General features: G+C 40.4%; 3 protein-coding genes and 2 long non-coding RNA genes across 9 annotated transcripts; 2 read left to right on the top strand and 3 right to left on the bottom strand.

Moving 5' to 3' along the window:
• Positions 1–13422: 13422 nt before the first annotated feature.
• LOC111271217 (uncharacterized) lies at positions 13423–14402 on the bottom strand. Its single transcript, XM_086972842.1, has 2 exons — positions 14307–14402; positions 13423–14046 (listed from the first exon to the last, which is right to left on the bottom strand). The coding sequence occupies exons 1-2, from the start codon at positions 14385–14387 to the stop codon at positions 13765–13767; spliced, it is 363 nt and encodes a 120-aa protein (XP_086828968.1). The 5' UTR covers positions 14388–14402; the 3' UTR covers positions 13423–13764.
• A 1728-nt stretch (positions 14403–16130) lies between these two features.
• Positions 16131–27486, top strand: LOC111271220 (uncharacterized). 2 transcript variants are annotated; one of them, XR_015315238.1, is made up of 4 exons: positions 16131–16883; positions 25453–25903; positions 26863–27070; positions 27241–27486. It is a non-coding gene; the product is annotated as an uncharacterized LOC111271220 (long non-coding RNA). The 2 variants fall into 2 exon arrangements; XR_015315239.1 differs by lacking the exons at positions 16131–16883; positions 25453–25903 and adding an exon at positions 26384–26676.
• Positions 27487–29792: 2306 nt separating this feature from the next.
• LOC111271219 (uncharacterized) lies at positions 29793–39617 on the bottom strand. 4 transcript variants are annotated; one of them, XM_022851884.2, is made up of 5 exons: positions 39076–39617; positions 36614–36877; positions 34659–34784; positions 33552–33680; positions 29793–30099 (listed from the first exon to the last, which is right to left on the bottom strand). In XM_022851884.2, the coding sequence occupies exons 2-5, from the start codon at positions 36748–36750 to the stop codon at positions 30093–30095; spliced, it is 399 nt and encodes a 132-aa protein (XP_022707619.1). In that variant the 5' UTR covers positions 36751–36877; positions 39076–39617; the 3' UTR covers positions 29793–30092. The 4 variants fall into 4 exon arrangements, with proteins under 4 accessions (XP_022707619.1, XP_022707620.1, XP_022707622.1 ...); XM_022851885.2 differs by having other exon boundaries at positions 39187–39616; XM_022851887.1 differs by lacking the exon at positions 39076–39617 and adding an exon at positions 38781–39065.
• Positions 39618–50383: 10766 nt separating this feature from the next.
• LOC111271218 (uncharacterized) lies at positions 50384–70319 on the top strand. The gene is made up of 4 exons (XM_022851883.2): positions 50384–50561; positions 54219–54395; positions 65136–65198; positions 69444–70319. The coding sequence occupies exons 1-4, from the start codon at positions 50544–50546 to the stop codon at positions 69585–69587; spliced, it is 402 nt and encodes a 133-aa protein (XP_022707618.1). The 5' UTR covers positions 50384–50543; the 3' UTR covers positions 69588–70319.
• On the bottom strand, positions 55765–63608 carry LOC111271221 (uncharacterized). The gene is made up of 4 exons (XR_002686752.2): positions 63162–63608; positions 57138–57298; positions 56683–56800; positions 55765–56309 (listed from the first exon to the last, which is right to left on the bottom strand). It is a non-coding gene; the product is annotated as an uncharacterized LOC111271221 (long non-coding RNA).
• Positions 70320–72089: the final 1770 nt, after the last annotated feature.

Here is a 72089-nt window from a genome sequence, read left to right as displayed (position 1 = left end):
GCGACAAGACGAAGGAAACGAAAAAAAGGCGGCAGTGGATCAAAAGAAAAAGACGAAGCCGCAACAGTTACAGCAGAAGACGAAAAATAAGACCAAGTAAGAACAGACGAGGAACGGAACTCTTGGCTTCATCGAATCGGGTCGCCGTTGTAGGTAAGAGGGCCGCCCGACAACCAGCAAAGGCGCAGCGCTGAACGATGAAAGTTATCAAGAATTGTATCGGAATACAGATATACACGTATGTCACCCATGCAGCTGGAGATGCCACTGTCTTATTAGTATTGTCACATACAATGTTAACTACGACAACAAAGGAGATAAGACGTTGGGAAGGTGTGCTGCCCTCTCAACATAGAGTACTTTCTACAAGGAGCAATTGGTCTCACGAGCACAATCGTACTGATTGCAACCGGCGTATCAAAACAGCCTATTTGTGCTATATATGCATGCGAACTAGGTTGTCGAGTATCATGCAGGCATGCTGTACGCAATGGACGAATATATAAGTTTTACCAACAACATACACATGTACCGCATGCATTGATATTACGCAGGTGTGTGCAGTGCAACGAGCGAGGCCGCGGCTAATAGCTTACGCCTTGTTTAACCAAGCCCAAGGCGGTCCATGCTCCCTGCCTTCACGGAATAGTGAGGGACACTACATGATGAAGGGAAGATTACTCGTGATTGTTGCTACACGGGAGAATATGCATGAAAGCGGATGCATAAACTTGGACGGCCCTGCGAATGTTGCATGCAGCGAGATGTGGGAGCTACGATATACTAACTACATAGTGGGCCGGTCTAATGAAAGAAAGATGTCTGACAATGATAATACTAGACAAACGATTATATAGCGCTTAGTTTTATAGAACAAGAATAACTTAGTTTATTACACATCTTCAGGAAAATCTCGCTACTATAATTATTAATAAATTATAATAATCACCATCGTCATCAAATAACATATACTTTCTCCGCTGTAATGGTTATTGCGAAATATGAAAAAAGCCTGGGTAAAAAGCTTGGAACTTCCTCAAAGTTCCCAGCCAAGAGACTTTTGCTCTGCTTTAACTTTTTCGGTGATTCCAGTCGGGGCTTGGCACCAAACGGCAGCCGTCACGGTAAAAATACGCGTTATGTTTATTGTGCTATTCTTATCTGATCATTAATAGCCATGGCTTTAAGTTAAATTGTCTAATAGAAGTTGAAATCCTCAAAATATGGTTTCTCTTCTGTGTCAAACTACTGAGCAAGCCACCTATACTTGAAAGTTCCACTTGTTCGAAATGCTATGTATCATATATAGCGTGTCGCATTAATAAGAACGGATGCGTAAGCAACAAGTGCCCGTGACGCCATTAACAACCCCAAACTGTCAGAGTTACATTGAGAATACGCAAAAAACAGGCCTAAATATTACTTTCTTTTTTTTATTTACTGTTGATGATGGTCATTTTCACATGAATTATTATCATTATGTAAGTTGTTTTCAATCATATATTATGGTTTACAGTTACTTGATTTCGAACGTAATAACGTTCCTCAGACGCCAGCTTATAAATAGTGGTACTCGTTTTTTTATCGCGAACATTACAAGCAGCTTGCAATAGAATATCTTTACTAGGATAAGAGAGCACCAACTGACAAACTTAAATACAGTTCTACACATAGCAGCATTATGTAGAAACGCGCATCTTATTTGAAGTGGTAGTTCTATTTGGGAAAAAGGCTTCTACGAGTTTCCAATATGCAAAAGCGAAATAATGAAAGGCTGGCCTGTTTGGCGTTAGTCGGGCAAACAAAAATTCATGCAAGAGAGTATGTTTCGATTCCACTGTTTTACGGTATTTATTAAATTGACGGTAGCATACGCCTTATCTGTTTCTGTCAATCATTGGGATCTGTTTGCTTCCTACGACCGCTCTTTCTGATAAAAAATGCCCAGCTGAATCTCGGCCATGTCTTCTATGACAGACCTTGATGCTGAAGATGGCTTCCAAAACCTTGAAGCACTGGTTTCGTTCCTTTTAATAGGTGGCGCTAGGTTTTCCATAGTTTGAACCTGTCTTGATGGCTTGACTTACATTTCTGATACGGGAAATAATGTTATTAAGCATTTACTCGCTCTGCCTAATACATTGCCTAATCGCAATCTGGACCTGGACCTTGGAACATTGTTTTTGATTCTACCTTTTTTTTCCATCACCACCATCCACTATCATTATCAATCCTCTCCCCTTTTCTCTTATAATATTCAGCTTCTAAAGCTGCTACTGGCTGCCGGCAATATCATTGTTGCTGTTGTTTCTTCATATTTAATCAATCGTCCCCGTTCAACGGTGGACAATGCGAAGCCATAGCAAGATAGGAGCATACTGGAACAGCAACATATTGCTTGATTAATGAAAGTATGCAATGTTGGTCTTGTCAACACAAGATGTATCGTTCGCCGACTCTTGCCGTTACCGCCGCCGTTACCACTAAGCTATGGCGCCATCGTATCGGAGCTTCCCGGTCTTACCCTTCTCCCAGTTCCAGCTTTTTTGTCATGACAGGAGCGAGATGGCGTCCTTTAATACAATCCCTATATATTGGTCCGCAGTCGCAGCTTCTACAACCGGCACGAGCAGAACGACTTCATCGATTTGCCGTTCGCAATTGGTTATTCACGCTATTATTACTGCTAGTACTGGCGCTGTGACATTGCCTCGTTTAGGTGTCGTACTGCAACGCGCCGGCGGGGGGCCATCTCAACTGCCGCGTGTTCTAAAAAACTGCGAAAAAATGTATGTCACTACACGGCTTGTCGATCGGCAACAGGCGCACTGCTTGGAGCTCGTTTGCTGGGCTTGCTCTGTTTGCCTTCTGCTGCTGTCGTTGTTGCGGAAGTGCCACCGTATACATCAGTCGTTTTCGTCGTGCAAAAGCTGGCGGAAGCGAAAGATCACATCGATGTACTACTACAGTATACGCGTCTACGGCTCGATCGGTGGATCGGTCGGCCGTTTGTCGACACGAATACATAGGCAGCAGCGTCAAGAACAGGTATGACAACAATGCTATGGGGTTCTTGCTGCTAAATGTGACACATTAACTTCTCAAACTCCCCTAGCCCGGTCAAGCTTTGGCAGAAACTGATTTTTGCAGGAATTAAATTCGATTTTAGCACCACTTTTCGCTACTGTGACTCACATGAATCGATACCAGACGAACGTTTTTAACGTACTACCATTATGAACACCGGATAAATCTAACGACATAGGCTCTGTACGATATTATCGACTTTTACCTCATCTCAATCTACGGCAATAAAAGCTATATTATTTACAGCTGCGAATCATCGGATACGAGGAAGATTCTGAGTCTAGAACGACTGTGGTTATTGTAAATATTCGCTATCTATTGGAGATTGATCGGCTAGTAAAAATCTTCATCGCAGCAGCCAGCCTCTTTTCCCCAGAATGTATAGTTTGTTACATAATTATTATGTCGCAATTTGATTGAATCGATATGAACGCCTAATGTTTGATATGGCGCTAAACAACAACTTTGGAATCGTACATGTCACTACTCAGTGCTTACTAGCGAGCTTTCATTCCGTCTTAAGTTTATTAGGTCTTAAGTCTGCATTGCAGTCGCCTAGCAGTCGTTATTAGAAGCGATTGCATGCGCCTTTGTGCCTTCCATGCCTACTTGTCGATTATGTCTGCGTCTAAAAACGTCTGTCGATTTGTTTGTGTGTGACGTAACGTTTGAGCTTTACTATTATCTCTTGCAGCGTTTCCCATGGCGTCTGGTTTAGTCGGTGTTGCTTTCCATGAGAATGGCGTCGCTGAATCATGGCAAGCAAACAGGTAGCCAATGGCGAATAGCGTGTTGGAATCGTTTTAGCTCTCGTAAGAACCGTTCAGCGCTTGACACAGCGCGGCGCGTAGTTCGTGACATATGGCCGCGTCGGAAATAGCTACGTACCTCATGAACGACTTTCTGGCTCTAATCGATACACTCTAGGCAGACAGGGGCGCGAAAAACGCCAAAATGTGAATGTCACAGCGGGGGGAGAGGAAAGGGGTATCATAAAGGTCAGTCGTGAACGTAGCGGCTGTTAGGCAGACGTTTGAAGACTTGCTGTGTGTAACGGATCCAGCTAAAGTTCAGCGTACGTTGGAGCTTAGCTTTGTTGTTTAATTTCTGTCTATTCTAATGGCGATCAATGAAACGAGCTATCGAGAGGTCGGATCTTTGGCCTTGGGTGACTTATTTACATTGGTTTGTTTGTGAGTGTACAGTATAGCTAGTCTCTTGTTTTCCAATACTATAAGCTGAAAGTCGTGGGGACTCCTGTTAAATAAAGGGCCTAGCATTGATGTTGTCACCGCCGTAACAACCAACAGGCACTAATTTCGAGCAACCGCCTCGATGAGACCCTCTATACTCGTTTAGTATTTTCGTTCAATGTCTTGTAAAAGTCTTGAAAAAGTAATCACATCAATACTACCTCGAGAAAGAAAGGGCTAAGAAAGGATCAGATTTTTCTGTCTTAACAGCGGATTGGCACACGGAGGGAGCGTGCATGTTGGTTTCTAAGCTTAAGCACTTTTGTGCCAGCACAAAAGTGGGTTAATCACATAATAGCAAATCAATTCTAGCATTTGGTATAATTATGAAGTGCTTTATAAAATCCAGTGAAATCGATTTAAAAAATAAACAATCTAATCCATGTCCTTCGGCAAACATGTCCTTCGGAGCTATCGGCGAAAAAATCACATGACCTCAAAATCAGAAAGTTTATTTATTAGAATTGTGATCCACTGTGTGTCAATTGACCGCATATGCCTATAATCACAAACCGTTTGCTGATAAAAACCATTTTACAACAAACAAAAAACATCATCAGATCGATGGGCCCATTCCGAGGACGTCTACGCCTGTCATATACAAAAATGGCCACTTCGAAGAAAGCAGTGACACTAATTATTCAGCCGTGATACAGTTAGCAACAAATATTCTAACAGCAGTACAAAGGTCACTTTTTATTGAGGATCTTTTCATGGTATACAATGAAGTGCGGAACCGTCACGCCAGGTCTAACTAACATTCGTTTCATAGATACCTGCATTATGTGCCGAACTTTTATAATAAGATAAATTTATGCTTGAATTGATAATGAATGATAGAACATACGTAGATTACACATATATAGTTCGCTTCCCCAAAACGTGCATAGTAGTTTCTCAGGCCTATGTGTGCACTACGCATCCGCTACCAGCGTTTTAAATTAGTTGTTATTTATTTTTCTGTTCATTGCTTGTGGCAATAACAGCAACAAGGATGCTATGTGGCTGTTATTATAGACTTAATTCATTGTTTCTTTTTTTTGATAATTTACTAGTTATTTCAAAGAATAATGTCATGAACAATGCTGACAGTCCCGCGTATCATATTTAAGTAAGTGGGTACTGCAAAATTTTTTATTCTAGAACATCAACAATTGCTACATAAGAACTAAATGTCTTCACTATGCTCTCAGCCGATTGTGGCCTACCATAAAAATTCTACTTCTATTATATAAGGCAATTGCCAAGTGACAACTCTTTGGCAATGCAGATCAGTCCCAGGTTTATCGTGGGAACGATTGGCCGTGGAGTGCCCCATTGCCGGCAACGCCTTATTACATAATGAGAGTTCCATGGAGTATTTGAGTTACACTTTGCTCTGTAGAACACATTCTTCGTCAGCATGGGAAGAACGCATGGAATATCCCGGCTGGTTGATTGCCTGATGGGTTACCCAGCCAATCCCCGTAATAGTTTGTGTGGTAACGTGTTTGCCTGCTGGCCTTAGGAATAGGTTTTGGGCTAGGGTCCGAATCCGTACGTAGACACACGGTTCGCCTCATGCTGGGAGCAAACCATCTGATGGATAGCCGAACAGCGATCCCATGCGAAAAACCGAAAATAGTTGTCTAACAAAATTACTCGACCGGTAGTTCTTACCGTTTAAATCAATACTGAGATAAAATATATTTGCAAATTATCTAGCACGTTTCTCCGATTAGTCGGTATTATTCAAGTCAAAACCACACGTGCAGTTCTCTTCTTTTCCCTTTATTAATCAAAAATCGTGATTTTATAATAAAAGCAAAGTGAAGGCAGCCGTAATACCTGCTTGAGTGCTTCATTGTATACGCGCTAAGCAAGGTCCCCTAATCATCAAACGGTACTCCCTTATTCCACTCTTGCCGGACAGAAACTTGTTCTCGCACGGATCGCTCTAAGCTCTTATGTCTTCTGCTAATGCAAACTTTTCCGAGTCAGGTCGTTCCAAAACAGTATATTTTCCGCTACTAGTAATGGTTCTGTAATGTATTGATTTAGAGAGGCCTTGACCTTAGCGAATCATCGTCCGTTTGTGCGATCATAGTTGTAAACAAGCTATCTCTGACAGTATATTTTAAAACACTCACCGCATCACCAGTATTGCTGCCTACTACAGGGGAAAAGTCTTAACTTACAAGAAAAACGGTGTTTGTGTGAATGTACGAGAGCTACTTTTACACAGAGTCAGTGTTCGCGTTAGGGCACATATGATGCTGAATGTACCTGAGCAAGTCTTCAGATGACATAAGTTCATGCCCAGGTCACTGAAGTTTCGAACCACAAACTACACCTAGGCTGGCTTCAGTTTCTTAAACAGAATGACTAACGATGGAGTAATTCTAGCATTATTATACTAAGTTCCACCAATTCTTCCTGTTGTTACTTTCATTTACAAATATGATCACTAAATGTGTTCCACATTTTTGACGAATGTAATCAGGCTCAATCAATATCCTGAAGGATACTTTCGAATCCAGTTAACAGTGGACCCCAAGGGTATGACATGGTCATTTTCAAGCAAAAATTTATTTCGCAGACATTTTTCAACTGAACGCATTTTTCGTCTCCGAACATTTTTAACCGTTGATTGAATCTGTCGACGTTTCCACTATTATGGCGGCCTATCGCATAGAGAATGCGTCTATGCACACCGTGTCAGCGACGGCGGTAGTGACTTCCATTCCAACAAGCGAAAGGTCAGCTGGATCATTATTTATGAAGTTTGTTTGGTCGCTTGCAGGGGGGCCATTCGCTTGGTAATCCGTTAGCGTATCCGATTGTGAGCGGTATAGTCCTCCCAACAGAGAGCTAGTCTCTAACCGGAGCCAGAATCGAAGAGATAATTATTAAGGGCGTACGTACAGATGAGTAAATTCGCTTTCCTCTTTTAATAGCTATATATATATATATATATTATATAGCAGTTTATTGGTATAGATGACTTAACAATATTTGCGCGTTCCGAATCTTGTGTTGCCAAGGCAAGAAGACAGCCAGCGAGTCCCGGATGTACGTATTACTTGCAGTGAAGGGAAAGTGAGGAGAGCGCGAGACAGGGATAGAATCCCCGTCCAATCTGGCCAAATATCGTTTAGCCACAGCCGTTCTACGCTGCAATTACCAAGGCCTATATGACATCAATATAGCTGGCAAAGCTGCCATTAAATCGGTGTGCAAATGTCGCATACCGACATATTTTTAGCACCCGCTTTTGTACGTTCACGTGTATTGTCACTTGCCGGGTAGCTCACCAGCGTTCCAACCTTACCCATTTCCATAGAGATAACACAAACAAACGCGAGCAAATTCGCAAGCGTCGCCGCTTATCTCGTTAGACCCTCTGATTCTATTTGAACCTTGACACACGGCCAGATTCGTAAGGCCAACGAGAAAATTTCGCTTGAAAACAGATCAACTGATTGGACGAGGTATTCGCCGGCGTATTCTGGGCGTATTCATCTCTTAAGACAAAATCATAGATCTTGCACGAGGCATGGTAATTCAGACCCGTTTGTTATTCATATGTGTATCATTTTTCTTTAACAAGAAGCGCTGACGGACTTCACGAAGCTGCTAGGCTAGCTAGCGACGACGTACATAGAAACCAATGGTTTCACACCGGTGTTTATGTACGCATCAGCGTATATATGTGGGCGTTGCTGTATAGTCGTGCTGATAAACACTGCTAACAATGGCGTCAACTAGATTCATCGATAGATATAGATGATAAGAGCTTATAGTCCTACAGTTTTATGTTGTTCGGTAAAAGAAGTTTATTATTTACGTGAGGGGTATAGGAGGAATCCTAGGGACAATACAGATAAACACGCGGCTATTACGGTGAGGCAAAGACTAACTTTGAACAAACTTCTTTTGCAAATGCTTGTTGTCATCGCGATTGGGTTGATATTTCGCCCGGCCAATTACTGTTTCAAACAGCATGGATCTAGAATTTATGAAGCATCACTATAGAAGATAAAACTACTTTTTTAAGCTCTATCGAGCGCATAGAATAGGACTGATTTTTATATGCTTCACCGCAGAATAAAAATGTAGTACCTTAATCATTTGAAATTTCTGAAAAATAGATACTTTTTCTTACTCGCATGCTTTATTTCAAGCGACCTTAGAAGCAGTAATGCTTCAACCACTGCATGTTGGCGCTTTAACTGTAACATAATGAACATGGGATAATTGCTGCAAGGTGGCAGAGTCACTTGGAGATAGCTATTGAAGAATATCCGAGTCATGGTTTCTGGATAATTAACACAAGGTAGCGAAACTGATGAAGCAACATGATCTGAAGGGTCATATAATAGAACGGCAATGTAACGAGAGGCTTCGGCTTGTTGAAATAGGACAATGAAGGAACCGTGTTAAAAAAAAAAAAGTCAAATGTGACAACAAGGATAATTGCAATGGAATTGTAGGTGTAGCACAAGAGGGTCATAGAACAACCGTACCACGTTTGGATTTGTAGCTCGGCTTCAAATCAGACAAATACGATTTACTTTAAATTATATGGAAAAATGACAGACCAGTGCTGGATGGCATCTGGCGGTTTACTGGGAATCATATGCAAAAGGTAATTGAGCAAATTATTCAGACTGCGTATACCATACATAGACGAGCGATCTTCGTACACTCGTGATGTTCATTCTCTACAAGTTGAGTGAAGACAGCTTATATATAATATAAATAATCGTATAATAATACGATTATTGTAATAAAACAGGAGGAGACACTTTGTCGTAGTACTTGGTTTGTTTCTTTCGCAGTCAGAGAGTCAAGAACAGTGCTGTTTTAATCTCAATAAAGTCACAATAGCGATGTATTAAACGACTTGGACAATGGCCGGCTGTCCAAATGCTCGTATTGGCACATGCCTATAATGGTCGTAGATCCCCTATGCTGGTAACTCTACCCAATGTCTGTTACCCAACCCCAATCGTTATTACGACTGGCCTGGTCCAATTTTGAAGTAGGTATTTGAATGCTCAGTAACGAAATAGAGAATATTATTTCTGTTTCAATAAACTATATAAAATGTGGACTTATGAGTTTAATGCTAAATGTTAATGTTTAATGTTAAAAAGGCGTTAAAGTAATAACGTCAGAATTCTGTGAAGAGCTTTTTAATTGTTTGCTAGACCATTTATTTGGGATTTTATAAATATACAGCTTCGGTTATTTTAGTTAAACATTTTCTGAAGTCTATGTTGTGAAGTACAGGAATCAATCTACTTGTATGTGGACGGCTCACCGAACAAATGTAAAGATCTTATTTATTCCAAGACTTTGTTGGAGATACAATGTTTTGCTTCTACGCTAGAGCGTCGATAGATATGTGAACTACTTACGACATGACATGATGTACCGGGCAGGTGCTTAGTCATCGTTGGTCTCACAGTCAGGAATCGGTGCATCCCGTATGCCTACCTTAACATGAGCCTCCATCTCTTCCAGAACCTAAAGCGTGCTCATCCGACACGCTGTTAGTGACGAGCGCCCCCAGGAGTAATCGTAAGAACAAATGACTTCGTTATGATTTTATTACAAGATAAGCAATTAGCTCAAAAATACGGAGAGACTGTGCCTATGTCTGGCTGCAGAATTTTACACAGCTCCTTTATACCGCTGAAAGGACAGGAAACAAAACTGCTGGAATTAGGACGACTAAAGGTACAGGCAGGGTACACCGTCTTCTAAGCCGCCTTTAGCCTTGCGCTAAGCTGTTAGAGAACGTGCAGGCAGGCAGGCAGGCAGGCAGAAGTAATATTGGAACTGGGATTATACCTAACGCACTGACGTTGAGAGCACAGTGGTATACTGGCTCAACACATTAATGGGAATGTCAGCATCTGTTAGCCGCAATCCGAACCCTTATAGTAAAACATTATCTATGAGTAAATAAATCTGTAATTCAGGGGTAATCCGACAGACATTTGGACAGTGTTCAAGGTTGACGGTGGCCAGTGGTAATTCTGCACTCATTGCAGAGGATCAATATGGGGCTTTGGCGTAAAAGTAATTTCCTGTTGCACTGACGGTTCTGCTTGTAGGTACTTGGATATATTTTTTTAGAAAATATTGATATATGGTTCTAGTTTGTGAGCGAAAAAGGCCTGTTGTGCCAAAAGTAAGTTCGCTACTCTTTGGAAAGCGTGTCTTTTATAAATGCAGCTGGCACGTGACCTGCACCATAATATGCCTTATTTAATATAAGAATCGCTGGGTTTAGAAGGTGTACTACACTGGGCAGGATACTATTAAGTTACTGGGAAAACCAACGAAACGGTACACTACAGCCTTTTCCAGGGGGACCTTGGCTGGCCTTTTATAAAATTAAACATATAAACTAGCGATCCCTTTCCGAATGTGTCCTGGAAAGCTATCATAGAAAAAAAACAGCTCAAAGTTAACTCGACCGTTTAACCCCAAATGTACAAAAATAGGGTCATTTTCACCAACGTGAAACTTGTAAGAAATACGTCGTCTCAATCTATAATTGAAACACATTGCAATCATACTTAAAAAAAAGAAGAGAAAAATATCTGTTTGTTAAGGTAGTTAATTCGTCCGAAAATAAATCAGATGGTATTATCCTTTATCTATGTTTCTATAGAATGATGTTGGAGCTTACTGATCGTTTAAGTCATAGCTTGGAGCATGGAGAAATCGATTGTAATGGTAGCATCTGTCTAAATGACCGCACTGACGATTCAAAATCCCATTGTCTCTCTTAAAACACACGCTTTTCATTATAAATCAAGAACTTTTATTTGCTTGATAGCGGCATCTTTGAGTAACAATAAAAAATTTCATTATTCAATGTGATTCATACTTTCGACATTTGCAACAAGCAACAACGTAGTCTCTCAACTAATCAAGTGCAATTGGGCTTTCTGTCGGGTCGTGACGAAGTACCGTAGCTGATAGATGATGGCTAAAAAGGGATATAGAACTTGGTTGAATTAGATCAAAGCTTCGTTAATGTTGGAGCCCAGCACTGTCGGCAGATGTGGCCATTCCTCGGTGTTCTTCTTTATCTCTCCTTTACTCTTTAACTTAATTTTCTTATAGTTTGTGTCGGGCCGCTATCCTGAGAAACATTCAATTTTTTAGATAACTGGAAGCAAGCCGCAACTCTACTCAACATGGACGGCTAAGTATTAAACATGAAATTGAAAAAATGCTATATTTATATGAGACAGATCTCCAGAACTGCGTCATAGTCTATATATTGGTTACACAAGCGGACGAGCACAGTTCGATTAAGGACCAAAGAATGAGTTAGTCAAACTTGGAAAAACCGGATTGATACATTTAAAAGAATATGATTCCATAGCTCTTGTAATAAAATTCCAAATTCACAGAGGTTCTAGGGCATGTATTTGTTATACTTATCTTACAGTACTATCTAGATTAAGCGTCAAAATCGTGCACGTAGTTAGAGCCAAATAATAGAGCTCACATTTCATCTGTGTGATGACCATCGTTTCTTATCTTTCTATGTTTTACATAGCGAGATATATATGTTAGACGTAGCTTTCAACTGTTGCTGTCCTGTTGTGAATTCCGATAAAATTACAGGCCCACTTGTCTGTTCAAGTCGGCTGAATAATTCCTTAAGTTCTGGGACCCTCCAATCGGTCGGTACACAACAGTATCGTTAACAGATTGCTACTAACAAAAGCCAGAGAATTTAGCAAATGTGCCACTGACGAAAGATTCTCGACTTATATTAAACCGCCGATCTCCAACAGAGAGGCGGTGTCTGTAGTTGCTACTTGTGCAATTTCTAGAAATTCGTGTTCATTTTCCGCACTGTTCGGTTTTTCGAGCATCGCCACTAATGCTTTTTTATTAGCTTTTTTTTGCCGATAAAGTCGATGAGGGCGAATAGATAAATTGTCACTATATTTGCTTTCAGACTAACTATAATAATAATATACCAATTCGTTGATTAAAATTTTCTCAAAAAATAACTCTTAATGATATCACGCTTGGAAGATGGCCCACCTAATGTACACTACTAAATAATTAATGCTTTTGTGAAAATTTACGTAGAGCTTTTTGAATTAAATTCTACACAGCAATTGCTTAGATTATTTTACGTAGCTTATTTACCAAGGCGTGACTAGTTCACCCTTATTTCTGTTTACGCGCTCTATCAAACTCGATACGTTATCGCGGTAACCGACGATGTTAAATCTGCGTTATTTCCGGCAACAGTTGGGTAAATATCATATTTTAGTTAATTAGGTGTGATTTCCTCACGCTGGAAACGTGCATCGAATTAGCAGTATAGTAGAACCCGTACGCACGTATCACTTGCGCACAACTTCGTCAAGCACTTCAATTTTTTGTATCATACGTATTTTGTTTTAACCATTCCAAGCTCCCCATGCCATACCATGATACTCCATGCCATACTACCAATACGATTCCACCGATACTGACGATCGTTAATGCTCAATTACGCGCTTCCTTTGAAAGTTTTTGTCCCCCAAAGGCATACACGTATCGATGATCTATGTTTAACAACTGACCCTAAAAGATCGAAGGTAATGGCATGATATTCCTACAAGCAAAGTGTAGTATTTAGAAAACAGTTCGCACGAAACAGTGTAAATTATTTGCTGACGTTACTATTGTCATGTTGAGCCTTGAGGACGTACTAACATTTATATCGTTGTCACATCCGAGAATGTTATATTGGTTAGAAGACTTCGTTTCTTTGGGCGTAAATCTTCCTAAGGGTACATTTTGAAAGCAGAAAACTACTAAAACATGCATTTCTAACAGAGATATAATATGTATATATATATATATATCATATAATATGATAGTCGTAAAGACCGAAACTGCTACGTTCTGCCATCAGTTATTTCAATAACTTAAATGATTTGGATTTCGGATGTCTTCAACGAATACTACAGCTACATATTTGCTGCGATAAATATCGGTTGATGATCGCTTTTCGAAACTCTAGTCACTGTCAAAAGATCTTATTTATCAAAATCAGAACGCAAACGTGTCCATGTACATTGAGTACATCTTAAATTACTAACAAACAACCACTTTATTATAAAATATTATATACCAGAAAATAGTAACTTTCAACAACAACAATTGAAATGTTATATAATATACATATTAACATTCACACTAGTACATACTTCCGACAGGTTCCATTGCGAATTCACCAATAATCGTCCCTAGCAATATATCACAGTTTAAAGTTGTTTCCGTATAAATGACAAGTACATTGAAATTAGCTACCTTACACAAAGGCTCCTATAATCCTGCCTCACCTTTAAGGTGCGACGCTTATATTTTTAACCCCTAACGAATATGAACTTCAATAAGATGATTGGGGCTAACTCGGCCCGACAGCTCCGCGCGACTCTAGAAAATTTGTAGGTTTTAACTTACGCTCCTGCTTTCGCTGCTTGTCCTCTTTGGGCAGTTCCGAGCGAACTAAAAATGTCATACCATCCCCAGGTGTGCTATAAATAGGTACAAACCAGGCGATCATAACAGGGCCGAAAAGTTGCCGCAAGTTCATCATGTACGAGCCGAGGTCATAGGTCTCTTTGGTACCATCCGCGAAAAGAACCGTGCCACCGATACTCTCCAATGTCGTCATGTTGTGTATCGCCTGCTTCATTGATACACAAAAAAATCCACCGATCGTGAATACGATAATGATGCACACTCCCATCATAAAGCCAAAGACGACCATTGCAGGTATGTTATCATACATGCGATGCAGACCCCTTCCATGAACCACTACGTAAACAACGGTTGACAATACGATTAACAAACAGGCTAAACTTGCATGGAACAACGTCAGCACAAAGAATTTAAAGTTGCTAAAGTGGATACAATTCCCGAAATAGGGACAGTGATGATCCATACGTGCAATACAACGACGGCACATCGAGCAGTGGTGAGTTCGTTCTGGTTTGATAAGACGACACTGGTAGCAGTAATTGACATGGCCGCTATACGAACGGGTGCGAACCCCCCTCTGTACGGCCATGGCTGACAGCCGCTCACGCACCGCCTCCGTTTGGAAGCCATGCTCTTCGAGAAACGACCACTCTTCCGAAGTGAAATGGTACTTCGCTGGGATATCTGGCGGACGTGTAAAATGTGTCGCCCCATATGACCACATCAATAAGGCGAATTCGCTAAACACCATCGTAGCTAAAAGAATAAAACTAGCTGGATCATCTTCTGTAACAATATTCAGTAGAACCGAATAGACGAAAGAACATAGAATAAACAAGCCGGCAATAAGCAATGATACTCCACCCCAAAAATTTTCCCAAAAATCCATACAGTGCTTTGGTAGTGTCGACGTGCTGCTGACACAGCACATATTAGATCTGTAATGATTTGGTAATACACAACCCACCGGATACCGGTCACTTTGCCTGTCTGATGGGCTATTTTGTCGTCCTCTGACAATAACGAATAGAGATAGTTGAGCCTGAACACCACCGTTAGCGTTCGAACTACACTGTCAGAGAACTGACGTCCGTGCAAAACGTCCGGATCAAGTCACGTCGCTCTTAGCACGCAAATCTTTTGCTTTGTTTATATGTCGCTCCTGACACCAGCAGCGGTAGCGGCAACGATTGCTAGTTCATCATTAGCACTCTAATTAAAGCAGAGGTCCTTTTGGTAAGGCAGATTGCGTCACGCTTCAAGACGGGATCGAACAAACTACGTTAATTTGCGGCACACACATACTGCAAGCGCGGGTGCCTATAAACGTCACGCCTGATTAACAGAGTCCATTGAGTGTGCCAATGTAGCTTATTAAGGCTCCTACTTCGTACTGAATCATACTCGTGCGATAATACAATACGGTAGTAAAAAAATGTTCAGGTACAATCATAATGTACATATGTTATTGTATGCTTCACACTATCACTCAACGCAGTCTTTAATTGATATGTTCGAGGTATTACAAAGTCAATAGTATTCATCCGGTATGTACTTGTTGTTGCTACTGTCAGGCTATTCACATTACTGGCAGCATAAGCGGCTGTTTTTTTTCCGGTAACCCAGAACAGGAACACGACGCCTTTGCATGGTCCCCTATTAGTGCCTGCGCTGTGGCTACCGTAACGGATGGCACTCCAGGCGAGCAGTGTACTTGCTGTACAGGCGGTGATGTCGTTGATTTTGGCAACGTTAACCCTGCTTTGGCGCCAATGCAGGGAGCGATGACCTGTACTCATAAGCTCGACAAGCGAATGCCTGGCTGGTTGGGCGGCTGACCCAATTGGCAATAATGAGCTTTACGCTCTATTTTACTAGCAGCGGCAGTAATAAGACCATCAGCTATCGTCGGTCCTTTGGCGTCATCGATCATCGAATTTGCGACTTTGTAGTTAGCGTACAATCGACAGGAACTCAACCCGCTCTAAGTCTCTCCTGAGAGTGACAATCGTAGAAATGGCCATTGCTCGATAACGGCTATGCCCTAACGTTTCACACGCTAGATGAACGCATTGCGTCCAGCCTGGCAAACACAAGGAGTAGTGGCAGTCGAAGTCGCTAGCAGCTGATGACGCGACATAATATCCGCAAGGATAACTAGCTCCGCAAAAACCATTTCGCTCGTTCACCGCTACTGCTTCTTCATACCAGGAGTGCCTGACCGTTTATTGCTGTTCCCATCAACGCTGCCCTGTCGTCTGCCTATCGATCTGACTTACCTGTTGATTCTCTGCGCGACAGTATGCATCCGTACGCACAGTGTGACAAAATGCGTGTCCCGTCTGCTTGTCTGTAAGAGTGGAGAGTGAGGGAAATTTCGGCTCGTCGTTGTCTGATTTAAAGAGTACCCTATCACTCTTTTTGTTTGTGTAGGTTGTGTGGCATAGTTACGCATTCGGGCCTACCATGATGGCGGCCGCCTAGGTCCATCTAATCCACCTGAAAACCTGTTAAGGTGTAGGGAAAAATTATTGCCTGAGCTGAACAATGAAAGACCAACTTAGGTATAATCTTTCGATGACTAACTCCGCCAACAGGCCGTGCGCCTATCACCGAATTGGTTGATTGCTGCTATAGTCACTATTACAGACAAACACATTTACATTGAGCTATGTGTATTGCTTTCTATAGGAACCAACGTGGACTAGGAAAATTGCATTGGGCATATCGTCTCGATGCGGATAGAATCTCCAGAACAGAGCCGGATAGTGCTCAGAGTAATCTTCGACAGTAACGTATGATGAAAGTGGCGCATGTGGGTGGAACATTGTGACGATTGCAGCCTGTACAAACAGATTGTTTACGACCTACACATGAATATTTTAATCGTTAACAATCGAACATGGACGATCTTCCTAGAGTCTGGCTCGCTTAGTTGGATGCTCAGCGATAGAGAGACTTGTGTTCAACATATCTGTATAGTATATCGCTTGAGATCAGGACCCTGTTTGCGGTATAATTGGAACTCTACAGTAACATTCAGTGAGTCGTATGTCAATGTTTTAAATGTTACGATAGGAACATCCCTGTGACAAACACGTTGAACGCGGTATTTCGGAGAAACATAGCTTTGGATATTGAAATTTCTAATTTTTATATGCATTTATATAACGGCCGCATCGACGATTCATTAAGCGGCGGTGGCTGGTGGTCCCTAAGAAACTAAGGCCTGTGGGTTTTTCGTTACGATCTTAAATCAAACGAAGGGAAGGATTTTAAACATTCATCGTCAGTGTGAAGTATCGGCCGGCGACTACTTGAGACCATTTGTTGAGGGTAAATAATAAAGCGTGTTCGCGTAGCCGCTGCGTTATAATATGGCTTAATTATGAGCACTGGAAGGTTTATCCAGCTGTTGTTGAATTACGAAACGCCAGAGTCGCGTCGATCAGCAGAAGGCTAACATAATAAGCCATGAGAAAACAGCGAAATAGTTGTTGTTAGATATAGTCACGGTGTATTTTAGTCATTTCAAAATAGAGCTAATGTGTGTTAGGCTTGTGTCAATCGGTATTGATATCGAGCAAAAAACTACCTTGTCAAAGCTGATATCGTTAGTCTAACGTTTTATTCTAATATTCGTAATTTTCTAACAATGGAAATCAATTCGTTACAAGCTGGTCTAAATTCTACGCAGCTGCCGTACCCGCTGAAAATATAAAACTGAACGTAGAGCAGATCATCTCGCTTTGGCATCTGCAATTTAGTGTTTCCCCGAGTTTAGGGTTATCTACTCTCTAATATCAACGTATTGTACTAGGTAAATCTCGAAAGACTGAAAATTGCAATGTAATATATAAGCTTGCTCGTCCTTTCGCCTCACCCCTTCGTCCGTTCCGCTGTAGTAACCCAACCGTACATCATGATCGATATAAACGATAGTAAACATCGGTTTACTATCGTTTATATATACAATCTTGCATAATGTCTGAATTTAATACAGGTCTATGTACACATATTGAACGTAGTATCTATACATAAAGGGTGTACAACATACAAGACCTGGTAACAAGCTACGGTAGTGCAAACAATAGCCACTTCTATCCGGCATCGTGACCTGTTTTTCTTTGACTTTCGTAGAAAAATCGCCCAGAGGTTCACTTATTTTTTTCTATGTTTTTTAAATGGAATCATCTCGACTTCGATATACGGCTATTAGGCTTAGTCCATTATGTTCGTGTCGTTGGATGAGTGTTCAATGAGCTGGTTGGTACGCGCACGTACTGTGGATATGATCACACAGAGACACTGTGTGGTCATATCCATATTTCTTTTTTTTTTTTTTTTTGAAGTTTTTAGGGCGAACTGTATATAACTTCGACCTGAACGCATTTGTGGGCACTCAAGCCAAGGAACAGCGTAGTTATTTTAAGGGAACTGAGTTTTTTTTGTAATTTGCTCTATCATCGCTTTTGATTTTTTTCACTATGATCATTGGCCAACTGAATACCTCACACGAATCGATTAAACAACGAATTTTTTTGACGCTAATTTAGCGGAACTAGAACATGATAATCAAGTTGATATTATAGATGAATAGTAGTATCTTCAAAATAATTGTGATTATGAAAGATTTGCAGCTGAATATCAATACAGCATACTAGCATCGGTTCTAATGTACCATTTGTCAACTGGTTCAATGTCCGGTTTACAGGTTAGCTCTGGATAGCAACTCAATAAAAGGATTAAGGGGACTCTGGACAAATTCTCCATTTTCCTATGGATTGTCTACCATCAGAATTGCTAAAACCGTTTCGACGGTAGTGCGGCGAGTAGTTCAGGGGAAACTTCACAAAAAAGAACCTGTTGTCCTTTAGCTGATCCCAATCAAATGAATAATTTTAAATAATTTAAAAAAAATGCAAAACAGTATTAAGTGCAGCTTTTTGGAAGCTGCGTGAAAATAGGATATGATTTACAGAATAGTTTTCGTTAACTTATTTCCTTTTCTGTGTCTAGATATTTTTTCGGTAGGTTACGCTAAAAATGCTTTGTACGGTCCCATATTATGCGTGATCGGACGTCACAGAACGATTATCAATCTATTTCCATTTTAAACTAAAATCATGCACCTTTCTTACTTCACTCTCTAATGTAAGTCATTATTTGACGGTATCTTTGTCAACGGAGCTGTTTGTCCGAGACCTTTTTGGACCGACATTTTCAATGTGGTACATTCCGTGCGGCCGAAGGTACAAGCAAAGCAGGATAAAAATACACGTTTGCTGTTCAATCTATTGGAACCTTGTAGAAGAAAAGTCACAAGTCTAAGATAGGAACTGATTAATAACAGTCATATATTTAGGGCCTTGACGTAAACAATGCATGAAATGGTGGTTTAGGAGTGTGAGTCAATGGGCATTAGGCGTTCCGCGTTACACACGCATTGTTTACGCGCATCATTGGCGCAATATACGCGATCACTGCTCGTGCAGAATCCGCGGTAGAACTACTGCACGTCCGTTCATGCGTGGCCTATATGAAAACATCAGCTGCGGACGTGACATTTTGAATTGTTCGCGGCTTATTTGAACGTCGGCTGCTTACAAAGAGACACACTCAATGAGGAAGGCTCTTTTTATCCGAAGTTTCTTGGCCAGTGAGGTGTTGGACGCGGTCAAAACTGAGCATGATACATTTGTTTCTGAATAACCTGCCGCATTCCTTTTGGGCTTTTTGCACCGAAGTACGTTGCCAAACCTGACAGTCTTGTGCGTCGTGTGAGTCTGTGTAAATATTATTAGAAGTTTGTTCGAAGTTTTGATCGAATCTCTAGAGGACGCCACTAGAATAGGAATGGATCATCGTGGTGTGTACGTGGCGTAAGGTCAGTGCTATTGACTTTTGCGACTCTCCGTACACCTTAGTCATTAAACACTTGGCCTCAAACGGTATCCGCTGTGCGATTACCGGTTACGTGTTCTGTGCCATAACGATTCAGCGTGGTAGCGAATCACACACATTCGTACGGGAACAAGCGCAGCTATGGAATCAAAGCTCTACAGATACCTACTTGAGAACGAATTGTGCCGGAACATAACTTTACTCTATGCCGGTTCTCACTGTCTGCAGAGTAGGGCAGCGTGTAATGGGGTTAACATTGATGATCTCGAAATAAAACTTGGACTAGAGGCAGCAACGATGTATATTGACATTCTACAAACCCAACAGAGGCCACAAAATGATCGCATAACAAAGTTGCTCATCGAGGCTTTCAATATTTTGCTGGCGCTTAAAGACCAGTATGGAATAACTACCGAGGAAGTAAATGAAAATGTGAGCCCTATCACTGAAGAAGCATACGACAGTGATCCGAGCGGTTCACGGATGAAGCTGATTCTGCTAGTGAAGGACACTCCCTATCTATACGATAAATCGCATAGTCTCAACCATAGACCGGAAATCAGAGTAGTTGGCTGGAATAAAATCGGATTTCAGTTAGGCATTCCAGCGCAAGACGCAGTCAAGAAATGGACAAGCCTGCGCGATAGGTACAAGCGGGAGCTGAATCGAATGTGCAAACTTTCGGCCATGGGTCAAGCATATTGTCCAACCTGGGAGTGCTACCCACTTCTGCATGCAATGTTATATAAAAATTACATTAAAGACATTGAGAAATCCGAGATTTCTTACACAGATGATTATGTTGACGCACCGTTTAGTTATACTCAATACAGACCCGATCGTAGGAAGGCTCCAACTGTAGAGACTCCTAAAAACAGGACTCTTAAAGCGTCTAATGAAAAACCCAATCGCACTAAAATAAGTCCTTCAATTGATTCAGGCGTCGCGGCGAAACGATGCCTGCGATTTGGTTCGCACGACGATGAGTTTATCAACCTTAATTCCGATAAGGCACAGTCTGAGCAAAAGGCCGCACATACAGACGAGGAGTTCGTCCGACGGCTAGATGAAGATCTGAGCGTAATCGAACGCTTAGCCCTGCTTAAGCAACGTAGTATAAGAAAACGGTCGTGCAGTGGACAGTTGGAGTTAGTAAAAACGCTGAATACAGAATATTGCAAGAACCTCGACCTCGACCTCGACCAAAGCCTGGAGATCGGGTTTGTGGGCGGAGGTCTTCACCAACTGGCCAATAAAAGAAGTAGAATAAGCTTACACTAAAAAGTATAACGACGTAGCTATTTTGATTGGCTTGAGAATATACACGCCAAAGGATACAGATTTGTACATGTCTATGTCCTGAATTGTATCTTGTAATAATGCCATGAATGATAACAATTGTACCATTGCGGCAAAGCAATCGATATGACTACTATAAATATTAACCACATAGAAGAACAAGAAGAATTAGCATGCTAGAGCTATAATTTGACCGTCAGCGACGATTCGCATGTGTGCCGTTAGCTTTGTAAATATATAAAGGGATTAAATTCAGTTTTTACAAAACAATCTACAAGTAAACTTTGCCAGTTTAATATATGGTTAACCTCCTGGTCATACTTACGCTACTGATTTCGATAACAACAACAACAACCTTGTTGCCAGGAAAAGTAAAAAAAAACGTGTATAATTAGTTTAGCAAGGTAAGTACGACGGCTTCAGCAACGGGACTTATCTGCTAAAATAGAAAATTTTGTTATCTATCCATGTGCAAATCCTTTACCAATCAGCGTTTGCACGTATACGTAATGTGTTATTTTACGACCAACAAAAGCATGGGCTACAAAAACAGTCGATATCTATGCTCAGTCGTTGCTTTACTAGGAAAACACAAACGTCTCTCAAGCAAGTTGTACAAATTTCCCTAAAGGCCTGTTATATTTCTGCTATAATACGAAATATTTTTCATGAAATATATATGTATATATATACATATTGGGTGCATTTTATTAACGTCGTGTTAGGAAACATGATTATATAATAACATTCTTTCGTGTCTTTTGTATTCCATAGGACACTTTTCCAGTTGGCTCTTGCGGTTCTTAACTTACGTAGCGTTTTGTTTTCTAATTGGTATTCGCAATCGATAAACCTTACTGTGTTAAGATTGAGGGCCAAAAATTGATGACATTGCGGACTTAACGTACCGTGATGAACATTGCCGAGTAAATTTTTGGTCTAAAACAAATAAGTAGAAACTGCACTTCAGTCATCCTTTTCCTTCAAGCCTCTGTCAATATTTAGGTCAATATCTAGCAATGGATTGACTATGTGTAACCGCTTTAGCCGAAACAGCATGTACTATATAGAACACTTAATTCTCTAAGTATACACCTAAAGGTGGGCCCGTTCACAGTGTTCCGCTTCCTATTTAACTCCGTTGAACAAGCTATATGTACCGTAGTGTATAGTGTTCGGCACTGAGGCAGGGGGGCCATTACTCTGAGGCTTTATAATACAAACTTTATTAGACAATTTGCAATTTTATGTTACGGCCTGCACTCAGTATTACAAAGCAGCCCTTAACACAAATCAAACATGATAAAAAAAAATAGTGATCCTGCGATGAGAGTTTCCACCTAGCCCAAGAAGTATCCAGTTGCTCTGATTTAGACTAGATTCAATCGATTTTTATTGTAGAAAAAAAATTCATCGATATGACTTTTTCTTTTTTCAATAAAACAAAAATTGCATTTAATAGGTCAAGTCTTTAATAACAAAAAGTGACTCTTTAAATATCCATAAAATATGCCAATGATATCTAACTCTGGCAAACACAACTTCTTCTTCCTCTTGTTTTTATATATATATATATATATATTCCAGTTCGATTTAAATTGCCACTGTTCAAATTATATGCATTATATTCAAAATAACCGGCTAGCCAGAATAATAAGAAATTTACGAATTGCCGTCCCTTAATTCAACCACTTAAACAGATTGTCGTTGAACCACCTGTCGCGTAGCTTGATATTAGCTATTTTTTTTCTCCAAGAGGTAATAGGTGCTTTGATACTTGCAGCGAAGTTATGCACATCGTCCTACTCGGTTCATCTGTCCTTGCTTAACAGGGGAAATATGGTTTCTTCCTTGATACGGAGGCCAAACCTAGAAATTACACAATATTTTTGGTAGAACGAATCCTGAGTCGAAGTGTTTAAGCTCGAACTCGACTTTTTCAATAACGAAGCGACGTACAGATCAGAGCAAATGTCGGTGTTAGCCCCGTGATAGCACTGAACGTAACATATTTGCTTGCCAAGCTTCGGAACGCTTTTTCACTCACTCACTCACTCATTTTTTCTACTCAGTTTTGTAAGTCGGTCGAGTCAAACCTGAACGCCTACCGGCCTGAGGACCGGGTGAAAAACATGAAATTTTGGCGTTAAAAAACAATGCTGAACACTATGAACGTTCGAAATACTACCCGTATATACAGTTTATTTGTAGATCTTCAGTGGGATATGTTAACATACCTTGGCAGTGAGATTTACACGCAAAGCTTACTACATCGTTCAGCCATTTTGTCAACTTCTTGAAGTACTTGCAAGAGTAATGCTAGAATAGTCAGAAAAATGTTTCTAATTGTTTACACGAGTATAAAGTTATCTAAATCGAAGACATTTTAAAGCGTAGAAGCTTTACACTAGAATCCTAAAGTGTCCCGAGGGAAACTGTGATGTAATAGACGATCTTTTATTTATTTTACAGAAAAATTATGGTCGTGATGGTGAGGTTAAAATGAAAATAATCAGTTCTAAGCAAGACTATTTAATTTAGAAGGGATGATCTAATTAATACTGATTAATTGACGGAAAGTTTTATTGTAATAAATTAATGTTTGAAGTGGGTGCTGTGTCGAAGTATAGAGGATTATTAAGCTGGGTGCAAAAAGGACAAAAAAAGGACAGCGCTTGTGATATAAAAAAGGATGCAGCACTCAATACATTTAATTAAATGAAGCTATAAGTGAAGGTCTACTTTTTTTTTTTATTTCTGGATGCTGTACAGCTGGAGTTCTCCCTTTACGAAGAGGAGATTAAAATGCGTGGCAGCTTGGGGCTCATTAATACGCTGACACAATCTAGATCCAGAATAAAATGCCAGTATGGATCTAATCTGTCGGATCAAATAAGGATCAGGCAAAGTCGGAGGTTTATGTAATGCAGATGCCAAAATTGCTCGCGTCACAGACGATTCTGTTAGAATTTTACTTTCAGAAATCACTTGTGGTTTCTCAGAGTTCCGTTACACTTGTAGTTTTACATCCGCTTGGCTTATGGCAGTAAGGCCAAAAGGTCACAAAGAACTCAACCTAGAAATCGATGATGAATGTAATCGAGTGCAATGGCTACAACGAAGCGTACAATGACAAATTGTACGTTCCACAAATACGTGCTGCCTATTTAGTTGAATGCAGATTTTGCCATTTTCTGTAATAGATTTCTAAATAGTATGTACGATATACGCCGTTTCCGCTAGCTGTAAACGTGTGCCCGCCGTAACTGTAAAAAGAACCTGAATTACTGGCCACGCTTTCACATATGACACAATCACTCTGGTTCCAGGCGAAATGACCAATAACGAAGAACTCCAGTGGCGTATGCTATTATTTGGACGATTAGTGAATATTATGTGTTCTGTCTTGTGTAATTACGTATCAGCTATAAGGTCTAGTTCTACTACTTCGCGTACGTCGTTCGCGTTACACTATGTTATAGGCAGATGTATAAAAACAGCAAAAAGCTGAACCAAAATAACAGAATGGGGTAAACGTTTATTTTCATCGGGCCGCGTGTGGCTTTCGTTTACCGCTCGTGTATATACAAACTGCTAATTCGTAACGATCATGGGACGAAACGAGAAAGAACGAGCAGCGGAAACTAATTTCACTTTTTTTATGTATTAGCACAAAGCTTTGCCTATACGATTAACAGATCGAGAGTTGTGGTCAAAGCAGAGACGTACTAACTTTGACTTTGTCATTTGGGCAGCTTCCGGCACAGCAGTTCCGCTGTTTGCCAAGGCCACTCTGTAAACAGACGTAACTTTTGATGCACTCGTCAAAACTTATGCAACTTACTGACTGTGTGGTGTCGGGCGGTTCTGCGCCTATCAATTTGTATTCGACGACGTAGGTTAACTGCGATTGAAGTTCAACCGCCTAACAAAGAAAAAATAATCAAGTTAGTAATATAATGAATACGACTTCTATGAGCATTATTTATATATGAACCTTTTCTCTAATCGTGTGCCGAAGATTTATTCCGCAACGCCTATCGATTGTACAGACGGCTGCTCTACAAAAGCTTTACGATGATGATTGCAGCTGCTTAGCAGGACATTACTAGAAAATCGTTTATTCCAAACCAGCTAAAAAATAAACGAACGAGAATTTTCAGTTACCATAGTTCTTCATCAACACTTCTTAAATATTTTCCATACTGTATCTGTATACGATAATATGTACCATTCAAAGTTACTAGTTGTACTGCTTATTATAAGCCTAGGCTGGTTTAGCTCGTTGGAAATGAGTGACGGGAATATATTTTTGTAAGTGGTTGAACATAAGAAACATTCGGTGCAGAGTTTAATGTTCAAATTTCTGTGAATTTAAAGACCACTATTTTTAATTTTTTTTTTTTAGGAAGACTATTGGACATATTCTTCTAGAAGGGCGAAAGAACCTGAACAGGCAATTTTACACAATCGGCATCACGTTTTAAAGCATATCCCGATGCGGCGCTGACAAGGTGAAGCGCTATATTCATATAATTGAGACAGGTTACACCGTATGCATCTTAAAGACAGATACCACAGGCCTCTGGTCCAGGCTCGCGGTTCCCATGCTAGACGAAAATTCTGTAGTGCCTATCTAGTTTACGACTGCGTTTGTGCCGCTAAGCACGATATCGGTTTTGACGTCCCAAAGCAATTTTAAATTTCAAAATTACTTTTTGTTACGTTTTCCCACATGCCAAAGTTAAATTAAAAATGAAAAACTCTCGATGCTTATCAAGGTCTCCTTGATTTAACTTGCCGTAATCCGCTCGGCCGCAAGGACAACGCGAAGGCAAAAGGCAACTTATTGAGAAACGGTACGTTACAGTTGACCTGGAAACGTGTCTATTCTTTCCACTAATATTATTAAAATAGTACTCTATTATTTCATAGACACGTGGATTTTCTATTTTACGTAGTTGCTCTGATTTGTAAGCAGGCTTTGCTTTACGTCCGGCCGTGCAGGATGGCCTACGTACGTTTCAGAACGTAGGTGTGTTAGGCAATCTATTCAATAGTTATCATCTAGTACTCTAAAAGAAGAAGGGAACATGTATGTTTGTCTTTTCTACCCACGTTTTCAAGAAAATTAATGAATTAAGTTGAACAGCACTACACAACTCTGCCGGATTCTAGATTCTACCTACCTACGGGATTCAGTCAATATACGGCCGAAAGTTTTTCATAAGTGGAACGCTGTAAGTGCTAAAATCGGTAGTATTCAGCATGTTTTCCATAAGAGTCGGATTGCGTTCATCAGATCAGATCAGAACGTGTTCGAGACAATTGGTCAGGGTACATCTGGGCAAAGACCATATTTTTTCAGAGTACGTTTTCTGCAAAACTATCAAGCTAATTTAATTAAAAGCGAATCTGAACTGTCGGAGCTTAGATTCTACCACAGTCTGATGGTCTGTCCGGTTGACTAGTGCTCTTGCAAATAATTCATTCATTCGTCATCGCCATAAATATCCATCCAGTATTTTGATGGCTTACGTGCGATGCTCCCTTGAAAATTCTATCTTTGCACTGAGGAAGCATTTCTGATTTGAATAGAGCATCGCCGCCGCCGTTGTACATTCACAGTTACGTGACTGAGCTTAGACCGAGTTTGAAACTAAGGAACTTGAAATATGTTAAAGCTGCGCACGATAGAGGAAGCAACGCGTTTGGTTAAATCTTATTTCTCTATTTGTATCTACGTAGAAGCAGGTGAAATCTGCATGTACATGTAACGTTGCCGTTTTGCTCTCCCGTACTCTGTCTATCTCACTAGACGATCGTTATCTAAAGCAGCAAGTCGAGCTAAGTTTCACCATTTGTCTCCTTTCGTGAGCCCTTCCGCGTTCCCCTGTTCCTCCTACAGCCCCGAAAGACTGGCCCAGAGGTTTAATGTGACTGAAAATGAAGCTGCCGACACATTGCGGTACCGGATGGGCAGCAAATGATAATCTCTACATACTGGCAATGCAGCTAGTAAAAAGGTTCTTACCTTAATGAATATAATTATATATTATTATTTTCATTATCATGTCGCTCATGGATCTCTGTGCTGTTTGCTGGTAGCAATGACGTCTAACTAATAGGACACTAACAAAAATTACGCGTTAATGAAATAATAATCTAGGCTGTCTTTCTTTCTAATTTTTTCAAGATAAGCTGTTGCTGTTTCTGCTTCATTAACGCTGGGCGGTTCTGTTACCGCGACGATCGTGACGACGTCCGTATATCCGCAGTTCCTGCTTTGTTTGAAATCTAACCCTGCCACGGCTTTAGTATCTATTTGCACCGTTTTCGTTAGAAGAGTACTGTTAATCTCTATGCAAAAAGTAAGCCATGTAAACGGAAAATTGGAAGAGTTGGTTAAAGTCAAATAAAAATGTCTGGAAAACCGGCTTCATCCCAAGCTCATAATACTATATAGCTTATCGGATCTGTACCTCGAACGTCATTAGCACCTTAAAAACAAGTGCACATTAGCCTTACGGAAAGAAAAAGGCTCACCAACAGTTGTTGGTGAACCTTTTCATTCTTCACTTCCATATTTAGTATAATAAGATCGGTCCATGTGATTATTAAAGTGGACATAGTTAGTGACCTATGGTGTACGACAACGTAAAACTTAGGCGTTTAGCTAAAGTACATTTTTGAAAAGGTACGGGGTGATTTGAATACACTGTTCACTGAGTATAAATACATATGGTTTGATTCCATCTACGAGCGTTCATTTACATACGATTTATTCAAAGCAGAACCATTTCTTTAATAATCCCAATACCTTTTCATCTCCATATCGTGAATTTGAGATTCCGGCTACTTATGCACTATATTGGACAATGGACCCCTTTTTCAAGCTGCAAATTATTAGTAAAGGTAAAATTTTATTGGCTTGTTTAGTTTGGGGATCAGCGGTTCCATCGCGCATACACTTTCCCAGTAAACACGGACACTGCGCGTCAAATCTAAGCCGGGCGAATACGTTGGCGATCTAAAGGGGACGCGTGCGTCAGGGTGGACAACCCGACAACGCAGTCCATGCTTAGGTATCGTTAGCGAGACGTTTCACGACCTTATTCTGGAAGACTATCTGTCTTCCAGAATCTCAGTCTCCTTTAAACGTATGCAGGGAATAGTAAATCCCAACGAAGAAACTGCTGCTGCGAAGCCACCACAGCCAAAAGAGCGTGAGCAGCTATAATGAAGTGAGTGATGGTATGACTTATGAGATTGAAAATAGAAGCTTATCAGCTTATACATATTTAACAGATACGGTAGAATAGTTGAAACCGGACAAGCATGCATGGAGGCTTTTACAATATTATGTCGCGACTAAACGACAATTACTGTCCTTTCAGTTTGGGTATTGCCGTATTCCCAATAGCGATTTCCCAGTATTAGCAATGCTTAACTTATTTTGCAATTTGTCTGTTATTATCGCTTTATATTTAGTCTTTCGATACCAGTAAAAAATATCGAAAATTGCTTAACTTTTCGGATTTACATTACCTAGTAAAAAGTTTTTAGCGTCGCAGTCCCGCACTGATTGTTAAATGTTACAGCTGAGTAAAGGTATACTAGCTTATCAATAATGGTCACTATTTAAGAAGTCACAATACCTGGGGACAGGAAAGGGATACCACGGGCTGAAATCACTCGGCGTAAATACCGTTATATGGTTAGGGCACGTCGTCTTATTTAACAGCCGCGGTCAATGTCTTGATTTGAGACCAATATAAAACAAAGATAAGCTGAAGGCATGATATTGATTGATTGATTGCGACTTTTACTTAGAACATCAAATTTCAACTTTTAACTTTAACATACGTAGCGTCAGAAAAGTTAAGAATCGAGCATGCAAACGTGCGGTCATGATTGATACGAAATACAGCATTCAATGGCGTAGCATGACACTAAAACTTTGGATTGAATGTGCTACAAAGTTACACCTTCGACATCGATCTTCAATTGGCCATTCCGACGACTGGTGATGATTTTCATCATTTTGTTAGCTAGCCAAGCGGATGTTCTTGACTGATGATGTGTTTCCTTGTTTAATGTCGGTCACAATAGCAGCGCGTAAAGATTGCCCAACTGCCGATTTGTTTGACAGTTTATACATTTTTTTTTGTTATTGTGCGATGTGTGCCTTTTTTATTATGGATGTTTAGTCAAATAAAGGTGTTTTTCGTTGTGAAAATTTTCTATTTGAACATTGTAAAATTCAGCGACGCATTCAACTTCCGGATTCATGGCAATGACACATAAAATTATTGCTTGTGCCGAAGGCTGGTGATACTTGCATGACGGGATTTCGCCAGGGGCAAGCTAAAATATTTTACGGGTGTGATTTTTCCATAACACCCTGTTAACTGTAGCTAGGTATCAGCGAATAGTTTTTAAGGGCCCTTTGTAGGACTCCGACATGGCATCTTGTAGAATGCTCGGTTGGAGAATAAACAGATATAACCTCAGAAACGAGTGCCGAAAATACCAGCTAAATGTTAATTTCATATATCAAATTGTTGGACAATCAAATGAATCGTAGTACCGCATAGGACTGTGTTAATAATAACCGATATTATATATTAATATTTTAGATATATATATATATATATATAGATAATAACAGATAGATATAGATAATAAGCGATTAAATTCTTTACGTACCATCCTAAAATCATTGAAGCTAAATGAATACGACGTCCATAACATCAATAACGTTTTTATTTTAAATACACATTTATCTATTTGCCGCAAATGTAGGTTGTATCATATCTGCATTTTCACATAATAACTATTGGTATCATTCTCACTGTTGGCATGGCAGCTTTTACTTGCCCGGCTTTTTGTTGACCTTATTGACAGCCGACGGAGCGAATACGGTAGATGTCGTACAAAAAGTACGGCTATGGGATCATGTTATAAATAGTACTTACGCTATTGTTTCCCCGCGGTCTTAACTTGAGTATTCAAATGGTCCAGCTTTGGTTACTTAATGATTACCACTTACTCCCTGAAATTAAAATATGAATAAGTGGTAATACTGATTAGGAGCGAAACTACAAGCGACACATTTTTTCGAAACAAACACTTTTGTGCATATTCGATCGTTCTGTGATTATGGTAAGCACAGACAGACTGCTACGGCCTAATCGCCGTGAGCCCAGACCCATCTATCGACCCATCTCTCTAAATTCAAAACTGTTTTCGATGGTCGCTATCATATCCTGTGTTTACTAGTTTTCTAGTTACGTGGGGGTCGTTTGCCTAATGGGAACAGGACTATGGCAAAATTTCGTACAAGGACGTTAATTGTTCGCGACTAAACTTGCAGCGACTATCCTAATCTGTCGCAATTGTTCTTTTCCTTTGACCTCTCCGCTTTCGAGGGCTCAACCTTGTGGTCTCAATGTTCGTATTCGACTTCGCTGTGGGTTTCGTTGTAGTCGCGGTCATCGTCGTCGTTGATGCGTTGAACGTGCCCGACGCGCGAATTTAGCGCCGAAAAGTCACTTACAAATAGGATATTCGCAAAATAGCAGTGTGCGTCTTGTAGTCGTGAGTGGGCCAGATGAACAACAACGCCGTAACGCTACTCAAGGTTGGATACGAGCCGATGGCAATAGAGGCCGATATCAATGGTACTGTAGTAATTTTAATAAGGGCAATACCCTTGGCTGCCATCAACTGATGCACTCAGCATCCGCCATGATTTTAACTATGACTAACCCATAAACACATACGTTTGCTTGTACGAACGCAGCACCGTTATATGACGTTGCAACAACGGTTGCCAGCCAGGACAATCAAACCCGTCCTAATTTACCGCTTCATGTATGCGTCAGATTAGTGCCACTAGCAGTCATTTTATGTGTAAATGCTAATAAACATACGGCTAAAAGTGACAGAGAAATAGGATGATGGACTGATCTGATAGTGCGACATCGATCATATCGTCCACGATAGAACTGTTTAAAATAGAAAGGAGTTTAGACAACTAGGCGTGGGCATCTATGCGCAAAATGAAATCATCCCTAGCCAGTGAATTTTTATGAATGGGTTCGGAAGGACGTAGGACTCAAAAATGCTCGGTATCGCCGAAATGATTGTAAGAATATCATATCGCAAACGTATTTATTAGGTGGTGTACTTAAGGTGCCAGTGATAATAAACATAGTCATTATGACGAAACCTGATATAAACAAATGGGAAATATACTCATAAAAGTATATATATATATATATATATATATATATATATATATATATGAAAAATCAAAACCAGCTGGGCAAAAACGGGTCTTTACTGAGCTCCGGTTAACCTATGTAAAATATGTCCATCTGTTGAAGCAGCATTGCCAAAGAGATGCGTTCTGCAGGTCGACGAATTTTAGCTGTTTCAGGTTACTGTGTACTAGGTTACTGTGATTTAAAGATATGGATTTGAATCTACGAAAATAAAATAAAAATTAATGTATAGTGTCCTTTTAAACATTTCGAGGCCTAAATAATGGCATGGGGCTCTTTTTATCAGTAAAAGGTTGAAAACAGTACATTTACCTTATCCGGTTTATCCCCCGGATCGTAGCAGGTTGTTGTCCTGCCTTGAAACTCACGGCCGAATTGGCCCTACGTTAACCAAAATGAAAACAGCTACCCAATATCTTCTCTTTACCTACGGTGGTGTACTCCTTCCCTGTACTTAGCATACAGGCAAAATTCCTAATGTTGAGCCTCATTCCAGTAATAATCGTTTGATGATGCTTTTTTAACAGGACTCTACCCCAAAATCTCAAGTCCCTACCTTGGGTCTGCTGTATCTAGCGGCGCCGCGTAACCCTACCCAACTTCAATGTATACCAGACCTTCTGCAATGTCACCGACAGCGTTGCCTTTGCCAGTTACGGACAGAGACCAACAACGTGACAAGAGGCGTCATTCCTGTCCTGATGTTGCCGCTATAGGGTTTTTTTTTTTATTAATTTTCACTTTCGTTTGTACAGTGCCACAGCACAGCTTGTGTGCTATGTGCCTTTTAGGAAATTTGCGCTGTAGATGGCAGGCGGGAATGGAGACTGGAACGCTTTCGAGTACGAGAGTAAAAAAGAGGGGACACAATCACACTGAGAGAGGTAACAGTTCCCGCAGATGCTATGACTCTGCCTTTCGGGTGCGCATCCGTCTAGAAACACAGACTTCTGACTAATTTGAAACCTATTCATCATCAGTGCATGGCGCGGGTGAACCAGTCGTAAGAAGAACTCTATGTAAACTCCAACCGTCTCGTGTACAAAATGATTGCGTACGTGAAAAGGCGAGGCGGTGTTTCAGGGATATGAATACTTATTAAGCAAACGTGTGTTCCTCCATGGACCATTGCTATCATGAGGGAAAAAATGTATTTTGAATGCACAACGGTGTATTGCAATAGAACAGTAATCGAATGATGTGAGAGAATTAAGAAATAAGGACCTTCTGCCAGGTTTGAGTTTAGAGATAAAAAAAAAAGAGTAAGAGTTGGCGCCACAAGCAAAGAAGATCAACTTTTCCTCTCTTTAGTAACAGGGAACTACGCTAATTGAAATCTGTCTATGTACTCATGTACAACTGACGGCAAAGCACGCAGAACAAGTTAGAAAATGTAATCTTGTCTTCTGAGCTATTTTCTAGAAAATGCAGAATTATTTTTTGCCAGCACGGTAAAACAGACAGACGCAAATTTGCGCATGCGACAACATAATCATAGGCATAGGGCATTTTCGCTTCGATAGGTATAAATTACTCAATATTTATGTTGGCAATTCTTGATGGAACGTAACTCCTAAACAAGAATACAATCGACTAGCTCTTACTAACAGGTACAAAAGTTGTTCGTCTCATTAGTATTGTAGTATGTATATACAGGTCATATAATTTCATTTTTTATATTCTGTTTTCTGTTTCTAATAGGAAGACGCTAGGACAAAGGTATACAGTGTTGATTGGCTCCAAGGCTAAACATATTTGGTGTATCATAGTCAGAGAAGCTTTAAACTTCTCAACAGATTGCTAGCAACGCTAGACTAGGTACATACTTCGATCAGGTCAGCCTATTCAGGCGAGTCTGTCAACTAGCGGCTAGAGTTCAATAATCTAACGTAAATGAACACCGATACAAGAAAGAAACGCTACGTATTCAGCCATTGTTGAAGAAATGTTGCTAATGCAGTTGCTAAATAATTTAACTTATATAATAACGGTGCTGTGGATACGTTATTGCACCTAGGTGTCTAATTAAGTACAAAAAAAGCTATAAAAAATAGTCTCATTAAGAACATTGCATATGTAAGTCTGCTGTTACCTAGCCTTATAATGTTATATTCGTTGTTTTTTTTGTTTATATAAAACAATAAAAGAGGAAATAACACCGTTGTGTTTTTATGTTTGCTCTATTATGTTTTCGCCAGCTTCGCGTTAGCTAACCTACCAGTCTTGATGATCTGAGACGTGGTGATGGTAGTAAGTTTTTTTCTTTTTGCCTCCGAGTTGAATTCGGACCTTGACACGTGGCAAGTGCTTAATAGGGATTGGTATAGGTACAGGTAGGATTCCAATACTGTGGAAATGAGGGAAAAAGAGACACGTCGAAAAGCAAACACAAAGAGAGAGAGAGAGAGAGAATTTTGTTACTGTAGAAAATTTCGTTTGACGTAACTTACTTTATCTACAAAGGTAACTTAGTATTATCGTAGATAGTTTTTGACCGATTCGATGAGTAAGTACATGATTGCAGAAGCCAGTTTGAATCATCTCTGTGCTCATAGATCGCCTAAAAACCGTAACCGCCTCAAAAACAGATAACTATTGTTGAATAAAAAGAGCGCTGTCTATATAAATCCCAAATCCCAGATCATGAAGTAGCTAATTTGTTAGTAGTATGTCGTAAAATTCAAGTTATTGAAAACTTTCTGAGCCGTCTAACTCGCTACCTGCAGAATTCTTTTTGTGTAAGCTAAGGCATCAGATCTGGACACCTTTCCAGCCTATTCCTAAACCTATGTGGAGAACGACGGAATCTGTTGTTATCAACTGCTACTCAGTAGCTGTGGGGCAAACAAACGTGCAATACGCCTACGGAATTTCACTACGACCGGGTTTATGAATTTTTCTAACATCTAGAAGAAAGAAAGCGAGCGACAGAAAACCGCCACCTTCGTTAGCAGTCATCTGGCTTTTCTGTTCTACTATCTCCAAGGCGTCTTGCACGCCATTTTATTCAGACAGTTCCACTGTTTTGATGTTAACACCCCACCTTTGCGTGTGGGCATTACGGCCTTTCAGGAGTGGCCACAGGACACCTAAGAAAGATCTCTCGTACGGAACTAGGCTGGGGCCTCAGCGGGATATAGAAAATGATATTGTTGCATCCATATTGTCTTTTCAGGTGGTTTTTTTCGGCAATAGCCGCCATGTTGGACTAGTTCAGCTTCTCACTCCAATAGGATGACAAATGCATCAAAAGACATCAATGGGAGCAGTACAAAATAGTCATACCAGTGTCAAGTTGTAACGAAAGTTCTTGCGGTGGACTTACGTTTGCTTCTTTTCTGAACATTCATCTGCTGCAGGCCAAGTGCAAGCTATCGTTCGAAAAGGCTCTCTCTCCTCTATAAAGCCGCTGTCATCGTTTTCCCCGGATAGCGAAATTTTATCGCGAGCTCTAAAGTGAAAAAATCATTTTGAAAAATTGATAATTTCACCATTTTATAGAAAGCAACAAACATCCTTCGTCAAAAAAAACGACGCAAAAGCGTACGAAAACAACTTGGGCCATTCAGACGATGTAAAATGATGATCAAGAATTGCTGTAACTAATTTTAGAAAGGCAATCAAGAATGACCCAAAATCAAGAAGGAAATATTTCGATAATTAGTAAATAGATTTGTAGATACATATTTCATCTTTGTCAGCATATCATTTTTTTTTGTCCCCAAGGGAAGATAATTTACGAAAGCTAGCTGTAGCAATTTTTCTTCGACTATAGAGCACCCACACGACGCATGGTTGACTTTAACTTGAAGACACGAATACCTTCACGGAGTTGAAGAAGGCTATACGAGTAATATGCACCGGGCTTATTAGACTGCTGACCCAAATCTAGCAAGACAGTAGCGTTACAATTAAGCCTGTTCGAAAAGCTTTGACATTCGTTGCAATTCCTACTTTATCAAGTTTCCAATCAACCAGTGCACACGGTCGATCCAGGTTTTCTGGGAAATAGGACTCCACAACACAATAACACAGATACGAAATTTTCCTAACCCTATTTTGTGCCTGCTTTGTTAGGGCTTTTTTGTAAAGTTTTTTCGCAGCGGTCATCATACTCTGCCCAGTTTGAAATTGTCACACGATAAGCATGGCCCTTTGTCGGGAATAATAGGCGATGTACGTATTCCGGAACCTGCGTAAAGTGTACGTTTTGAAATGAGACGTATTCCTTTTAACCATATTTAACGACGACTTTAGCTTCGAAACAGAAATGTTTTTACTTGACTGCAACTGCCATTGGCGGAAATGACGTCCTCATAGTATAACCCTCTAATATTGCGCATAATATCGTATAATATGCTAAAGGAACTAACTAGTGAGAAGATATAGTTTTTTAAATAGTCCTGCTTATCGATTCTGAAGTGATGTGTACGTTCTTTTCGCATAAGAGAATTCCCTAACGCACATAAGTATATTGCCACTTATATACACTGACCCTCTGAATAATATGGCTAGCTAGATGTAGGACGCAAACGTGTCTGGGCACGTTGATCCGACTACGGCATGAAAGCCCCAAGCGGCATCGAACAATCTAAACATTGGCAAATCATTCGTTTTGCAAACGTGGCTACGAATACTGTGGGCACCGTAGCCAATAAACTAGTCAGTCTCATAAGGGTTTTAAAGAAGGAGCCCCTTCCTATGTCCCAACGAAATAATCATTATGCCTATTTCTATGAATCGTAGCTTTCCTTAGGTAAACCAAAGTAGATACCTGAGTAAATGCAGTGTCTGAAATATCCTCCTACCACTGCGACCATTCTTGTCATTGTCTCAGTTTGCCAACATTAAAGAGCCTTGAGAGAATGAAGTGAGAAAAATCGAATGGTCTGAAAAAGATGGAGTGTCCTGCTCATAATTACGTCGTGTGTACCGTACATGAAATTTGTAAGATAGTTCTTTTATCGCACAGAAAGTTTGCAGTTTGTATACTAGTATTACATAATATTACCAAATCAGAATTCCGCCAAATACCACGATCAGCTAAGGTTACGTTTTAGTATATAGTAGTTTCAAAAGGTAAAAAAGAAGCAGCATGACTTATAGCGTGTCAGGTGTTTAACGACAAGCGCCCAGATACTAATTGTCTTTTATAACAAGGAAAAGGACCAACGTTTGGTAAATCGCTCTCGGGTTTCCGTCTTCTGATTCGCGTGAGTTAACTAATTTAGCTTGACACGAATAGATTACACTACCATGCGATGTTAGTGATGTCCGTACCCTTTATGGTGGTGATATAATGGAAAGTGTTTGAAGAGGACCACAGGAAGTATGAACGTATCTCCACCAGGCGAAGTCATGAGAAGCAGTAACGCAATCAGCGTCCCGCCAAGAGCCCAGCCGGTAACCTCCCGCATATTGGTATGTTAGTCGTTCACAACGTCGTCGTTGGTAAAGCGAAGCCTCCTAAATATCGTGCAAGGCGCGGGTCCGTGCACACCTCCTTAGAACTCCAGCCACCGAAGTCACTGGAGCTGAGTGTGCCTGCAGAACGACGTTCCAGATGTAACTATTATTCTATGTATTAGAGTGTGCCAGCATAAAACTAGACTCTTAAGGTCATTCTGCCTATTGATTGCGATAATGATCGTGTTGCTATCCGTCGGTTCCGATACACTCGCAATTAATTTTATACGTGACAATGACACTGATGATTTTGGTTAACTAGCTAAGTGTAGCTTCGTCTTCAATCGAAGCTTGATGGAAAGACCGGTACAACGATACCATATGAGAGATTGTTGCTCGATGTACTTAAATTGATTCATCGCTATTCTTAATAGATCTGTTTTTGTTTATTATAGGTACGTGTATAAAAGATATCCTAAAATTGTCTACTCTACTTAAACTGAAAGAAACCAAACAAGCGAAGTTAACATTTGACATATGTGCATGAGGCAAAGGACAAGATCTCAGCTACTGTACATGCGATATCAGTTGTGCGTGCTGCCGCTGCGCTGGTAGGAGGCCTATAAACCAAAACAGGGAAGGAAAACAACATGCCCCAAATGGCATTATAGCAAATATAGTGAGCTATAGGCCTCGACAGCTTTTATGACTCTTTGCCCGCCTTTTTCTTAGGTACCATCTTTGATCTCCTCCATTTCCAGTGCACGTTCCCTCTGCACCTCCTTACTTTTTTTTTCTAGTGTACCCCTACTGATAAGCACGTACACAGAGAAGTCGCAACAAAGGGCAGTTCTAAGGAAATGGTGGATACGATGACAAAAGACAGGACGAACTGGGCCAAAGTTACGGCTTCCTTTGACGATATTATGAAAAGAAAGGGACAACTAGAAAGAATGAGACGTAAGAGAATAGTAGAAGGGCAGGCTCGAAACAATCATGGGTCCGACGCACCACAACTGGAATTAACAGGAGAACAGGGAGTACGGTCCCCCTCGAGACCTAGAGTATCTGGTCAAGAGGAAAGCCAGAATGAAGGATAGACTGGAATGGTTCAAAGGGAAGGATGATGAAATGACCGTTCCTGCAAGTCATCGTTTCGAAGTAATATCAAACATATCCCGAACCATGACCCAAGCTGATAAGGAGGTCCAGGGTTTAGTGGGTCAGAGTCCCACGGTACCGGACAAAACACAATTCAGTGATGTCTGACCTGCATAATGCATTTGCTCTTAACCTCCAAAAAAAAAGTGTACCCCAAATCAAATCACGAAAGTCACGCACGAGCCGCCAAACAGATGAATGAATTCCGAAGAACAAAACAGGATGGAGGACAGTTAGAGTTGGGTAAAGCGGCTAGCAGGAGTTAAATACAAAGTGAGACGCAATGAGATGAAGAAAGAATAAAGGGTTAACAAGATGTAGAAAAGCAGCGAGGAGAGCAGCCAGCTGGCTTCTGTGCGCCCTCGTTTTTACACCTTGGCCAGCAGCGTTTTGCTCGCGAAACTTCACTGAAGCAGACAAACAAAGAATGAAGGAGATCATAGAAATTGATGACAAAATGAGAAAAAAATAGAAAGGTGGGGAATGGGCTCGTATTAAGGCACATGTAGCGCAAGGGTAAAGGGTAGGCATAGGCATTTCATAAGGGCAATATCGGTAGCGTGTGTATCCTTTACTATTTATAGTCCACACTCCTCTGTTCTTGCTGCGGCTTCCGCTGCTTATTGTGACAAGAAGACTTAGATTATAACATATAACGCAGTAGTTTCGTAGAACACGCTACTATAGTATGTTGCACGTTGGTATTGTGGGTGACACATATACGCTTTTCTGTTTCGGGATTTGGGTTTTTGCTGAATGAAATAAAAAGAAACAAAAAATGTCGTTCGAGTTAAAGATGATAGTTGTCACAACGACAGGAAATGGAGACAGAAACACCGGTTTATTGCTAGAGCAATCCAACTTTGCTGCCAAAACATACCTCGAGCGTATTGCTCTTCCCGTGAAGACCAAAGCGGGGCAAATGTTTTATGAACCAAAAAACAGCACGGGACGATTCTTCAGACTTGATATAACCAGATTAAGCTAGGCGTGTTACCACTCTCAATGAACGGCGAACATGACCATCATGAAGCCCAGCATTTTTCTTCGTTTACCTCTGATTCGATGTAATTGACAAACCACCTTATGTAACTCAAGCTAAAAACAACAAACTTCCTCACTAGACAAGCTTCGTTAATCCGTCATGTTAGTAGGTTTGCGGTGGCAGGACATACATTCGGTAGACGAAGGTTGCGTTGTATCCGTTCTAGCTAATATCCTCTTACGAAGCAAAGCATTGACCAGCACAAATAAACAGTTGGGTCTTTGTTTCTTGTTTCGCTTACACTTTTGAGAGACACAATGAAGAACTATCCAACACAGCGGTAGCCGCTGTTGCTTTTCCTCGCTGTAAGCGTTCCTTAACACCGCAAAGTGATTCCGGTCGTCTGCGATGCTATTAGCTAAATTGCGCAGTGCTGCTGCCCGTGCAGAAGAGTACCCTAGGGGCCCTATCGTAGAGCAGTTGCGACGACTTGAAAATGTGGAAAAATCCGCTTTCGCGCCAACATCAATGCGCCCGCTTCCAATGGTAGACGACTGTTCAGTAGGCAATCGGTGACGAATTTGATCGCAAAAAAGCCGCAACCAAAGACGGGTTCCTTGCTTTACTACTGTTGCAACTGTGACTGCTGCTATGCTACTTCTCGACAGCCAGCTCTATCTTCTTTAATTTTGTGCGGTAGTAGTGATGCTGTTTGGACCAGTGGAGCCACCACTTGCCCCTCCTGGCATCTCCCTCGCGACTTCGTGTCCTGCCTCCTGCAAGATCTACACACACAAACGCATATACACACACATACACACACACAGACACATACAGACACGGCACACATAGGCAAATACCTCATTTCACGAAACCGGTGCTGGCTGTTGGTTGGTGTTCTTGTCACCATTGCATATCCCTGCACCTCCACGTGAGTGACTGCTTATGGTGGACCAAACGGAAGCAAAACAACGAGACTAGTTAACTTCTTTGCATTGCGTTGAAGCTTCCGTAATGATCAGACTAATAGATAGATAGATATAGACAGACCGAGTGACAGACGTGGATCAAGCAGTGTCGGCTCAATGCAGCAGCGTTCGAAGCACGGCTAACAGGCACCTGTTAACGCAGCAGCAACGGTAGCAACTATCAGCCGGTGGTTGCTGATGCCCACGGGCCGGACTTGCCTACCCCGGACAAGTGAGCAAGCTAGCAATACGTAGAAGACAGTTGCCACGTCGACAACACAAGTTCCGTGACAGCGTCTCAAACGTCCGGTTATTGTGGCACTGGCCGATGCTACCGCGGTTCGTTGTCGCTAGCGTCGTAACCGTTGCAGTTTCGCATCAAAGGTCATGGACCCGGTTGTGGCCAAGAACGCGTCGTCAAGGCGCTGCTGTTTGCGTAACAAGCGATCATCAACCGGCGATCGAGATTAGTCCGATGCACTGCTGTGTCGCGGCCACCAACATCAATACATACAGACACAGAGACAAACATAACGGTGCTGACCCCACGAAGAAGGCATTGGCCGGCACTGTGCTGCTATTGAATTCAGCGCCCGGAGGACCACGGCCATTACAGCTGTCAACAATCGGCAATGGGTCACAGCCTTCCACACCCCGTTCCACCACTCTCAAAGCAAAGCCATTAATAGAAGAAGAAAACAAACAGCGCTGGAGTATTGTATAACAAGTGTTTACTGAATCAACATCAGCACCATGGTGTCGAATAATTTCATGGATTGAAACCAGTTATATATAAATATATAGCTCATTAATAGTTAGACTGAAATAAGGCAACTTCAAGGGCGCGTCAACGAACCCCACACAGGTGAATTAAATGGAGAGAATAAATGGCTAGCCCTGGAACGGTTTTTGTACTAGAAGTAGAGAAATAAAGTACTAACCAAATAGCACATTATAACGGAAATTATTGGTGTACAAGTAGGGGGTCGATAATAACGATAGATCCTAACGGCATGTCTCCGTAAAAGAAAAAAGACTTCATTTTGTACACATATAAGATGATCGAGGTATTTATGAAATAGGTAATGCTTATCAATAGTAGTATGCTTCATTTATCCGTAATTTGTTGACATGCGCCGTCTTCAAACGTGCAGGCAAATTTAAACGACGTCTCCTTCCGAATAGCTTCGCATTAGAGCACTTTAGCTTCTCAGGACCTAAACAGTAGTTAGCTTGTCTCCTTGTGGAACACCTGGAACACGTAAGAACTTCACCTATCCCATTCTGTTTCCCTGTCTATCAGGTGTACAACAAAAACCATCTGGGCTTGTTAAAATTATCTCTTATTTGACTAATAATTATTTCACATGCTCATAGAACGGCGTAACTCAGCTCGAACGTATCTGGTGACGGTTGAAACAGTTACGTGCCACAAGCCAGATTTGGAGTTCCCTGTCAAGTTGTTTGCAAGTTAGTAAAAAAAATCCCTTCAGCCAACTGTAGCTAGTCAACGTATAGACCCAAGGAACAAATATGATATAAAGCCGTAAATAATAAGTCCTATTAAATAAAATTTAGCAGGGCACAAGAGGGGGCTGGTAGGCCCCAGACGATATCTATTGAACAAAATTTGAATTATTCAGGGACCCTATTTGCTTTGCCAACGGGCACCCGATGTTGCAGTTACCTGTGAACTGTTAATAAGTCTAAATAATAATTCTAATAATTGTTCTAGAACGAAACAAATTACGCCCAGTAGGTAATTAACCCGATTATGAGCGTTAACTTTTTTTTTTTTTTTTTTTTTTTTTTTACTATTTACCGTTTTAAATTCGTTGTACAGTTACATACATAGTGATATTACAGGACGTGAGGTTTTAAAAAGCAAAATTGTCATAAAGGTAACATTATCCATGAGACTCCAAGGCCAGGTTTGTGTAGAAAATTACACCAGCAAGTATTCTCATTGTGCGCTGTCTACATCGGACCACTTAGGATTAAAGGGTTACAAATAAGAAATTCTAGAAAAACAGTCCCACTATATAATCATCATAGTAGTCAGTTTAATAGTACAGCTGTTATACGTATAACTGTGCGTGTAAATGATGCCCTAAGAGAGAAAGTATGCCGCTGTCAAAAAACGATTTAGTGTTTTCTCCTTTGAGAAGGCGTCCGGAAGATACATTATTGCTTTTCCCGACGACGAAAAAGACGACAATTTTTTGCCACACTAAATAGCTCGCTTTCCCAGGGGGTTTGCCCCTCCCCTCCCCGAAAGGAAGCAAGTTCACAAACGTGTTATTTTTACATTACTGAAGAATTATCACATGGAACCTTTTTATACAAAACCGGCAAAAAAACGAGACTCCTGAAACCTAGGAGACATATAACTGATGAATATTAGGATGCTAAAGGTCCTGACGGCGACGGCAAAACAAATGTGACTGTCTCAAAATGAAATAGAAGTAGCCATAGTATGTATCCGCAGCTATGAGAAAAGGTCCCTAGGAGCTCACCTAAGGCGCCGTGTGTATCCGTTACTATTTCAGTTTTTTCCGTTTTCCCTATGGGCCTAGATATATGTTTTAACAAAGACGAATAAAAGAATAGATTTCTTGCGTTGCGAAGTTATGAGCTTTCCAGTGTCCGTTTTTTGCCGAACTCGTTCAACGTCGTCCATGTCATGGAGGTCTTAAGCTCGAACAGATTTTTTTCGCGGAACACACTGCCGCTTGATTCTGCTAATACGCATGACTTCCTAGAGCATCGAATAGTGCTCACAATTTCTATGGATAACGAAGCGAGCAAAGAGACATAACGTGGCCAGACGGAGCCCCAGATATGGAGCTCTCGTTGCAGACGATTACTGTTAAGTTGCACGATGAGCGAATTCAAACGGAAATTGTACGTTGCTTTGTATTCTGTAAATCGCAAGTGGAGGTGCTGAGAAGCTGATTTCGTCAGTACGGTAAAACACAACTGAGGTTTAGGTTTAGGAAAAGCCGAGTTCAGCTCCTAATGTTGAGCCTTATCTCTAAGAAAGAACACATATTTCCATCGCCCAGCCGTGTTGCTACTATCTGACATCTACTGATATCTAACAGGAAATAATATATAGGATAGACGCACATTTATACACGGCTCATGTAATAGTCATAATATATCATTCTGCAAGGGCCAACATGGGCCAATCTCAATAGCAACCAAATTTCGTACAGACTTTTTTAGAGCTAAATTTTGCAAAATATATGACTGTGTATTTCTTTACAAATGGATGGTGTACATTGATTCGAATAAATGAACATGTAATTTATTCAAAATGCTGGCAACAGATGCCCTGTTCAGTTGTCTTAACAGAGGAAAGGGCCTCTAAAATAAATCGCATCCTGTATCCAGCAGCGATTCATAGACATGTATTTATTGACAAAGCAAAAACAGAGCTGAGAGATATAGCCAGAGAGAAAGAGATTTATGGCCCCTGAATGACGAGCTATTTTCCTTCTTTTCTTCTATTTAGCGCTCTTGACGACAGTACACACTGGCTTGTATAATGTGTGCATGTATTGCACTATTCCGTGTAGTACATTCCATTGAAGTTATGGCATACTTCTGAATGTAACCTTTAAATGTCCCCCGAAGAGTTTTTTACCGGTCCTTGGAGTAAGGGTTGTTCATGGGGGGGCATTTCCGCGAAAGGTCTTTTGCGTATCACATACCATTGATTCTCTCAGGCCCTTAACGAGACCTCAGTAGCTCTGGCCATAAGCACTACAGGTTCTAACGGGGTTATGGATTGAGCTGGGCAAATAATATCCAATAAACAGTAAAATAGAGACGGGACAGTCTTTCCCCGAACAGGGCGCAAACATTTCGCCGCGCACCGCTGCACTCAACTGAGGCCTTCCTAGGCCACTGCTGCTGCGTTAATATTATTGATTACCTGAATAACGCCAAAGGGTTAAACGCTACGTATGTATTCAGTGGTCTATAAGTAGCTACTCGTTAATAAAGAACTGCTTCTATATCCAACGTTATTTAAGGACCCATAAAAAAGAACAGTGCTGTCGTGCACAGAAGATAGTAGCTTTTTTTTCATAACGGAGTAAGTTAGTGAAATGAAAAGGATTTTGGAAAGTATTTTCAAATAGTAGGATTTTTGTCAGAGACGACTTCACGACGGCTTCCTTCAACCGAATAGATTTGGCTGCTGGTAGCAGCGTCGTTGCGGTCATCCTGTAAATGCACATAGTGTTTGAATAATAGTCCATTGGAGAGGAATTTACGAGAGACTACCGAAGTTTGGAAGAACAGCAGCGAATAGGGGATCAGAATCTATAGGCATGGGTCCATAACGCTGCGTAGTATTCAGGACGTAAAAAAGGCACTGCAATTGTTCCTATACGAGCACCATGTATGCAGTTCCATGCACAATTAGAGTGTTATTATTGATCCATAAACGGAGTACTTCAACAAATTGCATGCAGTATTCACTGACGAACAACTTTACCTACGAACGAGTAAATTCATTCTTAAATTGTCCTATACAAATGATATGGATAGAACGCTATTTTCAAGTTGTTTTAAGCGTGAGGATTGCCTTCGTGACGGGCGAGAACGCTTCAAAAACGCGGGATTAGTAAAGCAAAAGATTTTTGTCGGTCGTTCGCTACTTACACAACCGTGATAAAAATCGTACTAGAATATAGTATTTCCCTCCCAGGACTTTTCTCAAAAATTGAGGGAATTCAGCTATGTATTTTATTTCACGCGCTGTGGCTAAAATCATCTGTAAAAGACCAGATTGCTCGATCATACATGTCCAATTCATCCACAGTCAAAGAATATTGTGAAGAAAGACTTTAATAAAACTGTCGTATCAATTATTTGAGCTAGCTACGTATTTTTATAAACGTATATTGGAGCACTCGATCATACTTTGTCACTGTATCTTGAATTCGACAAAAACAAGATGTTTACACAGGAAAAATGTTATCCGTTTCGTTAGGTAAACTTCGATATATAGGAATAATGAACGAGCCTATACAGTGGTCAAAAAGTAATGAATCACTAGCGAGAACTACATAATCGCACTCGTTGTGTCCAAAAATAATTGCTTGAATACGGCCTAAGGCCATTGTCGCAAAAAAGGCCCCTCAACAACGGATGCGTATTGCTTGCTAATAACGGTTTTGCGTAGAGAACGAGCGTTCTGTTACTGCAAAGACGCCTAATAATATATAAGAAATTGAAACTTTAGGTACTATTTGCATATAATCAAGATTTAAATTACAATTGAATTTATATACGTAGCCTTGAGAATGGACATCTAGCGGTGGCAGCGTAAATCCGTCATCTTGCAACCAGTAAAGTGGTTTGCTTCATAAATCTATACACGCAAGCTTACACACTCATAACGGATAGTCTAACTTCCCCGTGGTTTTGCACTAAGACAGTCGTATCTAAATTTAGCCGTTAAGGAATAACTATACAGCCGTCATACGTCGTCTACTTGTAGACTAAGAATCAAAAAAGCGGTAAGCTAAAGTTACCGTCAAGAGTAGACTGAGCAGCTTTGCGTTTCCTGTCTTCTCTATCGGGCACAGCAGATTCTAAAAGCGCCAGCGGCTCGTTCATTGATCAAGTTCTATCGAAATAAAATAAAATGATGTTTTGTATAGATTGGCGTCTGCTGTAGTGTTCGAAAACGACTATACGATACCCAGACTATCGGCCAGCAGCTATGATCCATTCCCGGCAGCTTATTCAGACAAATGGGCATCCTCTAAACTCGGAGTTCGAGGGCAAAAACGGATTAATGTGAGTGCTCCTCACACGCGGTCGGAATATATTGCAAAAATTCTTAACAATTTTTCATATAAATGCACTGAGTTATTCCGGTGTGGGCTTGCCGGCTCTATTCGGCAGTTGACTTCATTGGAAAGGAAAAGCCGGGCCTATCAAGAGCTCAATCCCACCCGAGTGGCTCCTTAGTTTTGACTCAGTCAAGTCAAGGGATCCGTTGGAGATGAATCGTCAAAAACAGACCTTTCGGATTCTGTCAACGCTAGTGACGCGCTCAAGTGCTATCTCGCCGTTTCTGGTCCCCACGTGTTCGGTTCGACATAGCGTAGGACGAAGCAGTGTTACATCTTAACAGTAGGGTAACTACGACGAGAGAACAAGTGAAATTTCAAGCTAATTAACCATGAGAAACTAATTAAAGCCGAGCTGAATGCTAGCAGCACAGATTGCTAAGCAATATACGTATTGAAGTAAGCAAGGCTGCTATAGAATGAAGCGAAAAGCTGAAAGTTAATAGTGGGCGCACTATCGAAACAAACGGGCTTTCCATTGTTGAGGATGCGCGCGTCGTTCAAAGGCGCCCGAAGAAACCGACGAATTTTAAGCTTTACACGTTTATTTTTTTCAAATGACTTTCACAATCAATATGTCTGCTGTCAGCATGAAAGATCGTAAAGGAATAGCGGGATAACGACAAGTAAACGTCTTCTCTAGTCTGTCCTACAACCGACACGGGAATGTGTTTTTTTCTTTCTTTTTGTATTTCAGAGCCTTGGGTACTTCGAGATCTTCAAGCATCAGAGCCGCAGAGACGGATTACAACATAATAGAATCAGAATTCGCACGGCATAGCTTGAAATATTTCATGCGCTACCTCTGAAAGGAATACTCTGTTTGTACATTATCATTTTTCCAGCGCAAACGTATCTCTCTAAAGAATATCTCTAGAAGGCGACGAAAAACTATGCCTTCTGCGATCGACCATCTTTTCGGCCAGCGCGTCAAAGAAGGAAGGCCAATACGTTTTAGTTGTTCACTGGAGTGGTTCATCTATTAATCAGTTTATAGTGATCCCTTGAATCGATCTGTTTTATTTGCCTTGCTACAATGTAAAGTAATAATTTGTGGTTATAGCGGAACCACCTAGCTCTATAGTGCTACCCTATCTGCAACAGCAGACATATTCGTTATCGGTTTCTTAGACCATAGACCGGTTTCTTCATTGTTCGTCTGGTAAGTACAAGTTTGAGTGATCTGTCTAGTCTGGCGATAATAGCTGGGTGACAGATGGTAGCACCGCTACCAGTAGTAAATATTGTGTGTAAGCCATGGCTCTACAATGCCATTATTAACACGTGCGAGTGGACCACCAGGCTGGATGTGAAGGCAAACTGGGGAAAGGAAGTGGTGAGGGCTTAGGAAACGGTCCCCTCAAGACAGTTGAGCAGAACATGTAGTCGTAGCAGACGCAGTGGTGGCTCGTGTGAACACTGCAGGCATCGTTTAAGCCACTTAAGCGGAAGGCAGCGGCAAAAAGACAAGCTCGCGAACGTGGCCATTTCTGCTGAAGCCAACCGGATAGAAGATGTTAAAACCCGATAACACTCATGTCCCTTCCCCTCACCCCCTCTCTCTCTCTCTCTCTCTAGCTACCTAGCTAGCGGAAAGCAAATATTGGCAAAACGCTTGACCGTAAATTATCGTGCTATCGAGTCGATGCTGGGGGTGGTGAAAAGAATGAAGGGGTGAGCGGTAAGTACTTTGTATGCCCGTGTGTTTGTTCGTAAGATAGCTGGCAGGTTTAAAGGCAAATTTATACTTCAAAAGAATGGTAGCATTGGGGCAGTGCATGGAAAGCGTAGGACAGTCTTTCCTTTGTTCATTCGAGGTATAAAATTTTTTCGATGTAACAACGGTGGTTCTCGATGCCTCGATTGTTTAATGGAACAGGATCGTTAGCCTGCTTATTCGACCGCTAATTAACAAAGGGACTGGAGGTAAGCAAGTTGGAATGGGCGAAATTGGAAAAAGAGCGAATCCCAAAATGTAACTACCATAATTTTCTGAAGCACCAGTCGTCTGTGACACAAGCTTATTTCTCAAACGCCAGGCTAGCCCAAGTTTATTCTGACGATTTATATATGCGCATCTGGGTGTGTTGTTAAAAGAAGATTCTTCAAGCTGCTGACTTGATTACACGTACCGACATTTACACGAGGGTGGCAAGCGGTCGATGGTGGAGTTTGCTTGGTCTGGATGAGTACGATAACCTGATTACTCGCATACGTGCAGATATATTGTCTCTGCACACATTCAGACAGCAAGTTACATATGAACGACACATAACCCTATCTATGCCCTGCCATCACGTCCCAGAATGCCCGTTCCTTCCCTTCCAGCCTCTTCTACGCGCTATTTTCTTCCCTCACTGGGAGGCACCTGGGCATCTGGGCTTGAGAAACTATTACAGGCAGACATCACACATGATCGGCCAGAGGGAGTTTATTCGCTAGGTGTTGCTAAGACAAGAAGATTATACTACAATTATTATGCAAGAAAATTCGAGAATAGCAAGTAGAGCTGGTTAGGAGACGTCGATGGATTATTCTTGTCCTTCTTGTATGCGTTAGAAGGAACCCTGACGAGCCCGCGTCAACGAAAATAACCGCTATGCTTTGCGGTGTACTAGTCGTCGACAGGTATGGTGTCCGTATGGGATATGCTGCCTGTTATGCATCACTGTAGCACTTAGCAATTAGAGGCCATTCCAACGGCTATACAAAGTCATAAGCACTCACAAGTACTAGAAGTAGCATATCGATTGAACTGTAAGTTCAAGTTAACGAGAGGCTTGAAAGGCACCCGTGTGTGGCGAACTAACTATGGCTCTCATTTTTTACCATGGTATCCTCGTTAATGTGTTTTTAACTATTCTTTGACGTTTCTACTTAATCAACTGTGTCAGAGAGCATTTTTTGGCACAGGGTTTGGCCTACACTTACCATGATGCAACGCATTTACGCGCGATTCAGCATCGTTTCAAACTGCCAGATAGATACACTAAATCCAGTCATTCTTCTCTATGATATGTATGTATGTATTTATAAAAATTATGTTATTGCATTTTACGACGGTTTTTCAATGGTTTAACATATATTCTCAAAGCTTTGCTTAGCAAAAGAAGGTACAGTATCTGAGCATTTTGATGTACGATGATGATGTACGATGACTTCAGGCACACAGTAAGTTAAGTAAAGGCGGCATCAAACTTCGTATTCGTAACAATCTCTTCCCATCACGACCGCTAACCGTTCCGATGTCTATTCAATAAACGATATTCCCAGCAATAGTGATCTGGCACTATTGATCAATATTTCGTATTCGTGCGGCGAAAAAAGCACATGTTGAAAAGTGGTTACAGATAAACGTTTGCTATTGTGAGTCATTAGATTTGCATCGATTTCTGATTACTTCAGCCATTGATAAAACTAATGATACGCAACGCTGAATAGTGCTATGCTTGCAAAATACCCATTTTTATCAAGCTTCTAGACCCGGATTGTGTCGTCAATGTTGTTCGATTGATCAGTAAGATGTTTGATCATCAGAAACGTTAGTCGATGGAACGTGTGGCTGAAGCACCTTGTCTATTTGAAGCGATTAGACAGTCTGGGTGGACCTCGAAAAACGCCGACCTTGAGAAATATATGGCTTTGTTTATCTACGCATAGAATTCCCTGTATTCATGTACACTATAGGTAGCACTAGCTGGCGCGTTCACAGGTTTGCAAACGCTGTTCGTACAAATCTATCAGCACGTATTTTTTGATTTATCAAGATTCGTGGTGTAACGAGGTCTGCGCCTGTACCTTCATGGGTGCGTGTCCAAGTGCAAATCAAAAACTGAAAGACTTTTCTACTGAGCTTTGAACCAGCGGATGTGGGCAGGGTAACGCTCTAGAGTAGTTGGTCAAATAGGCGAACTATTCGTTTGCCGGTTGCTTTATACTGCCGCGGAGTCCACGCGGTCAGCATATGCATCGATGCACACAGACAAAAAGGACTCCAGTATCGTCTACCACGAAGGATCTAGAGAGAAAATGATAACAAGAATGATTGCCACTGACAAATTGGCAGTCAGGATAAATGCCAGATGATGTGCGGTAGCAAAAGAGACTCGTCTCAATTGGCAAATTTTCAGGGAAGAGTATCTGCAAAAGGGTCAGGGCCATCGACACTGCTTTCGTATGTTAGTTCCCTTTCGGAGGTCAGCATGGTAGCTTGCTGATACATTGCAACGCTTCTGTGAAAGATAACCTCGCCTGTGACAGTGCACACCTCAGTGGGTGTGCCAGCGTTCTCACTGGTATTTATTGGTGATCAATGAGAGTCTTACATAGCAAAGCTTATCGTTATGTGGACATAGGCTTGGGCTACTATGAGCGTGCTTCGGGTAAGGCAAACTGGCACAGTGCAGCAAGCAATGTCATCATCGCGTGACTTTGCTCTCCGGAAGTTTCCCCCTCCGATAGCCGCTTTGATTGAAGCTTAATTCAATTTTTTAACGGCCGATTTGGCGATCGGCATCGTTCGGCCTTTGACAGCAGCTACCAATGAGAGAATGTTTTTCAGGGACATCGAAAATGTTGCAGTTTTTCAATGACTATTTTGTCATCAGTCAGCTGTCATCGGACAGCATTTGTAACACACATTTGTTGATACCGAGACAATTTTAGTAGTTAGTACCTCATTCTGGTTGAGGATTCAGTGTCTGTTGCTGGTTCCAGCTAACGATATCGTGCAGCATACGGATCGTTTTCGATTGTTATACCGCGCTAGTTGAAGCACAGAGCCTCATCCTTTTCTCTGTCGGCCCATCAAGCAAACTATGACGATCTTCTCAAGTGTGAGAATCTTAGTGTTTTAAAGTCTCGTAACTTCTGGCGATGAAGCGCAGCGATATTGAGCATGTTCCAAGATAACCTTCCCCATCGGATAAATACAAAGCAGTGAATCCTGCGCCCTAATGTATGGTCTATCATAAAAGGAAATGGAACGGATACCTGAAGGGTGATCCAATGCGTGCTTTTCAATATAGTTTGGCCTAAGGATAATCCACGTATACCTAATCGGCCGAACAAGCACACTTTTTAAAATCCGCACCGTTAAGCTAATTAAGCACCGTTTTTAAAATAAGTATCGCTTTTACTTCAATGGTGAATTCTTAGAAAGCTGTTCAACCTAATAGTCTAACTAGATAGGACAGAAATGCCTGAAAGTGGCCTTAATGCAGATGAATTATTTGGACACAATTCCTCCCAAAATAACAAGATTTAATGAAAAACAATTTTGATAATTTAGCAAATATTAAAGAATCTCCGTCTAGGAAGCTGCTACTTGTTACTTCGATCGATTCATTTTGTCCTGTTTGAACGTTAGAAATATTTTTATCGGATAACACAATCTTGCTATGTTATAATATTTGAAAAGGCTTACAGTTCGAAATATAGTATTATTGTATATATACTTTATCCAAGGGTCAGGGGCAAAAGAGTCAAGTGATACTAAATACTATTTATATGAACCACGTAAACATCTCCTATACAATAAAATAATAATAATAATAATATGGAAGTTATGAAACAATTCAGTGAACGTACAATTGTTGTTGGCCTCACTGACACTAGTTGGACGCTCTTCTGTTAGATCATATCGACCTTTAATAGGTATTAGCTTTAGGTTTATAATATCTGCTTTTTATGGCCGCGCTTGCGTTGTGTTAACAGTATGGGTGGCGTATTTTAAGTACCCTCCAAACGAAGTAACATAACGTGTTACAACAATACACAGACTGACTTACTTATTTAGTGTCCCTACCTGAAAGTGCCCGCTGAAATGATCAACCCCGAAAACAAATGTTTTCAATTTTATCTTCGGTGCTAACGTTGAGCGTCACAGACGGTTGGTTCCCAGGGCGAAGCGTCTTTACGTCCGGTTTCGGTCTACGTATTTTCAGGTATACTCTGACCCTTTATTCAATTCAGATAAACTTACCTACCGTTAAGGTTTTTTAGCCGAAATTAAATCCAGCATATGAATAGCTTAGGTTGACAGTTTTAGGTAGCTGTAACAAGCAGCAGTTTTCTTCTGCGTTAACTTACGTACATATTCATTGAGTCGATGTTCGTTCTCGCAGATACTGACGGTGCTTACAGATACATAGGGAGAGTTTTTCGGCGTAAAGTATACAGAGTTATTAGTAACAATAATAGATAATGAACAGTATAAATGCCATTCCATATAAGTAGTCGACGGGACGAAACTTTTTCAATGAGATACAAACAAGGTTCCTAAAGTTCAATTGTATAAGCGGAATACAAGCTCTGGTGGTGATGAAACGAGCATGCTCGTTGCGTCGAGATCATCCTGCCAGAGATCGTAATTAACAGTGACAAAATGACTGTACGTCACAATCCGGCTACCTGCCACAGATGTAAGTGAATATTTCAAACAACTGCGAGATTACTCGGTGCCCTATTATACTCTTTTGCTCGCTATGTGCTGAAGTAGGTCTGCTGAAGAACTGCAAGAGGTATCTTGAGACGAACTCATCCTATCATTTGGCATTTGTATCTTTGTCTTTGCTAGAAAGAGGACTGTTTTGATGTATCATACTCAAATAGGAAGCTTATGGAATTTTGTATGTCAATCTCTTTCGCTCTAATGACGTTGCTATTTCTTGGGCGGCAGATTTTTTTAGGAGTAGCGGTAGATGGGCAAATTCCCAGGCAGGATGAGCTCCCATTTTTGGTGGGCAAACGTTTGAAGAGTCAATCTAGCCTCCTTAACCCTTCTTTACTTCCACAAAGGGGCTACACCCAAAGCATCTGCAAGATTAGCTTGGGACACCATCGTTTCAGCTTGAATGCTACTGTGTAAAGGGGAACAAAGAAGAAAAGCGCGAGAGCTTAAGTGATGATGACATCTTTCCAGTAGAGTCAGGCTCACATAATTATTTTCGAAATATTAAACGAGAGCGGCTGCTGATACTTAGTAAATCCGCATTGTTTCCGCCCGTTTCGGAATGTGCATTTCTTATAAAAAGAATAAAAATTGTAGCTATTAATAATCATTGTAGGTACTTTGAAAGAATTTGCTTCGGTATCCACACGATTCTTGAACATGAGGTGAAAGATATTATTAATAGGTAAACTATTCCTTTTTATTATGCTCCCCTAGAAAATTAATGCTAACATAAAAAAAAGGTATTAAATAGTTTACATCTGCAAAAATCATGTCAAAAGGATACATATGCTATTGATATATAATTTCTAACCAGATAGGTTCGAAGGTGTACGCAGCAATGAAGACAAACGCCACTGTAGATTGTTTTTAGTGTGCCGAAATTTTTTTACCTTAGCTCATATTAGAAAAATAAGTATGCTCTCTGAACTGATACAATTGCAGTCGATTTTATACTTCGATAAATTATGTTTGTATAACGCTCAGGAATCTTCTTTTATAATATACCACTGATATCTGATCAATGATAACGCTAAACTATCACATTCATGCGAGGAAAAGTAGAAAGCAGAATTTTTATTTTTTTTTTAATTTATTTATTTTTTTATACTTCTTATAGCAGATTTCAAGAACTGTGCGAAGACGTTAAGTTAATTCAGGTTTGTTCATAGTTAAGATGTACTGCCTTCAACATTCGAGACTACCTTAAAAAGATATCTGGTTGTCTTAGCAGATGAGTTATTAATAGATGATGAATTACGACGTCTATACAAGATCACGTTCAGACGGCGAGATTATAAGCCTTGCTTATTTTCTTCCTGCTGTCGAAGAAGACAACTATACCTAACATTTGTTTCCCTTATTAATAAAGAAAAAGGGCAATTTGTTAGATTTTTTTCACTGTGTCCACCTAAATACGTTTAGTATTTTTATCGACCTGAGATGGGTATGATGTTTCTAGAACCCTGTTACAGCAAAATAGCATCAGTGGCCTAGGTCTCGATTATATATAGACTACGAGATAAATTATGATAGCGTTGCCTTGATTGCCTGATGCTTTCGTGGGCGTTCCTGTGTTGATTAGCTAATAAACTCGTCACTTAATTAGCGCCTTCTATCTAACGTACATTCATTTGTAATTGATTTATTTGACGCACTTTCTCAAGCAGGCTTTGCTGCTTCAAACTTTAAAATTTATGGATAATATCTTCCCTACAGAATATCTGCACTATAATCTTCTACAACGGTGCAGCTTTTTGCGAACACTATTGCGAAGTCTAACTATTTTATTTAGTCATTGTATTGCGTATATATATACACGTATTTACTATATTCCAATGCAAATCATATTGTACACGTAGGCGATTATGAATATGAAAGCGGTTTGCAAAAGCCATCAAATGTGAAGTATCAATCTGATCAGAAACCTCGATATGAACTTCGAATTTTCCTCGTATAGCATTTTTCTAAGATGGACGTAAAACCTCAGACGAACTATGTACATGTGGTTACAATGTTAGGTGACTGCTTTGTGTTCCAGCTGCTGCGCGTCGCTTGGCTAAGCGCGCTGTTGGGCTTCGGCGCGTCCTGGCTTTTTGGGCTCTCATATCAGAATGTGCGAATGTGTTTTCTGTCGTCCGCCGTCTCCCTTCAAAGTCAATGCGTCCTCTGTCAACAGCAGAGGTACCTCACCGCCGTTAACGGCTGCACGCGGAACGTGAGTAACTATTTCTTCAAAATCTCTAATCTCAATATAGTCTGTGAGATTTCCTCTCTCCGAACTCGATACTGAAACATTTACCAATAAATGTATATGTAATTATAGCTTCGTTTCTCCACAAGTATCCCACGTTCCTCGCCAAGGTCAGCAGTTGAGTTGGAATAAAGTCCAAGACAAAGTTCAATCTAAAGCAGCCACTTGTTATAGAGTATGAATGTATAAATATCGGAAATAGCATGCAAGGGGTGTTATCAACGGCATCCATGACGTCAACCAAACCTGCACTGATACTCTCGAGGAACTGCCGCAGATAAGACAATGACAAACTGACTAGTTTTTTAATACTGCTCCGGTGGCTACAGAACAAATCAGATTTCCTATAGGGCCTTGGTTCCTGGTAATACTCGTTTTATCTGACAGTCGCGGCACATTTCTCCCCCATCTTTACAGTCTTCCTTTAGTTCTTCAAGATTCATTTGGAGTGCGATCCAGATCGAATACCTGATTCATATTTACTTGTATCTAGGCTGTATTGTAGATTGGAAACCAAGCATAGGCACACTGCATTTTGTGATGATGGTTACTGTCTGAAGCTGTATTCAGCGGCAATAGCGGATTCAAATTTACTTGCATCTCTTATAGACTAGCAGATGCCTTCTACCAATTGGCAAGTCCTTCTAAACAAAGTGATATAACTTCTCAAGACACATGGCTTAATTAACGCGTCAATGGATGTTTCCGCCACGTCAAACAGTATGCTTCAAGGGCCTATTGAATACCTTTTTTTCTGCTGCTGCTGCTGCTGCTGCTGCTGCCTTGCCTTGTTTCATTTACTAACTGGTTAGTCGTAAGCTTCAGGTCAGATATGATTAGCTACATATGTGTGTATTTCAGACATTTCGAAGAACTACGATGGATATTTGTTGAAGCGGCAACCTCCGCCCAAATTGTAGGCGTCAATAAGAACCTTAAGATTCGTTTACTGTTCTCCTACGCAAGTGCTTTTATCTTTTGTAGTATGTAATCGACACTTTTACCTCCTTCAGAACAGAATTTTACTTACTATTATCTGTTACTATTATTTACGGGAGCCGCTCTACTATGCTAGCTTAAATAGGTGAGCTAGTTACCACTTTCCTACCAAATTACGCATTTTTCTTTATAAGTCATGTCGGAGTTTGTTGTGAAACTCGTTCGAAAACCATGCCACTGAAAGTGGTACAAGCTCTGCCCCATACTTTTACATCACTTATTCTTGAACTTCGAACTACTTAAATCTTCGAGTACCTTCAGTTCCATTAGATAGTTACTAATCAAACTTAAGCGACGACAAAGGCAATATGATGATAAAAAAAGAGATCGCACATTTCCGATATCTTGCTACTGATCTGCCTATTGTGTAATAGTTTTAATAGCGTGAATAGAAAATTTGTTGTGTAGCAGTAGAATGACTCATCACGAAGTATCGACAATTATGGGTTTAATTTTATCACAAGGCGGTAGCGAAACGCATTGATTACGTTAGGTAAGACGCTGAAGGGTGGTGAATTATGGCGAGCGTAGCATGTGCCAGTGTTCACTTCTCCAGATGGCCTATCTTTGACACAAAATAGGTCGGCGACACACCAGCAGCTACCGAAGGTTGGAAGTAATATCAAACTATATTCCGAACCAAGGTCCAAACCTTATGAGGGGTCCAGGATTTAGTAGGTGAGAGTCCCACAGTACCAGCCAGACGAAGGACACATCTATCAAGTCTGGTCAAAAAAAAAGCTACCGAAGGTTACATGAATGACGTTAATGAAACAGACATTTTAGACGTTATCGCTAAGTGGTGGGTTCTAATACTCTTAGTGAACATATATGGGTAATGATAAGGTTTCATTGAAGTTAGACTCGACTCATAGGCTCCTGCAAAACAAATGACATAATACATTTATATTATAATTTGTCAAACCGGATTTGATTTTTAATTGAAATGGTTGTGTGTCAATTGAATTACATCGGTCAAGCTGCTCTCGAAGCTGCCATAAGCAAAATTCTCTAGTAAAAATGATTGAAGAGAAATAAAGAAACAGAAAAAAATCTGAGGTGGGCGATTATGGTTCTATTCCACTGTTAAAAAATGGGTCTTTTCGGGTAACTACCAGATCTAGCTGATCGCGGTTAGTAAATGAGTGCAAGGAATCCCTTATGTTCGGACAAACCAGAGTGAGACATTCATTACTGATTATTAGGTTCAGAAAGCTAAGTTTCTTCTCTACTAGCAAATTTTTAAATTGACCTTTAACGATTCCATGGAGCATACAGTTGAAACATAAGTGCAATTACTTGTACAGTTCGTTGAGCATTTTTGCTCGCTTCAGAGAGCTCGTTGAGGTACTAGAGAGGAGTCTTCTGGGCTAAAAACGAGTCACATGAAAAAGATAGGGTACATATTTAGTAACTTGTTTCGTCATCTAGTTCCTGATCTATTTCAACGGTCTTATTAAACCATTATGATGAGCTGCTAATAACGTATTAAAATAGATCATTACCACTCACTTGTGTGCAAAACATCTTTTAATATAAATACTGTTTCCTTTAGGTTTTATGGATGTTCTTTAGAATGTTATGCTCTTAAAGGAACTCGAAGGGCATCAACTGAAACAAGTACTTCTCTAAGTAGACGGATGTTCAAACAGATGCAACCACTGTGCTACTTCCTAAGATGTAAGGCCTCTGCTAGGAGTTGCGTACCGTTTTCCTGCTCGACCTGCATTTCTCCTTCTTCGTGTAGCAATTAGCGTTACAGGTATGCCACTACTGGCCAGGCCGATAGAATAGCGCGTGCTTCGAGAATTCCTAATAGATGCCCTCCATACGGCAACATGGTGTATATCTAAGAATGAATTCAATACCTGAACGGGGTTTTTGCAGGACAAAAATTTGTGTTTTAAAATTGTTCATTAAAATTTACCGCTTTTCCTAAATTGTAAAGAAAATCACGAACCAGGTTTTTAGATTGTACGTTCTAAGGTAATTAATAAGTGATAGCTTCATTTTGCCATTTGACATGATAAAAACGTTTCCAATCATCTGAAAGAGATAAGACATATTAATTGCTTTGGAAATTCTGAGCCGGGTAGCACAATATTCAAGAAGCAGTCGTGCAGCGGACAAACTGGCAAAAGCTTCGTCTACTATCGTTAGCTATTGATACGTGGTAATTTATAGAAGGTAGATCTCAGGTATAATGTAATCGCAATGGCAACAGTTGAACTCCATGCATATGCATGTAGCATACCAAAAAAACTTATAGAGTGCTCTATGGTAATAAGTTAACCATAACAATCGTTAACTTTAAGTTTCCTGTTTGTCAAACTATTCTAGTTGCCAGCCCTGGCAGACACTGAATCATATATTAAGCGATTATCGCAGTTTGTCCCAATTCACCAGAATCTGTTGCACCTAGAAACAATCTTTTCAAAGCTGAGTATCTGACGACTGGTAACACAAACAAGAAGTGTCTATTATTGCAGATTCTGACTATGTTCATTCCTATATTGAACCTATTCCAGCACATTTTGGGTGGGATTAAAAAAAATAGTAGTAATAATAACATGATTTATTGATACGTCTGGATGTATTAATCCGCTCCGTTTTATATGTATACGGATTTGAAGCGAAAAGTAATGTAAATGCAGTGCGGCAAAATTCTGCATTACCTGTATTAGGCTCACTAGCTCTAACCACTGAACTAGTTAGCTTTTCTATAACACGTTCGCATAAAGTCTACAGTATTTCATTGGGATATCATCCTTCACGAAAAATATGGCTTGTAAACATAATCTCACATGAATTTGCCCGCGGTCCTCGTTACCTCCCTATTCTACTAGCATCGTTATAGCATCAGGCAAACGGACTCTATGTTCATCAAGGAGCTCACAAAACACATAGCTAATAAAGCTACGTACAAAATCTACTAAAATTCTTTATACAACAATATGCATATAGGATAATAAAAATTGTTCGATTTGACAATTGGTTTCATCTATCGGGCACCGTTTTGGGAAAGTATGAAAATGATCATGTCTGCTTTTTTTTTTTTCTTTTTTTGGCCGAGGCACAGATTGACAGCAACTTCCGCACGTATGCTGTGAAAACAGATCAGGTGACTTTAGTGGAGCTGGAGAAGTAATGCATACGAAATTGGTTCAGATCGAAAAATCCACCCAGTGGCTTTATGGCCAGCTCCTGATAAAGGTTCAAGATGTAGCTTGCGATCTATTTCCGCAACGTGCCATAGTCTATGAAAAGGTTCTACGTAAAAATGGACTTCCTGTAAAATATTCACTTCAAGAATTCTCTGACTGTGACAAAAAAAAAAAAAACAAAAAAAACGTACTGCAATCGAGAAGATGCTCACGTGTCTTCCTTACTCTCAGGATTTTTGTATCTTTCGAGTATTTCAGAGTAGCTCTAACAGACTAAATCCCCTTTTATATTTGGATCTTTTGATCAAGATGCTTGAGCTTCTGAGCTTCTGAGCTTCATTCTGTCTTATCCTATTTATAATGCAGCGCTTTGAATTATCTATGTTGTTTTAATTATTAAACATACGGAAGAGGATTACTTGTGTATGACACACGATCTAATAGTTTAATAAGTGAAGACATAAAACATGTTTTCTATCAGACAAAGTTTATCATGTTTGTGTGTGTAAATATTTCACAACTTTTGTTCCCTTCGCTTACCCAACTATTGTAATATCACCCGTATGGGGTAGCTTCCATTTCTGCTTGACGCCGGGCGTTAAATACCTATATTTATTCAGTGAAATAGTTGCCTACTCATCAGAATCGGAATATCGGATACTTAATTAAGTATCCGATCGTTGGTACTACAAATTTCTTACGTTGCCCAGAGCCACACAGTACACCCGAGGCAACAGGAACGGGGAAGTGCCCATAGGTATGTGAAAGCGTCTTTCAGCCAAAGCAACGCGCTGGTGATAAGTAGCCATTCGTTGAAGAGATTCAAGCGAAGCACTTATACACGAGTCCGTCAATGTCAATCCATTTTATTGATCCGCTTCTCTCTAATAACAGATACAGCTGTTTTTTGTTGACCGCACTATTATCGCAAAGTTATTGCTATTATTTGTAGGTGTCCGTTGCGAAATGAAGAACGATATGCATGATCTTCTAATGTGTTTTTCTACCAATCCGACCGCTTCTACGCAAGCATTTACCTATCACATGTGTTTTCATATTCTCGATCTACTGATACTAGAAGTAAATCGCTAGTAGGACATAATTGCTACTGAGTTGCCCTCGTTAAGGCGTGGAAAGTCATATAATTGCACAGACCTGGGTCGGAAGAATAAGCAGGTTGAAGCCAGCGTTAAATGTTCCTCTGCTCAATCCGGCGAGTAATTGAGCTATGGGGCAACCAACCTGCGTGTTTTCGATAGTCGTGCCAATGGCCCATGAGTCTCTTGAGGAGTTCGGGAATACAAACTGTATCCATTCGACGAGTATCCTCTGGTCGCGAATGCCACTGCTATCCATTTGTCTCCAAGGCGATGCCATTCTATTGTCTGACCCTTCTCTAATGGCGGTAAAGATTATGCGACGGCTCGTGTATGGCGATCGCTTGCTTCAAGGGGGTTTTCTATAAATTAAAATGTCGCAAATTGCACGTGGAATACACTAGGCGTGTTACATCCATATAACTGGCTTGGAATCGATTCGCAATTTTCTACTCGGTTTCCGCATTTTCAGTATTTTTGTGATACTTCTGTAACACCTTACATGTGAAATGTTAGCGCTGAACAACAGGGCCCTTAGGTTCTACGGTCTGTGCATTTATACAAAGCTTTTTCAGTTGCGACAATGCATTCTTGTCTTTCGAACCCCCTACATCCGGCTAGTTCCTCGCTAATCCTCAACAATCCAGTTCGAATTGCCCGTGAATTGTATTATGTTTTTGTTTGCCTAATTTTTTTGCCAATCATTGATGAATTTCAGAGCGCTGTGGCGTTCAAGAAACAAAAACTTGTCCACTCAGCGTTAATCTTCGTAATCTTTCTCTTTGTGAACTTAGTTCCTCCTGGAGTAAGTTAACTATTGTCTCTAAAAATCAGCAGTATTTCCCCGCCAGATTTCGTCAGCCAGCGGCACTTACACCTAAAGTCATTCAATTTTGAAGTCTGCCGGAGCCGTTTGTAACAGTCTAATAATTTTTCTTTGTTTGCAAAGAGGAAGTTTAGCATCAGTCAACTGTACTTAGCAAATAACTTATCTTTCCTACTGAACTAAGTTATTGTAATATATGAATATAGTATAGGACACCGCTTAGGAACATGCATCTTAAACAGCGTCTGGTCAATGGTTAATTTATATACACGTGTATCAATGAAGTTTAGGGGTTTGGCATTCAGCGTTCTTGTCGAATGTGATTTAATTTGCCAACCTATGGATTTTTTTTTATTGCATTAAGCTCTATTTTAGCTCGTTGATAAAAAACCATTAACAAGAAGGAAAGTTTAGCCGTTTAACTAGTGACTGGCCATTCTATGAAAACACCCCCGAGCATATGCGCCATCCTGTGTGAAGTTTGATGAAAAAAAAAAGCCTGTAGCGATAAAAGTTAATTCTTATAACTCCGTATATTAAACGTTTTACGTCCGGCAACGCCGTTAGGAATCGCATCAGATCACCGGCTCCCTGCATGAAAAGCTGTATGTCTGCACCTGGATTCGAACCCACACCACAACATGTACCTATGATACGTTACCCGTTACACTTGCACTGAGCCAATGATTATCGATTCAGTGAGCTCCTGGCAACTGGTCAGTTTTACGCGATCGTCTAACGTAACGAAGGTGGAGACACGCACAGTCTATGATTCATGATAATGCTCCTATTTATCATCTCTGTTATTAGATGGCTACAGGCCAATAAACAAACATATGTGAATAGACTTGACAACCCTGGTTAGACCCATAGATGCCTGTTTTAGATGATGTAGTTATCGGAGACGCTCAATCCACCCTGGTTTGTTTCTCATGGAATATCGATATTTTATGACTCAGGATATTTCACTTGATTCAGTTCTCTATTGCAGTTCTGAGACTATGTTTATGTAAAATAAGTTTGATGTAATTTTATCTAGACTTGTTTTTTTTTTTGGTTAACGTACGCTTCAGATGGCTTCACAGTGACGAGCACTGCTGGGCTACTGGGTCCCAACAATAAAACAGCTTTTAGGTTATTCGACGACCTCCACAGTAGGATCCCTGGTGCTTAGCATATGTCGCACGCGTCAACAACGCCATTTGAAAATTTACCTTTTACAACAAATGCATTTGATCTATGTGTAAGTTGAATGGTGCATACTTATTTCTCAGGCATATTGGTGGTCTATTTGTCTTTCGGCATTAATCGTAGCGAGCTGACATCTTCATGAAGTTTTGCTGTATGATAAAACCATTATTTAAGAATGTTCCCGTCAATTGAAATATGGCGATTAAACCGAGTAAATACTATTTTGCGGCAAGGTTAATGCGCTCATTTTGAACCTACTAACTCATAGGTTTCCCTGAGCTAGTAGATGTACTGCGTCTCCCTATAGGCCTTTATACCGTGTTTCAAGCATGAAGTTATTGAAATGAGTTTGCTACGAAACACTTACACTATGTAATTTCTAAACGACAACTGTGACATACCGGCTTGTCAGTTATCCTTAATTATCTTCTATATAGTCGCAGCTTCTCAGTAAGGAACTTCTAACTTTTGTAAAACGCTCGCCCGCTTGAGTTGCTAATATGATAAATGAAAGCCAAAAAATCTTAATCAACTCAAGGCACAAGTACGAAAAAAAGCTATGTGAAGAGGCTGTCTCTTACACACAAGAAAAGCCATAGATTAAAAACCATGCAGTACTTTTGCATGTGACTATGTCGTCTGTATTCCGTTGTTATCATATAACAATATACGTTTTCGACCATTTTATTTTTTCTTCTTTCTTGCACTCTCTACTGGCTCGGCGACGCTTGGCTTCGTTTTAAGCTAAGGAGCGTTCGGTATGATTACGTTCATGAAGTCGGCTCAACGAGATTATCCGCTAAAACCGCTGTTGGGTCTCTTCGATATTTTCATTTTCCATTGCCACTAGGCTTATCAGTGCATCTCAGTGACCTCATCGTCATCGCATTATTGGCCATGCAATTGCTGCGCTACCCCGAACCTAAGCTCCGGTGGTAAAAAAAAGTCGACAAAACAATCAACAAAGAACAAGCGACTAGTTTATGAGGAATATGTTTCCGTCAGAAGAGGATGACACCACTTGCCAAAACTCAGCCAAAACAACAAATACCCAGCTCAGTTTCCGGCTCTCTAACACTGCACCAGGACATTGTCCTATGACGCGGGCTGTTACTCGTTTAGGGCTCCTACCCTATAATGGCTGCGCTCTAGAAGGTCGGGTCCTTGCACATAGTGAACGAGTAAATAGAACCATATCAGCCATGCAGTAGTGAAGCAACCACGGTAAACATTGATCATACTTAGTTACAATAGAATTAACACTATATATATATACACATCCATGTTTTTACGAACCATGATATGTTTTATATCGTGAATTTGCCTTGTATTATACAGTATGTCTATTTGAATCATGTGTTGTAGTGATGATAGAAGCGGCTAGAAAAGTTCCAGAATAATCGTTCCTTAAAACCGACCGAAAATGAAATGTCAATTGATCTTATCGGCTCACCCAAGTATGATGCTTCAAAAATTACGTTCTCCACCAGTAGTCAGTGTACAAGCCAGGCTAGCATATAATCTACGTTATAGCTTAATGGGCAACGTATTTGTCTGTCAATCTTGAAAACACGCTACATTCTAGATTCGAACCCGGGCATAGACACAGGCAATCTTGAAAACACGCTACATTCTAGATTCGAACCCGGGCATAGACACAGGCAATCTTGAAAACACGCTACATTCTAGATTCGAACCCGGGCATAGACACAGGCAATCTTGAAAACACGCTACATTCTAGATTCGAACCCGGGCATAGACACAGGGTTCGTTTCGTGCTGGCAGGAGTCAGCCGTCTGTTTCGTGGGATGGCTAACGGCGATGCCGGAACCATAGAGGCTAGAATACGATGACTGCAGGCATCGATTTTGTATTTGATGAGGTGCAAGTCGCGCGGTAAACAAACAAAGGTGTCGAATTGTTTCGGATAAGCGCTGTACAGTAGCGTTAAAGGAAGTTAACTTCCAATTAAAGTTTTCAACCCTGATTGAAATGTAATGTTGTAATAGGCGTTTGAGAATAAGCTATAAAGAAAAATGGATTTACTTATAACATTAGAAGCTAAATTGTGATTTATTGGTGCTTTGTTAAACGTTTGTATTCACGGAAACCGTCATAGTTAGGTATGATCTATTAGAGCGGCGTTAGTTTGTTCGCGATGGAAGGCTGTAGTTACATACATTTTGTCTTATTTAATATTGTCCTATTTAAATGGCGTAAGAAACCTTGTTTCGTTAAACCGCTAGCTCCTAATAGATTGAAGGTCATAATTATGTGAGTATATTTATTTACTACATTTAAAAACAATGTTGGTTATTATATAGCGAAAAGCGGACTTTCATATATCTTTTACTTCAGCCTATTCTTGATTTATTTACCATAAAGGTAATAGCCAAAGTCTTACGTGAAGACCGTAATGTTTAGGATAACAACACTTTTGTTAGCAGTTTGATGTTCCGTTCAGCAAATATCAGCTAGTTGCTGGGATTAGTCATTTATTTCTGTATAGCTACGAAAAAGCTGTTGCCAAGCAATGTTCGGCTTTCTACGACGGGACCTTTTTCCAACCAACGGGACTTTTGTAGTGCAATCTAGTGTAACGGGCGCCGTTGAAGTTAGCCAGTTTTTAAGCGACGTCAATTCGCATTGCAACGGTCGTCCTTTTTTCTAACTTAAAATGCTCTTTGTGGCCATGTCTGCATCATTGTCCACAGCATGTCTGAGCAAACCAGAACTTTGCAGCAGGACATATAAAAGCTCACCCGTCCGTGGTTTGTAGACAACAGGTTCATATCTATGATCCATCTTAGCATGGCCATTCTTCGAATACCTTTTCAGTCCAAGTGTATCAGCATTTTGGGAGGCCCTCAATGGCGCTCTCGAAGCCGGCGGGAAAATGTCGGAATCTATATGGCCGTCATCGCGCAGCCAATTCTAAAGAAATACGTTACGCATTTATGCCCCTCTAAAACCTCGAGTGCACCTCTTTGCAACGTTTTCGAGCATTATTTGATTGTCACGACCAACAGGTTGGCATTAGCGGTACCTCAGCCCTCAAAACAGATTACGCTAAATTTAGCTGTTCGTCCCTTCAGCCCTCAAGATCTGAATATATCCTACAATTTCCTACAGGCGCCAAAAGCAATAACACCGCATAGCGGAGGAAGAAGTGGTGTTAGACTATATCCGCATAACTTTGTCTCGATATATATATATATATATATATATATATATACAAACAAGTAGACGTTGGGGCATTCTTTCACGCAGGTGGCTATTAGCTATCTTACTTAAACTCGTATAGGTAACAATCTAAGGGCTTCTTAGGATTCTAACGCTATTCCGTATCTGAGCTGCTTCGTTTCAGTCAAGGGAAAAGTAAAAACATAAAAGGAAAATAAACATATCTGCATATTTCTATTTTCAGAATATCCTTCCGGCAAACATTACCCAGGGGGAAGCGTTTTGCATGATCTCGTCTTGTATCGACGTACGTATTTTCGGTGGCCTGTTTCATCACTTCATATGAAAGTATTAGATTAACTTAGGTATCTAAAGCATGTAGTCGATAATATAGTAGATGTATAATATCCTATTTTCTCCGTGACGTGCTTCTTATGTATCAAGAACAGCTGTCAATCGTTTATATGGTAGTGTTGGGTATTGACTTTGTCAAGTATTCTGCGGTCATCTTTATGTAACATTACAGAAACTGAATTATAGATTATAGATAAACAATTATTTTAATAAATTAGTTCGCCTGTCTTAGTTTAGTGCTGCACTAAATCAATTTGATATAGTCCCTGATATTGCCGCCAACAGCATACGAATTCTCTAAATTCTCTAACGTTCGAGTGTCCGAACGACATGTCCTGTAACATTATTTTTTTGTTCTGAGAATAAGATAGTAAGAAATAAGATCATAAGCACCGACAACTCTGCAAATCTTAAGGTGCAGTGGCTTACGTCCTGGTACTCTAGAGAGTCTAGCTGAAAGATGAGCACGTTAGCGAAGAGTGCGAAGGTAGATAAGAACAAAAGACAAAAAGGTTTCCGAACGACTTTTCTTTTGGTGACAGTCTAGGTTCTGTTTAGCTTGAAAGCTGTTGAGATACAGCACGATCTAGTCGTAATACCTACCTTTTGCTATTCGTCTACTCTAGTCATTCGTTTCATCATTGTTGGAGTTTGTTTGGGCTTCGTTTCGTCTTTTCTTGTTTGTTTTGTTCCGTTTGTTACGGTTATTAGAACAAACTAAAAGCGGATGAAGAAGACAGGGGATCGTAACCGCGTCTATAATATGGCGCGTTCAAGCCCACGTAACCGTAACCGCGTCTATAATATGGCGCGTTCAAGCCCACGTAACCAAATAAAAGAAGAAGAAGGACTGGTAGTCGATGAAGTGGGCACAGATTTAATATTCTTACAGAAGGATCACTAGATGAGTTAATGCACTAGAAACGTAGCGTGCTGCTAGGTATCTTTAACATATTAAACGTCAGCTTCGCCTCCGCCGTCTCCTTCTTTTTTTTTCGGATTTTTCGAATTCTGAAGAAAAAAACTTCATCGGTTTTCGTGTTGCTATACGATTAATACTAATTGAGTGTTTGGCAGGCGAAATCTCTTAAGCACCAGCTTTGATTGATATAGTTAGTCAGAAACGTAGCAGAAGGGAAATCGTAGTGTTCCCGATGGAGAAAACCCCTTTGGTTGCAAAAAAACGGAAGCACCCAAGTAATTTACAGTACGTAGCCTGGTATTGCGTATTTGAATTACGCTTTATTTTAAAATAGTTAACTTCAACATCTAAAGTCCACGCTAGACATGGGTATGCACTTTACGCTTACGAGGGGCCAAATATAGGGTGTCTGCTTAAATGATGTTACCGAGACAGAACGTAACAAATATACAGCGTATATGTATAAATTGCATAGCAATATTATGATTCTACTTAGGCAGACAAATATTTATTCATATACATCTCATTTTTCAAGCTAGCTGCAAAACGGATACCTGTTAAAATTTAATTATTGATAAACAATAATTTTTTCGAAGACCAAATAGCAGGTATATAAAATATGGCTGAGACTGCAATGTATATCTCATGTTCTCTTAATTCAAGGTTAGTTTTTTGGAACTTTTATGGAAAACACGATATCAAAAGAAGCCTACTCCGTCATTAGCGGCTTCCAGTGGCAAGAACGGTGACTATGTAGACTAACTGGAAGAAGCAAAATGTGCCTGAGAATAACGAGGAATAAAAGACTCAAAGGAATAAAAAGATACGTGAAGAAGAAAAAAGGACAGATTAACAAAGGCAACATCATTTTCCCAAAAATTAATTCTCGTTTTTTCTGGGTTACCCACTTAGCAAGTATTTCCGTCCTAGCGAGAGTTAGCCTTATACCATTGTAGTCCAATTTGTGTGGGTTGCTGCCAGAGCCTTCCTCCGTTCCTTCCAGAGCCTTCCAGGTTTCACCGGATGAACCTTCTTATCGCGCAGTCCTTAAGCCAGCGACCGAACGAATATTGCCAATACCGCCGAGGCACACCTAGCAAGGCGGCGTCCGCCAGTTCCTTAGGTTCAGCATGTTTCCGATAGTAGACAGGCCGATGCCTTTCTAACTTCTATGCGTTTTGAGACGCATTTCTCATCAGTAAGTCGGCGCGCTAGATCGCCGAGCAACGTTGCCTTTAGGGGGAAAAGTTTTCGTAATTAACTCAGGCAGGCGACTGTTTGTCCCACTGTTGTTGACTTGGTTCGTGACATATCCCTTTCTTTCTTTTCCCAAGACAAAAGCATTTTACGTAATACAGGTCAATCGGCCCCTGGAATCGGTTATGAGGATAACCGATGTTACAACACCACTGAATACAAGTGCAGCAGCGGTGGCCGTCGGCAAAAAGGCAATAGACCTTCGTTCGAGAACAGGTGGGCTTGGCGGAAGACTAGGAGAAAAAACGCGCTGACATAATTGTTTTACTTGAAGCTTCAAGAAAGCGGATGTTGCTATTGCTCACAAAAAGGGGAAAGGCCAAAAAGCAAAGGCTTTTGTTGAAGCATCATGAAAAATCGACTCATTAACGGGTACCGGAAAGCAACATGCGTTTATGCAAAGTCTTGATTCGTTTAAATTACAGCTAAACCTTGAGCGCACATAACAGTATAGAACTGTGTAATCTTACTTTTTTTAATATCTGTAACCTTTAAAATAGGTGTTACCATGTTCTACAAAGTAGCCTATGCATACAACACATCGAGCCTCAGTCGGGGTAATCTAGTTAGCTTGCAAATTTCTAGAATTTGGAGGCGGTGTGACTGAATTGCCATCGATCACTTCTGTAGACGAAGTGCTTCTGAAGGACGGATCGTCTCGTGCGACACCATTAAACTGTAAGGAGTGGGTATATCCTAAAACCAATATTACATAATATCAATACTTGGTGAAATATAAGGTATCCTATTAGAATCGACTCAGCTATTGTTTCTTCCAATATTCAAGTCTACTTCACATTGTTTTAGTTGAAAAATAGCTGAAGTGCCTAACTACGCTCAAGTTGCCAAAGCAATAACAAGTGGGCTGTTCAGTCCTGACCGGGCTTCATCCTCGACGTTCGAAACGGTGGCTCGTAGATGATAAGAATAATAAAAAAGAAAAAAAAGATTTAAAAAAAGTCTACACTGATTTCGGCCAAATTTGGTTTAGAGTAAAGAGTTGCATAGGAAACGATATCCAACAGATATGTGTCTATATTGGTAAGCACGTTATTAGAAAACGCTGCTTATTAGCAAAACATGTTGGCGTCTAAATCTGATAACTTTCACAGATCATAACCCGCTAAAACGTCACATAATTCTGTACCACTTCGTTGTTTTTAAAGGGTATGAAAAGAAAGCTAATTTAAACAATAATTATATGCAGAGAAGATGCAAGAGATAATTGTATTGATACATGCACAGTACATGCGGCATGCGTCTAAATATTTAATTTTGCGTCATTGACGGTGATAAAGATAATAATTACAAATAGATAATAGTAATAATAATATACGATATTATGATATAAGGGAAAGATAATACACCGGCAACTGTGTTCATCGATGAGCACAAAGCTACTCCTGAAAATTGGCGACCGACCTCCTTTAAACAGATTGACAAAAAAGATTTATTTTCAAAAACAAATGTTTTGACACAGTGGTTTCTTGAATACACACTGAAAATATCGAATTTTTTTGGCGGGCCTTTTGCTGAATAGAGAAAACAAGTGCGAAAAACGGAGGAAAAAGAGACGACCTAGATATCGAAGCGTTGAAACTTTGTAAATAGAAAAGCAAAATAGAAGCCGGATTTTCTAAATACAGGCCCCCAAAGGGTTCGTAGTGAAATCCAAATATTTGCCAGACTGCATAAGTTCTCATGATATGAACATGTACGATAAAGTGCAGAGGGACTCGTCGTTGTGAAACAACCCACAACAAGTTAGTAGACAAATAGGTATACAAAAAAAACATTTTACAACTACTTTTGAAGTGCGAAGGCGAACAACTTATTGAAATTAAAAAAATATATTTCCTTTACTTAATTTTCTATCTGTTTCCATTATAGTTGTTGAGCAGCACAGATTAGACAGGAGTAGAGCACGATAGAGAAAATACCTACTGGAATAACGCTATTACAATACAACAAAACTATGCGCCTCAAAATGGCTGTCTCCGCCATTTTTAAACGTTTCAGAATCCACGGCAGAACCCACAACTGATCGGGCGTAGGAGACGTGAGACCAACGATGTTGACGCCATCGAGGCTAACGAGGATAATGTAGCCTTTGAAATCTTCGTAAATGTGCAACTTGAGGACGGAGCCGACTATGATGACTAACCATAGTAGAGATCACTAACCAAGTTCGACTAAAGCCTTCAACTAGTAACTTTGATAGTTCAGGCATCTACCGACCAGAATGTATTTGGCACAGAACCAACATCTAGCAAAATGTAATTAACTATAGTTGATTTTATAGGTCAACGCTAATTTTTTTCCCCTATACAATTTGCGAAAAAGTCAACAGTTAAGTAATTATATCGCTAATTAGATCTCACAAAAAAAAAAAACGATAAAATTAGCGAGGTTCTAACGCTTCGATTTTCAGGTCAGTGACAGTGCAGCTATGTATTAATGAGCAAAATTTGAAGTAAAAAAGCTTAACAGAATATACTCATTATAACGTTTTTGCACTCGATAATTTCAACGTGTAAGTTGTGAATCACTATCCAAATGTGGACATTCAATCTACATACAGGAAGGATGTAAATACTTTAGCAAGGAACCTGCCACCGCAGCCAAAAACGCGTTTGGACAACTGCATGCTACAGCCTTAACATGAGGTCCGCTGTGACTATTGGTTTTTTGTTTTGATTTGAATCGGCCTTTGATCTCAGCAACATTCGCAACTCGAGTTGACCAGGCCGATGTCTTGCGTAAACGTGCGTGGTTCAGGCCAGCTTATGTTGAATAGGACATGAGTAAACCCTAACCTCACGGTCAGACAAACAAATGAATCGACATTATTAGCAGCAATGCATATAATAAATAATGCAGCTTATCAGATAATCTTACGAAGGGGTACGCTTAACTACCGTAAATGTTATTGGAACAGGTAAACAAGCCTGCGAGTTGTTTACTCCTTTATAAATACCACTTGCGCATAGCTTACTATTTCGAGATTTAAAAAAGTCTGTGAATTTATGCGACTGCGGATATGTACTTTGAATAACTGCGCGCCAAAATAATTCCCAAATCCCAAGGCGTGTCCTTTACCGAACCAGAAAACGTGAAACCTCCGCCGAAAACTTCCAATGGCAATTTACATGGTCGACCGGCTAATCCGCAAGGGTCGGCCTCTCGGCATGTCACTTCATGATATACTGGATGCGAACACCTGTCCATGACCTGCTGCGTGTTTGCTTGATATTTTAATACTATACTCGTATAAAGCTTGGTAACAGCGCTCTAGCCATAATCATTGCTGCTCTATTATTAATGTTTCTGCTAAGTACAGTTTCAGAATCTCATATAATTATACTCGTATGCGTTTAGTTTTGGCCCCGCTGATTTCACCAAACCATTTTGGCATTTTGTGCGTTACCACATCTCTGTCGCCCACAAATAAGCCCATCCATGAAGAAAATACCACTAGTTTGGAAAAAAAAACACCGCAATAAAGTAAACATCTCAATATAGATATTCTTAATTTTTTTTTTAAATTTAAATTCGGTTATAATTAAAATGATAACGGAATGGCACCTGAATAGGCTAACATTATTCTAATGTGAATCCTAACGTTACGGTTTAACAGACGCTAAAACTTACGCTGGAATGTAACGATTCATTTAGAACAAAGAAGAGGCATCTAAAATGCGTTCTGGCGCGCCCGTCGGCCGTCTGACCGGTGTCCGTCTCCGTTATTGATAGCGTCACTCGTGAATAGTTTGGTCAGCATTCTAAAGCAAAATACCACTTGGAATTATTGGCAATTGGTCCTATTTAGTTCTTAGTTATTTTTGTGAACGTACAACTGCTGCAGTGCAGCCGACAATTGAGCCGCGTACGGTACAGTGGCTCTATTTTTAGCGAACTCCTCAGGCTTCCTCCTATAGCCTAGTCGCCGGACCGTCGCACATACCACAAGGCGTGTTAGAAGGGGTCGCTTGATCTTGTGATCAATACAAATAGTGTCGCCTCTTGTTGACGTCTACATGTAAGTTTATAGATGGACCCAGCATCGTAAAGGTGTTATGAATAATCCCCTTGGATGATGCTGGTGTTTAACAACTCTATGAACTAACATTTCATGGAAATTATTTGCTGGAGAAAATTAGAAGTTAGTCTAATAAAACTTGAAACTTTTTTCATTGGCATATATAAAATCATAGCATTTTATCAAAGCAGAATGTCGAAAAACATCATTTTGAAAGCAATTATTGAAGCTTGTTTTTCAGAGATGAGCGAAAAAAAAAAATAAGAAATACGTTAAGTTCTACGGCCAGCACGAGATCCTATTATACCGACCGCACGGGCAAAACACCTTCTAGAACCACAGTTCCAGGCTTTTTCGAAACTGCTGCCTGCCATATAGTTGTCGGTATTTGCAGTAAAATACGAGCAGCCACGACTGTACTATGTAACAATCCAGCCAATGATGCTTCTACGAAAGCCTAATGGTTAACTTAAGTACGTAGTTTTTTTGAGATTTTTTTTCATTATGTCGTTACTGATAAAAACAGTGTTGTAATAATGAGTTACTTGAACTCAGCTTGTGTCAATGTTGCAATTAATCCGCCTAATGACCTGGTACTCTGCGTATTCTTCGTTATATGTAATCAT

The sequence above is a fragment of the Varroa jacobsoni genome, unplaced genomic scaffold, assembly GCF_002532875.2.
Source record: "Varroa jacobsoni isolate VJ856 unplaced genomic scaffold, vjacob_1.0 contig00430, whole genome shotgun sequence".
In the NCBI taxonomy this organism is placed as follows: Eukaryota; Metazoa; Arthropoda; class Arachnida; order Mesostigmata; family Varroidae; genus Varroa; species Varroa jacobsoni.
Note: the sequence above shows the minus strand (reverse complement) of the source record. Positions and strands in the feature narration are given on the sequence as shown.

What these genes read in the sequence shown, in the direction of transcription:
- LOC111271217 (XM_086972842.1), bottom strand. Translation starts at nt 14,387, where the DNA reads ATGTCAATTACTGCTACCAGTGTCGTCTTATCAAACCAGAACGAACTC. An exon ending in GTGCCGTCGTTGTATTGCAC is followed by an intron (nt 14,047 to 14,306) that starts GTATGGATCATC and finishes TCAATGAAGCAG; the next exon opens with GCGATACACAACATGACGAC.
- LOC111271219 (XM_022851884.2), bottom strand. Translation starts at nt 36,750, where the DNA reads ATGCGGGAGGTTACCGGCTGGGCTCTTGGCGGGACGCTGATTGCGTTA. An exon ending in TTATATCACCACCATAAAGG is followed by an intron (nt 34,785 to 36,613) that starts GTACGGACATCA and finishes TTTTCACTTTAG; the next exon opens with AGCTCGCGATAAAATTTCGC. An exon ending in TGTTCAGAAAAGAAGCAAAC is followed by an intron (nt 33,681 to 34,658) that starts GTAAGTCCACCG and finishes TCATTTCCACAG; the next exon opens with TATTGGAATCCTACCTGTAC.
- LOC111271218 (XM_022851883.2), top strand. An exon ending in TTAACGGCTGCACGCGGAAC is followed by an intron (nt 54,396 to 65,135) that starts GTGAGTAACTAT and finishes TTCTATTTTCAG; the next exon opens with AATATCCTTCCGGCAAACAT. An exon ending in TGATCTCGTCTTGTATCGAC is followed by an intron (nt 65,199 to 69,443) that starts GTACGTATTTTC and finishes TAAACGTTTCAG; the next exon opens with AATCCACGGCAGAACCCACA.